General features: G+C 38.1%; 1 non-coding gene across 1 annotated transcript; it reads left to right on the forward strand.

Annotated features, from left to right (window-relative positions):
* The first annotated feature begins 25,369 nt into the window (after nt 1-25,369).
* LOC121169599 lies at nt 25,370-25,528 on the forward strand. The gene has a single exon (XR_005885895.1). It is a non-coding gene; the product is annotated as a U1 spliceosomal RNA (small nuclear RNA).
* The last annotated feature ends 46,561 nt before the right edge of the window (nt 25,529-72,089 follow it).

A 72,089-nucleotide genomic window follows, 5' to 3' on the forward strand; every position in this document is an offset into this window, starting at 1 on the left:
TGACTGGAACAGCTGGGACTTGCCGATCTGAAGCCAGGAGCTCTTCTGGGTCTCCCATGCAGGTGCAGGGTGCCACGGCTTTGGGCCATCCTCGACTGCTTTCCCAAGCCTCAAGCAGGGAGCTGGATGGGAAGTGGGGCCACCGGGATTAGAACCGGCGCCCATATGGGATCCTGGCACAAGCAAGGCAAGGACTTTAACCACTGTGCTATTGTGCCGGGCCCAGAAGCACCAAATTCTAATGGAGTATTTGGCTGTGGCTGCCAGGGTCCTCTTAATCTCTTTTGTGCCATTGATGAAAGGTATGTTCAAAGGACTTTCTATTGGCCTTAATTCTAGCAAATAGGTCTTTTTTGTGGTAGCTGTGACAACTGTGCCATTTATCACAGAACAAAAGGCCAATCTGAAGCAAAACGTGTGGTAGGTCTGTTCCTCTAAGCCCCACAGACAGTAGCACTATTTCAAAGGACATAAGTAGCCATGTTTCCTCACTGGTGATGATATAGATGGAGAAGGCTCTTGTAAAGTGGCTGGTAGCCTGATATGGTGCCATTACTGTTTACATAGCTACAGTCATTCTGAAGTTTGGTATATGAGATTTAGAGCAATGCTACATGCATAGAGCCCTAATTCTGGAGTTTGAGGTGTATGTCTAACCATCACTTAGTGTCTAAGAGATGGGAGAATACAGGATAGCCACAAAGGCTCAGGAGACATATCGGTGCACCTGGGCCAGTCATACTGCAGGGATAACAGGCATCTGTAGACTCGATGGAGGCTGGTTCTTAATGGGGTGATGCTATAACTTAGGACAGTGGCAATGGTCTTCTAACCAGAAGTGTTTGATAAAGCTGAGTTAAAGTCACTTAATTTCTTCATTTGTGCAAGATTTCTACTATTATGTCCTGCCCTTTCATTTTGCATGACATATAACATGTCTTTCATCAATTGTTACAATGAGTGCTGTTATCCATAATTATATTATATGCTGGCACAGCAGCCAAATGCATGTAATGGAGTACATTTTATACTGGGAAGGTGCATGAATATGCTCTTATGATTTTAGAGCTTAAGTCCCTTTCAAGCAGTCATGGAGCGCTACACATGACATGTGTTATTCCATTTTAACTCTAAAGAAATAATTGAGAAAAGCTGATGAACACTGCAATAGGTTCATTTAGAACAATCGGATCTCAAATCAAACCAGAGAGTCAGGGTTTAGGCTCAGGATTTGCTAGCAACCACTCCTGAGATAACTTATCCCAAGGGGCCAGTGCCCTTTTCTGAAGGCAACACCTCTCAAATGACCTACGATGTCCTCCTGGGAAATTACTTGCCTTGTGATGTTGTGGACCCGGCCACTGCTTCTGACACTGGCATCCCATACCAGAGTGACAGCTTGCTTCTTGGCTTCTCCACGTCCAATCTAATTATCTGCTAATGAGACAGAAAAGCCAGTGGAAGATACCCAAGTGCTGGAGTCCTGTCACCCATGTGGGAGATGAGGAGGTGAACAAAACAAAACGAAAGCTATATTGCTTTAGGCAAAAGCTAAACCAAAATGTTTGCAAAATGTGTATATCAAAAGCACTGTTGATGAGGCTTCACATGGGAAACAATGATCATGCTATTGGAAAGTGAAGGGGACAAAGATCTTTACTATATCATTATGGAAAGTTTTGATGAATTGTGCCCTGTAGTAATAGAATTTCTCAACAGTGAACTTAAATATTTGGCGAAGACTATTTCTAAGCAAAGTTTTTAAGATGTTGCTTGATTTCTTCTTGATGTTTATAGTGAAATGCGGCAGAAAATAAATTTAGGAAGGAGCTGTAAAGTGAAGCAGAATAGGAGCTTAACAATTTGTGAAATTCTTAGTGTATTGAGATTGTACATGATGCTAAAATCAGGGCTTTCATTGTCAGAGAATCATGTTCTTAGCCTGAGCACACCCATGGGTTTCTCCTATCTTTTACTAGTGCCTCAAAGAAAGCAAATGCTCACTCATTCGCAAGGCTTCTTGGAGAGATCAATCATGCAATAATTTATATACCCTCAAAAATCTCAACAGAATCCACTATTAGAGATAGAATTATGTAGGAGACACCTATGGACATCTAATGAGATCTATTTGGTACAACACATGAATATTTGTGAAGTTTCTGTAAATGATATGTCCATGCCCATTTTTCCACCCATTAAAAACAAAACAAAACTGCTGTGTTGCAGTGACCTAACAGATAAGCTGAAATAAGATTGTCTGTATAAACATGCTGATAAAACTGCTTAGCTTATTTCCTTTGCCCATTTCTTCACATGGTTGTTTGCTCTATTGAGTTTCTAAAGTTCTTTGTAAATCCTGTATATTAGTCCCTATCAGTTGTGTAGACTGTAAAGATTTTCTCCCATTCTGTTGGTTGCATTTCATTTTGTTGATTGTCACCTTTTCTGTACAGAAGAGTCTCAGCTTAATTTAGTCGCTTTTGTTTATTTTGGCTTTTGCCTGTAATCTTGGTGACTTTTCTGACAATGCCTATATCTTGGGGAAGGCTTCCTGTGTTTTCCTCTAATGGTTTGAGGAATTCTGGGTGCAAACTTAGGTCCTCAATTTAGAGCTGATGTTTGTTTCAGGTGATAGGTGCAATTCTTGTTTCTTACCTATGCAGGCTGTTAGCCAATTGTCCCAACAGCATTTGTTAAATACGTCAGGCTTTTTCCCTGGATTATATTTTGTTCCCTTGTCAAAGATGAGTTGGCTGTGCATGTGTGGGCTCCCTTCTAGGTTTTCTATTCTATTCATTGGTCTTTCTGTGCAAGCACCAGACTTTGACTGCAACTACCCTGTGTGTCTTCAGGTCTAGAATTAGGATTCCTGCAGGATCATTCTTTATTGTGTAAGATAGCTTTGGCTATATGTAGTGCTTCTTGTTACCAGATTAATTTTTGTACCTTTTCTATTTTTGAGATGAATGTTGTTGGAATTTTGACTGAGATCACATTGAACATACAGATATTACTTATGGTAATATGAACATTTTGATTATGTTGATCTGATCTAGGATCATAAGTTTCACCATCTTTTAATGCCTTGTTCTATGTCTTTGTGTAATGTTTTACAATTCTCATTATAGAGGTCTTCCATTTCTTTGGTTAGGTTAATTCCAAGGCATTTGAGAATCCTAATATCACTTGCAAGGACTTCCAATGCTGTATTAAATAGTAGTGGTGAAAATGCACATCCTTGTCTAGTTCCATTTCTTAGTGAAAAAGCTCCCAGTCTTTCCCGCATTTAGTTTGATCCCGGCATTGGGTTATTCATACAGTGCTCTTTGTTTTAGAATGCTCTTTCTATTCCTATCGTGCTTAAGGTTTCTAGCATAAAGTGGAGCTGGATTTTTATCTCATGCTTCCTCTACTTCTGCTGATGATCATATTTTTTTCAACGGAATAAAAGCATTCATCTGTGAGCCACATTTATTAATTTCAAATGTTAAACTATTCCTGCATGCCAAGGGTAATCCCACCTGGTCCAAGTGAATGATCAGCCTGATGTACCATTGGATGCTGATGGCTAGTATTCTGTTGAGGATCTTTCCATCTATGTTCATCAGGGATACTGATTTGTAGTTCTGTTGGATTTGTCTCTTTCTGGGTTTGGTATTAAGGTGATATTGGCTTCATCGAAAGTGTTTGGAATGATTTCCCCCTTGCTATTGTTAGGAACAGCCTGTTGACTAATCGGGTAAGCTCTTCTTGAAATACTTGGTAGAATTCAGCAGGAAAGCCATCTGGTCCAGGGCTATTCTTGCTTGGAAAGCATTTAATTAATGATTCAGTCTCAGTGCTTGATACATTTCTATTTAGATTAATTGACTCATGATTAGAGTTTGGTACATTATGTGTCTAAAAATCTATTCTAGGTCTTCTGATTTGTTGACATTTGCTTGTAACAGTTTCTAATTCTATGTATGTCTGAGTTATCTGCTGAACAGACACTTTTCCAAAGAACAAATTCAAGTGGCTATTAGACATGTGAAAAAAATGCTCAGGCTCCCTAGCTGTCAGGAAAATACAATTATAAAAACCACATCAATATTTCCCCTAACTGCAGTGAGACTGGCCTACATTCAGAACTCTACAAACAATACCTGCCGGCATGGATTTGAGGAGAAAGTTACCCTCCTTCACTGTTGGTGGTAGTATAGAGTAGTAAAACCTATGGAAGTCAATATGCAGAGTGCTAAGAGAACTGAAAATTGACCTACTGTATGACCCAGCTATCCCACTTATTTGAATATAAACAAAGGAAGTGAAATCTGCGTATGAGAAAGGGATCTATAATTCTATATTTACAGCAGCATAATCTACAAAAGTGAAGACATGGAACAAAATTTAGATGCCTGTCAAAAGAGTAGATAAAGAAGCAGTGGTATATCTACTCCATGGAATATTACTTAGCCATTAAAAAGAATGAAATTCTACCATGTGCAACTGAATGGTCCCAACTAAAGTCCATTATGCTCAGTGAAATAAGTCCATCCCAAATGGACAAATATTATATATTCTCTCTATCATAGAACTTCATGCAAATACAAATCAATAGCCCTTTCAATTCTATTTATGCTACATCTCAAAGAGGTTGAGTTTTTTTTCATTCATTCAATTTTTTTTCTGATTTCCTCACTGACTCACAGTTCGCACCGTAACATTTGCTTCAAGAAGATGTTTTTCATTTCTTCATCAACACATTGATCATTCAGTAGCATGCTATTTAACTTCATGTTTTCTACTTTTAATTGTTCTTGGTAACCTTGTTTTCTTTCATTTAAAGGGATATATAGTAACTGGTAATTAGGTATAATCATATCCAAATGTGAAAATACAATGCAGTATGCATCTGTACTTTCAAATCAAAGATAGACTCCCAGTGCAACTGTTAAATGTATCTTGCACAATAGGATGATGGTCTTTCTGGCATAGTCTAAACATGTCAGGATACACTTAAATAGCAGAATGATGGACTAATGAGTATTTATTAGTCTATTATTGTAATGATGTAGGAGAAATCCAGGGGATATGGAAATCCCAGAGCCTATGAAGTTGTACTACATAATAAAATAGTAATTTTAAAAAATTGCTTAACTATGGACATATGCTCTTGTCCTTTAAAAAGATGGCACCACGAAAACAGCCAAGTCCAGAAGGGTAAAGCCATAGTACCCAAGGAAACAGCCAGCAGCCATATTATTCTCATGCTTCATATCTATCATAGTCTAACTACGTACAGTTCAAAATTGCTGTGTGTGGGGGGCGGGAGTAGGGTGCTGCAGTAGCCTAGTAAAGTCCTTGCCTTGCAAGCCCAGGATCCCATATGGGTGCTGGTTCTAATCCTGCTGCCCTGCTTCCCATCCAGCTCCCTGCTTGTGAAGTGGGAAAACAGTTGAGAATGCTTCAAAGCCTTGGGACCCTGAACCCAACTGGGAGACCTGGAAGAGGCTTTGGGGACCTGGCTTCAGGTTGGCGTAGCTCCAGCTATTGTGGCCGCTTGGGGAGTGAATCAACAGATGGAAAATCTTCCTGTTTCTCGTCTTCTCTGAATGTCTGACTTTCTAATGAAAAATTTTAAATCTTAAATTGCTGGGGACAAGACCATGACTCCTTTCCTTTTTTTTTTCTCCATTTGGAATGGATAGGTTTGTAACTGCCTTCCTTAGACATTCACCAATATTGCATGTGGGATTATATTAATATTTCTTTGAGATTCAGAGGTTCATAGGTAGATTTTTTTTTGTACCAGAACTGATTATACCAGGATAATTAAATTATGTGTTTTGTGACTTCCAATCTTTATGAATATTTGACTTTGGACTTTAGGTGGTACTTCCGTGGGTTGAAACTTTGCATTACCTTAAAGTAAGATGAATGTTTTCTCTAATGAGATTTACATGAATCGTTGGCGGTTTGGGGTAAGATAGTGTTAGACTGAATGATAGCCCTGCAGAGTCCCTAATTCCTGTAATCTGTGCATGTGTTACTTTACGTGGTGAGACAAATTGTCAAGAAGCCAACATGTAAGATTTCTTGATGAAAGCTTTTCTAGGTGGGCATGATTAAGTCATAAGGGTCCTTATAAAATGGAGAAAGGAAAATCAGACTTATTCATAGCAGATGAGAAAAAAAGAGGTTGAAGTAATACAAGGAAAACACTTGAGCCAAAAAAAAAATGGAGATGGGGCTGAAAGCTAATGAAGTCAAGGGAAAAGGTTCTTCTCTGAAGTGGCCAGAATTAATATAGCCTCGTGAACATCTTGACTTTAGAATTTGACCTTGGGAACTTTAAGACAATAAATTTGTCCAGTATTAATTCACATAGTTTCTAGAAATTTGTTTCAATGACAATAGGAAGATAATGAAGATTTTAATGCATTTTGTGGCATTTTTGAGTGATTAGAGGGAAGAAATACGTTGACCTTCCTATAATTGGAATGCAGTGATACTGTAACTTAATAATAGTAAAATATTGGGATCAGTGTTGTACTGCAGCATGTTAAGCTGTCACCTGAGATGCCTTAACACTGTTACAAGAGTACTGCATTTATGTCCCAGCTACTATGTTTTTTTTTTCTTTTTTCTATCTTCCTGCTACTGTATGTGGGGAAAACAATGGGTGATCGCTCAAGTTCTTGAACCCCTGCAGTCCATGTGGGAGACCCAGGTGGAGTTCCTGGCTCATGGCTTCAATCTGGCCTACCTCTGGGTTTTTCCTGAGCATTTGGAGTGTGAATCGGCAGATAGAGGAAATATCTCTTCCTTCCTCAACTCCCTTTCTATGTCATGTCATCTTTCAAGTAAATAAGTAGATATGTAAAAACAACCCCCAAATTGAAATATTTTCTTTTAATTAAATCCATTTTTTTAAATGCTGGGCATCATCTCCCAGATTCTATAAAAGCTTTATTATTATTATTATTCTAGCATGTAGCAGCCTACTTTGTAGAACTGATATAATATTTACTGATTTACTACTTCATACTAATCATTAGTGTTCATCAGCATTTTCATTGTGATCATGAAACACCAGAAGCAGCTTGCTTCATAAAGACAAAAGGTTTGTTTGGATTTATGCTTCTGGAAATTCAAAGTCCAAAAAGCACAGGCTTTCATGAGGCTCATGCTTTCTTGAATCAGACCGTGGTAGATACCTATGTCTGAGTGTGTGAGTACTTTGTCTTACAAAGGCATGGTTATTTATTGAGGGAGCTCCACTCTAATGACTTCATCTGATCTTATTTCATACAAATCCCTTCTCTTTTTTTTCCCCCGAAGATTTATTTGTTTTATTGGAAAGACAGATTTACAGAGAGACATACACAGAAAGATCTTTCATTTGTTTGTTCACTCAGCAAATGGCCACAATGGCTGAACCTGAGCCTATCCAAAGCCAGGAGGCAGAAGCATCTTCTGGGTGCCTCATGCAGGTGTACGGTCCAAAAGCTTTGAATCCTCCTCCACTGCTTTCCCAGGCTGTAAGCAGGGAGCTAAAACAGAAGTGGGACAACTCAAACAGAAATTCGTGCCTTACGAGGATCTGGTGCTTACAGGGGAGGATTAGCTAACTGAGCCATTGTGCCAGGACCATGGTTGGATTTGGTTTCCAGCTTCTTAACTACTGTTGACACCATTCATGGGTTAAACCCTTTCACAAGTTTGTGGAGAAACATTCAAACCATGGCAACCATGTATCAGTATAGTATTAACTTGGTTTCTAAAGAAATCTTATATTGTTCCTTTTAAGTATTAACCTGTCTTAAATGTATTGAGTGCTGTTAATCCCAAATGTTGACAGGAAAGTTTCAAAATTGAATTGAATATACAAATGCTGCCCTCAGATACCTACATTATGCCCACTTTTCTAAGTTCCATAATTTCCTAGTATCTACCACTAACTTTTCAGCTCTGTAAAGGAAGATCATTTTAAAAGTATCTGACATATTTCATAGAGCGTTAGAAGCTTAGTGAAAGTTTCCTCAGAGGAAAGGCAAAGGAAGAAAAAAGATGGTAACCTTTACTATCTTAGGACAGTATAAAATCTGTCCTTAAGTAATCTAAACACGATTTTGATAGTATCTTGATAAGTCTGTTAAAATGACTTAGTACTCTTTTTGGACAACTAAGCATTCACAAAATTAGCTTAAAACCCAATGTGTAATTAAATTGAATTGAATCTCATTGTTTCTTTATCTGTTATTAAAAGAAAAATCTGCAACCATTTTGTTATTGCAGTTTAGAAATCTTGATTTGACTTTTGGTATAGGATATATTTAAAGTCATATTAACTAAGATATGTGTTATATTTCCTCCCTTAACCTTTGATAGGCAATGAATGTCTATAACTAATGAAGTTAATGGTTTTAGCTCCTTTGCCATAGAATCTTTCAGAAAACGTCTTTTACTTATCCAATAAGGTGAAAAAAATTCTTTAATTTTCACTACATACCTTTCATTCCCATAGAAACAGTTCAGTAAAAAGTTTGAAATGCTACATACTATTTAATCTTATATCCCTATAAATACTGCCAGAAGATGTGACATACCTATTCAAATGTAAAGTATCATGAGAATTAAGCAAAGGAATACATTAAATTAAAACTCATTGTTGCCCATCACTGTTGACACTCCTGGCCTAAAAGGAACTTCAATGAAAAGCTCAAGTTATATCTTAAATAACGGATACTTTCAATAGAGAGTACTGACCTTATTAGTGAGGCTGGATATTGTACTGCTCTCTTGTATTAAAAATCCATGTAGAAAGACTTCATAATTTGAATTTAGCTTTTAATTTTAAGAGTTACCAATTCAAAATTACATATGTTCATCTAGTCTTATCTGAACTCCAGTAACTCTGGATGAATCCTAAAGAAAATAGATCATGAGCCTAGCGCCGTGGCCTAACCACTAAAGTCCTCTCATTGAACACACCAGGATCCCATATGGGCGCCGGTTCTAATCCAGGCAGCCCCACTTCCCATCCAGCTCCCTGCTTGTGGCCTGGGAAAGCAGTCGAGGACGGCCCAAAGTCCTGGGTTCCTGCACCAGTGTGGGAGACCTGGAAGAGTTCCTGGCTCCTGGCTTCAGATTGGCACAGCTCTGGCTATTGCAGTCACTTGGGTGTGAATCAATGGACGAGAGATCTTCCTCTGTCTCTCCTCCTCTATATATGCATCTGACTTTGTAATTAAAAAAGAAAATAGATTATTTCCCTTGCATTATAATGTAAAGTTCCCAATCAGAAACATGTCTAATAAATAACATCACTTGGCTTTCAACCAAATCCATATAGTATTGACCAGTATAATCTATTAAAGCCCCCAAATTTGGCATTCAAATAAATTTGAATGCCCTCATTGTAATACTAAAAATCTGGATAGGCATCATAATACTGAATATTGCTGATAATCATATAAAAATTTTTCATGTATTAATTGTATTTCATTTAAACCTGCAGAACACTGAAGCGATTGCTTCAATGGCTTTAAGCCTATGTTTTCATTGAATGTTACATACTGTTTCTAGGAATAACCTCCACAAATCTGCCTGACTGTTCCATAACAGGGGACTTTCTGGATAACTTAGCCTCAGAATGTGGACTATAATGGACTGGAGTTGTGGCACAGCTAGTTAAGACCCTGCCTGTGATGCCTGGATTCCATATGAGGGCCAGTTCGAGCTGAACAGGGGAAGCAGTGAACACTTGCCCAGGTCCTTAGACCCTTCTCACCCATGCAGGAGACCTAGATGGTGTCCCAGGCTTTCAGGTTTGGTCTGATTTCACCTCTGTGATTGTGGTCATTTGGTTAATGAGCCAGCAGTTGGAAGACACCTATCACTCCCTCTTTCTCTTTCTCTTTTTTTACTCTCACTAATTCTCTCTCTTCCTTTAAAATGATTAAGTATATCAGTAAAAATGTTCTTACTGTGTGGAAGGCCTACATTATACTCATCCAAGTTCTAGTAGTACTTTTAACTGTTTCCTTATGTACCAGTCTTTTTAGAATGCAAACTCCCTGAGCCCAGGAGTCAGGTCTTATTAAGTTGTCGATCACTGTTTAGCAGAGTTCAGTAAGACAATATTAATAAATCCAGCCTTGAAAGAAACAAACTTTGTCAGAATATATATATATTTCCTTGTATTTAATATGTATTGAATGATTCTAAATAAACTAGAAATATTTTAATGTATAGCACATGCTAAATTTTTAAAATATTCAAGTAGATGCTGTCACTCACAAATTGTATATGTGACTTTTCTGGGAAAATAATGTATGACTTGCTTTATAACAGCTCAAGGATTAAATGATATTGCTAGGAGATTAAGTAGATAGTCATGTACTTGCATTGCTTGAGGATATTTTTTTAAATAGTTTTTATTAATCAGATATTTGACTCTTCTCAAGGACAAGGCAGTAGGACTTACAAGAGAGGTCATTTGACTGACTGGATCTGATGGTCATTGAGACCCTGTTGCTCTGACTTCACTGTGTGACCTGGTCATCAAACATCACTTTGTTTGTCAGTGCAGCTCCAAAACTTTATAAAATAGTCCCTTACTAGAAAGCTTTCCCCTACTGAACTTTTCTGAGGTGCAAGTATCTTCAATATAAAGATAATTATAAAGAAAATGGTGTAAGACTATATCAGAAGCAAAAATTGCATAAATGAATGGTTAAATCTTTGACACGAAGAATTTTAAGGATATTGACTCACCTGTTTTTCTAAAATGAATTATTCTTGACAGGAGCAAGCATCAGAAATTACTCAAAGTTGCAAGCTGCTGTAATCACTATCAAGCCAAACTAATTCTCAAAATCCAGCAGATTAGGCAAGGAGCTCTAATGACTAAGGGTACTACAGTGTAGTATCATGGCTATATGAAAGAAGGTTTATGGACACTGACTATGCTGAGGTCAGCCAAGTGACAGATCAGTTAGCACAGTCAAACTTAAGATCTTGTATTTAAGTCTAGTAGAGTTCCTCTAACACATTATTTTATTCATCTTCTAGCATCTATGGAATAACACCCATAACAATACTTCTCCTGTCATTCACAAAAAGTAGAGCTGACACTACATGATTTTACTCAGATTGATAGATTTTATGACTACCATTTAATCCATTTGGATGATAGTTTTTATCCTATGATAATTATAAAAGGATGGAAATAGCCAGGGCAAGTAGAAGTGAGATCTGGGTTATTCACTCTCAGTAAAAACTTCTGATTTGATTGGACTGATTCAACTGAGTTCTTAACTCACGTCCTAGGATTGAAACAGTGTAATATTAGGTGTTCCTCTTAGATGCTATGCTCTAGCATCTACCCTGCATTTGTACCTTTGATTTCACTGATCTAGCTCACTTTATTTCTACTAAGAAAGTAACTCATACCCCTTTTCTGATACCAAAGATTACTTTCCTGATTAACTACCTTCGTTTTGAACAACCATTGAAATCAATCCTGTTCTCTGGTGAGATTCAGTCAAAAAGGCATGTGGGGAATATTAGACACTTTCTAAAATCACTACAAGTTAGCATTTATTGCTTTTTAGATCTCTCACTTTTGCAAGTTTTTCAGCTCAACTCTGCTTTATTCTGGATGCTTTATTGGTACTTTCAGAAATGTTTTGTAATAAAGTGATTTGCACTCACATTCACTAAACTTTTAGTTGATATAAGATGTATCTTTTAAAATGATTTTATTTTCATTTGCAAGGCATTTAAAATTTTTTTTTTGACAGAAGGAGAGACAGAGAGAGGTCTTCCATCCTCTGGTTCACTGCAAAAATGGCTGTAATGGCCATAGCTGAGCTGATCCAAAGCCAACTTCGAGGATCTCCTTCCAGGTCTCACCTGTGAGTGCAAGGCCAAAGAACTTCAGCGATCCTCTGCAGCTTTCTCAGGCCATAAGCAGGGAGCTAGATCAGAAGTAGAGCAGCTGAGACATGAACTGAAGCTGCAAGCGATGCTGGTACCACAGCCTGAGGCTTAGCCTACCATACTATGGCACTGGCTCCAGGATATCTTTTATTTTCTTAGATTTTTTTTTGTATAGGCAGATATAAAGGGAGAGAAGGGGAGACAGAGTGATTCAGATCTTGCATCTGCTGGCTCACTGCCCAAATGATTCAAATTCTTGGAGCTGAGCTGGTCCTAAGCCAGGAGCATGTAGTTTCTTCTGACACTTAACACATAGATTCAGGATCCTATAAACTTGAATCTTCCCCCACTGCTTTGCAATGTGCATTAGCAGGGAGCTGGATAGCAAGTGGAGCATTTGTGATTTGAACCTGTACCTATATGTGACGCAGGCAACTGCAGGCAGAGGCTTAAATTATTATTGCACAGTGCTAGCCATAGTGTAAGATATCTTTCTTATTATTTTGATACAGTTCCATAAACCTGGGATTTCCCCTACTCTTTCACCTAATTGCCTCCCCCATTGACGTCTCCCATAGTTCCTCAAACAGTCAAAAGTCCATCATTGTGGGCATGGAAAATACCAAAAAGTCCAGCATCCCATTGTTATGACACACCCAACAGTTTCTCTGGGAATCCATCCTTGATCTGGAAATAGAGATGCACACTGCACTGTATCCTCACATCTGGACATGTCAATCTCCACTGCATAGTTGCTGCATATCACCTTAAATGAAAAGCCACAAAACAAAATCAACAGGAAGAAAAAGGAAAAAAAAATTATGATTCCATGAAGTTAAATAACATTCTACTGAATACTAAGGTGTCACTGAAGAAATGAAAAAGAAAATCAAGAGCCTTCTTAAAGAGAATGTTGCTACTGTATGATCTATGAATTAGTGAACAATTCAATGAGAAAAACATGTTTTGAAGAAATGAAACTAAACAAAAACATCAAAATCCATGAGATAGTTTTTGTTGGTCTTTGTTGGTGAGATGTATCTCCTATAGGCATCAAATAGATTTTTTTTTGTTAGTCCAGTCTATTCATTCATGCTGCTTGGTTGGAGTTTAAGCCATTTACATTCGGGGTTAATATAAATGGTGGTAATTTACTCCTGTAATTTAACAATGGACTGTCCATTGATTTAGTCTTCTGTTACTATTTTACTGGGATGTTCTTTGCATTTGCCTTTGGTTTTGGTAGGTGCTATTCCTCTTCTCTGTCAAGAAAACATCTTGAAGTATCATTTGTAGGGCAGGTTTGGAAAAGACCTATTCTTTTAACTTTTCTTCACTGTGGGAGAATCTTATTTCATTTTCAAAGACAAAGGAAAGCTTTACTGGGTACATTATCCTGGACTGACAGTTCCACCTCCCCCCGCCCCTCTGCTTTTAGAATCTGGAATATCACTCAATTCTCTGCTTGCCTGTAGAGTTTCCTGTGAGAGGTCTCCTGTGAGTTTAATTGGCCTTCCTTTATAGGTCAGTTGAGCTTTTTTCACGAACACCTTTAAGAATCTTTTCCTTATAGTTGGTTGAAGACAGCTTGATTATCATGTGTCTTGGTGAAGATCACTGTTATTCAATCCTGTTGGACGTTCTGTGCCCCTCTTGGATATTGTTTCCCAATTCTTTCTTCAGATAATGATATAATAAAGGAAAATGTCCCTTAAGTACATTTTTAAACTCAGCTAGTCTTTCTGCATCTTCTGGGATTCCCATAACTCTTATATTTGGCCTTTTAATAGTGTCTTTAAATTCTTGAACACTTTTTAATAGCTTGACAGAGGTCTGCTTTCAGCTTTTTGATTGTTTCCCCATTGTGGAAAGAAATATCTTCCAATTCTTTGATCCTTTCTTCTACCTCATTCATTCTATTACTGAGACTTTCCACTAAATTTTTAATTTGCTCTATTGAGTCCTTAATTTCTAGTAATTTTGCTAATTTTTTTTTTGCAATGTTGCTACTCCCTGTGTGATATAATTCTTAAATTCTGGTGTTTACTTACAATGTGTTTTCAGAATTCTGTATTCCCCATTTTCTCAATGTATTCCTCAGTTTACTCTGAGATTGGCAAAACCTTGTTTTTCCTTTGCAGAGGAGTCTTCAGTAATAATCATTGTGCCTCTGTCCCTTTTGCTCTTGGTCATTGTACTTCTGGGTGGCAGACTCTTCTTTAGGGCAGATTTCTAAGTTATGTCACCCACAGGTCTACAGTTAAATTTTACTTACTGTGGTTGGTGCAGGGTTCTTTGTTTGCAGTCACTTGTGCCACTCCCTCCAGCGAGTTTCAGATCTGGGCTTTTATGTCTAACTTCACCATGGAATCTGGAGCCCCAGTTCCTGGCTCCAAACTCTCCACCTTCTGTAACTCAATGTTGGGCGGCAACATTAGCTCTATAGCCTTTCTCCGACTTCTGGTTTGAGCAATGCTCTGAGATCAGTGAGTTTGTTCCCTGCTCAGTACATAACACTGCTCATCATTGTCCCTGCAGTCTCAAATCCTTTGTCACACTGTATAAAATGCCACCTAATGTGCCACTTGTGGAGTTCTTGGCAGTTAGGTCTTGGGGCTAACATGGACCTATTTTGGGTGGAACCTGGTTGCTGGTGGAGTTCAGATCGCTGGTTGCTGAATGCTGTTGCATCACACCACTGTCTCTGCTGCTTTCCTGTGTTCAACAGCGTTCAGGTGCTACTTTGCCATCAGTCTTTACTCTCATATTTTCTTGAATGTATCCTCTCTGCTTCATGCTGGCTAATGATTCTCTATTTAAACAATACCCTATTCTTCCATCTTGATTTTCTGTGCATATTTTTTGTATCTCACTTTCTTTGCTCTTATCAGACATTAGATTATTTACATATCAAGGTTGACTTTTCAAGCATTATTTAGAAAAACAAGTTGGCTCTAAATATTACTACTGTAAAATACTTAAAATGATATGCTTTTATTGAGAAAATGTCAAGTTTATGAAGTTTAAAAAATGTATTCCTTACGTAGACTAAAATTGAATTAAATAGAAAATTACATTAATTGGGGGAACTGTGCCATTACATTATTCTAGGAATATTTCAATTCCAAAAAATGAGTCACAAAATACAGAGCAAAATGTGATTAACTTCAGGCACATTTTAACACCATGTGCATTTATGCTAAAGGGCAAGTCATTTTTACATCAAATGGCAACTCTAGCTGGCGAAATGGACTCTAGCTACTAAAGAACATTTAGTAAGAAGAAAAAGTACAGAAACAGATTTGCCAGTCAGTCCTCCCTTTGTATGTCTTTTAAATCTTTTGAATAAAAGAAATAGAGAATTCAAAGCTATTTTTTATCTAAGTTTTTGAATTAAAATTGAATATCTTATCCAGGAAGAAAAATGTTCTGATATAATTAGATTTTATTTTATTACTAGACGCAGGGAGCATATTTTGTTGATCTTATAGACCAATTAACATAGCTCAATACATATTGGTTCAATGAAGTAATTCTCCTGCTTTTTCATGTGATTTTATTTTAACTTGGAAAGTCCATTAGAATTTTATTCGCTCCCTCTGAAATTTTTGTGGAATTAATCTATTCACTGATCAACCATACACGTAGTTGAGCCTGTGTGTTATTATATGACAAGCACACTTCTTAGGCTGACATGCATGTGAATAAAATATAGGATTTCTCAAATACACAAGCTAATGGAGAAGGCATATCAATAAATTGTGAAAATATAACACAGAAAACTGTTCATATGTAGTCAACATAACCTGTTTCATTAACTCAGTAAATCAATCATGTCTCATAGGAATGTACCTCCTGGGCCTGGTGTGGTAGCCTAGCAGTTAAGTACTCACCTTGCACATGCCAGGATCCTATGTGACCACCAGTTCTAATCCCAGCAGCCCCACTTCCAATACATCTCTCTGTTTGTGGCCTGGGATGGCTGTCAAGAACGGCCCAAAGCCTTGGGACCCTATACGCACATGGGAGAACCTGAAGAGGCTTCTGACTCCTGGCTTTGGATCAGCTCAGCTCTGGCCATTGCAGCCACTTGAGGAGTAAATCAGAGGACAGAAAATCTTCTCTGTATCTCTCCCCAACATGTGTCTGACTTTCCAATAAAATAATAAATCCAAAAAAATGTACCTTATGCTAGGAGAAATTGTATAGCTTTCCTTTAATATCTGCTAATCTGTACACCTTTATTTTAGTATCTAAGAGTTCAGTGGTCATTATTGAGTCTATAAAAATCACTTTTCCTTGCAAGTATTAGGAATCTAAAAATGTAAGAAATGGCATTTTAGATGTATCAAGATTTCAGTCTTTGTTGACCAAAGGGACCTGGATTTCTGCAACATGTTTAGGTTTGAAAGTCTTCGTGTTTTTATTCATACTTACAGGCTCAAATTTTACCTCTGGAATTCCTCCCACACCCCGTCTTGCTCCATTTATCCTATGAGCAATGGTCATTGGCTTATATGACATGTACTCTCATAGTGATACCTAATTTGTACTTGTCCTGTGACTGCCCTGTGCTAGAGGCTGTCGTGGCTGTTTGCGACAACAGGATAGTTGGTAGACCATGTGCAAGGAAATCCCAGCTAAAAACATTTTTGAAGATCAATGGTGTCTTGCTTTCCATGACTTTTCTTAAGCCACACTGCCAGATTTCTGCATTAGGGGATGATGCTGAAACCCTTCATGGGCTTTTAATGATTATTTGCAAAAAACATGCTATTGAGTTGAGCCTTAAGTGAGGGTTATCGAATAGTGGTGAGTGAAGGTTGAGACTGGAAACATGCTGTCCTGTTCATAGCCACATTCCTGGGGTTCGGCAGGTGATTTGGCTTCCTGGGTGAGCATGTTTTGGGATAATTGTTTCTTCTGTAGAAAGGGATAAGGTTTGCAGTCCCAGTGTGTTAAACATAGTTACTTTTGCCAATGACAAGAGATCGAGGAAATACTTAAACAATCTGTACATACTAAAAATTCTTGTGTGGTTTAATTAAAAAGGGGGGTCTTGACATCTTTTCTTTTCACTGAATATTTGTAAATACCAGCTCAATCAATGATATATTCCATATAATATTGAGCCTCAAGAGAACAGAGTTATACCACTTATTGCTTACATATAAATTTAATACTGCTTAGTAAGTCAACTTTACCATTAAATAATTTTTGTTCTTCAAAAAGAATTAGGATACAGGGAGAGGCCACTTCCAACCCCAGATAAGGTACCTTTCCCCTAATTAAGCCCTTTATTACTATGTTATAATCTAAAGGTGTTACAGTAACATCTCCAATAAAATGCACCCACAGATGACTTGTCTCCATCTGTAAATATAGAACAATCTTATTTGTATTTTTAATATTTTCATTCATAGTATATGCGATCTTACTCTGTAAGAGTACAGAAATGAGTCTGGAACTAGTAGGAAGTACCTTGCACTTTAAGGAATTTTACCCAGCATGTTATGGCACTTCATCTAACCACTTTGTATTGAATATCTATTGTTTCCTAAGTGCTAGAGACAAATGAGGGAAATATGAGACCCCAGCTCTTGTAGAATACATATTCTATGTTTGGATGCATAGACTGTGATCAAATACCTGTATGACAGAAGATTAAGACAAAACAAACCAAAAAGGTAGTGTAAAGGAACTGAAAGAAAATGAGGTATAAAAAAGATGTCAAAATTTCAATATGGCATTCATGGAAGACCTCTCCGTAAGATAAGCTGCAGGTCAAAATCTAAAATTCAGAGTAAAACATGAAGGCATTTGTGCTAAGAGCATTCCATATAGGGAAGCGTAAAATAGAAGATTCATTTTGAGTTAGGACAATCAGCCAGATACTGGTAGTATAGGGGTGGAGGGGTTAGTAACAATTTAGAAGGCTGCACGAAATTAGTTTTCTACAGGTACTATAGCAAATTGCTGCAGTTTCAGTGACTTAAAACAACTAAAATTTATCTTTCAGTTATTTTTTATGGAAAATCAAATATACAAAAAGGAGGAGAGACAAAGGATGATCTTCCGTCCGATGATTCATTCTTCAAGTAGCCACAACAGCTGGGACCGAGATGATCTGAAGCCAGGAGTCAGGAGCTCTTCCAGGTCTCCCACATGGGTGCAGGGTCCCAAGGTTTTGGGCCATCCTCGACTGCTTTTGCAAGCCACAAGTAAGAAGCTGGATGGGAAGCAGGTCCACCAGATTTGGAACTGGCACCCATATGGGAGCCTGGACTTGCAATGCGAGAATTTTAACTGCCAAGTTACCATACTGGGTTCTATCTTTGACTTCTATGGAGCTGAAGCTGAAAATGAGTCTAATGGAATGAAAATCAAGTTGCCTCCAGAGCGTATTCCATTGTGCAAACTTTCAGAAAGAATATCATTCTTTATCTTTTCTAGCTTCTAGGATCTGACACGAAGTAAACTTTCTCCAGTTTATAAGCTACCAGTGTTATAACTTTGTGTCTGTTTTCTAGTGGGATCTGCTGTTCTCTTCCACCTACCAATTTCACATTGAAAGGACATTTTAAATTTCTAAGGTACCAGTTGGAAACTATAATGCAATTTTTCTACTGTCATGTCAAGTGACATGTAACCCTAATTCGCAAATGTAATTGCCCTTTTCTCTGAACTATAACTTATTTTTTCATACCAGGGATTATGAGGTGGACATTTGAGAAACACACACATACACACATTTCACACTCAGACTCTCAGCAAACATATGAGCTCAGAAGACTTTCCTAAGCATAAGGATATATATATATCCTTAAAATGTGTATGTTTTTAAAAAGATTTGTTTATATTCATTTGAAAGTTAGATATGCAGAGAGGAGGAGAGACAGAGAGGAAGATCTCCCATCTGATGAGTCACTCCCCAAGTGACTGCAATGTCGGGTGCTGCGCCAATCCGAAATCAGGACCCAGGGGCTTCTTCCAGGTCTCCCAAACGGGTGCAGGGTCCCAAGGCTTTGGGCCATCCTCTCAGCTCTTTTCCCAGGCCACAAGCAGGGAGCTGGATGAGAAGCAGGGCTGCTGGGATTAGAACTGGTACCTCTATGGGATTCCAGTGCGTTCAAGGTGAGGACTTTAGTAACGAGGCTAGTGCTCCGGGCCCTATATATCTTTTAAATGAAAATGTTAGTAATGTCAGTAATCTATACACAAGTTCAAAATTAGAAAAAGTACTGTACCTAATGTGAGAGACATACAATGATATTCTTAGGTTGTTGCTGCTTTACTGCATATCCATAACAGAAAAATGATAGAAGAACATGAATAAGCAATTCTAAAAAGAGATGTAGAAATAATAAACGTAGAGTGATGTTCAATGCCATTCTTGATCAGATTGTTAGATTTAACACATGAACTTATTTTTTAAAATATTTGCATTTTTATTTTCAGAGTTTTTAGTCAGATACACAGATAAGAGAGACAGAAAGGAAGATCTTCTGTCTGCTGGTTCAATCTCCAAGTGATGGCAATGGGCTATAGCTGAGCCAATCTAAAGCTAGAAGCCTCTTCCAGGTCTCCCACGTGGGTACAGAGACCAAATCCCTGGACCATGCTCCACCGCCTTCCTAGGCGACAACAGGGAACTGGATGGGAAGCGGGGCTGATGGGTTAGAACATGCACCCACATGGGATCCTGGGGTGTGCAAGAGGAGGACTTTAACCACTAGGCTAGGGTGCCAGCCCTGTAAACTTAAATTTTAAATTGAAAGTTGATGCTTCTTCAGTATATATCCAAAGCATTGCAAAATGAGCTAAAATTATTTGTTGCTCATCAGAAATTTAAATGTAACTAGTATTTTGTGTTTCACCTATCAACTCTTTGCATAATAAAAAAGTACAAATTAAGACAGAAAAATGCTTTCATTTTTAATATATCAGCAAACATTTTTAGATGTTTAAGTTTCTGCAAGGATAGGCACAAATGGACTTAGTTAAGTAATATAGCTGGAGAAGTGAAAATAATGATACAAGTCATAAGGTACATGAGGAGGACATTTTCATGCTGTTTTATACTGCAAAATATATTGTTCTGTCAAAAGTAATTTTGCTCTGCCTGGGTATTTTGATTTCCCAATTCATTTAGGACAATGACCATTTAAAAAATTTAATTGACATAATCATACATTTTTAGTTGATAAAGTGTGATAAATTCAATAGGTAATGCTCAAGTCAGGGGAATTAACGTATGTCATTAAATATTTTCAAATAAGTTGCTTAAGAATTCTTCAAATCAAAAATATTATTCACAGGCCTGTGCCCTGATCTAGCGCCTAAAGTCCTCTGCTTGACCACTCCGGGATCCCATATGGGCACCAGTTCCAATTCCAGCAGCCCCACTTCCCATTCAGCTCCCTGCTTGTGGTCTAGGAAAGCAGTCAAGGACGGCCCAAAACCTTGGGACCCTGGGTGAGAGACCTGGAAGAGACTCTCGGCTCCTGGCTTTTGGACGGGTTCAGCTCAGGCCATTGTGCTACTTGGGGAGTGAAACATTGGACAGAAGATTCTCCTCTCTGTATATCCGACTTTGCTACAAAATAAATAAATCTTTAAAAAATATTCTGGATAAGTAGGTTGTCTTTATTCAAATTCATAAAATTTATTTCTATTCCCTTCACTTTAGTTACTATAACCATCTGCATGATGTTTAAACAGTTTGGACATACTATATATTTTTGTAGTGATTTTTTTTGTCAGTTGGTCAAACCGGATGTCTTTTAGAATGTCTTTTTTTTTTTTTCCCTGAAGTGACAGGAATTGATTTATAAATGGGTTGCTGAAACTGACCTTGGATTCAACTGCTCTACCCACTTGGGAGTATGCACTGTGGAATGTTAATGGAATATAATTTTAATTACATTTTTCTTATTGAAAAATCAATAGATTCTCATTAACTAAAAAGCACAAGCTGCAGATAAGCAAAAGGAAGCCACAAAAATGACCTCGAGATGAATGCAACTGTCATATACCGTTTTCCTATATTTCTATATAATTACTCATTCATTAAGTTATCTTGTCAGTCATACATCAATATTTATGCGGCAAGAATATTACTGGGTATTTGACAAATGATTAAATAGACAAAACTCCTGCACTAATGGAGCGTAGAAATCTAGAGATGAAAAGATATATTAAAGGATATATATATTGTTTATATATTGCTCCGACCAGCAGAGCTTTAACTTGGACACCAACAGGAGACCAGTGATGGTGGAAGTCTCTCTGAACTCTCCCTTTATCACTCCTTGGATACTCTTCCCCCAAGTCCTTTAGCCAAACAATAGGATGCTGCTGAGCCGGATTAGGCGTTTTTAGCAACAAGCCCAGTTCCTGTTACTACTCAGTTTAAGGAGAGCTAATGAACTCCTTAGCCCACAACAGGTGCCCATTTGTTTTAAAGCAGACTTGAATGTGCCTGTCTTCGGTTGTGGACTCTCAGGTCATCAGCCTTACCCATCATTGGAAATCTCCATAGCATGATGGAGCCTCTTAGGTTGGCCAGTGCCCAGTCCATCACTGGCTGCCATTCAATGTGTTGACTGCTGCAGCTGCACAAACCACACTTGGGGAGACTGGTAGCCCTGTTCCATGGCTAGGAGTGTCTTTAGTAACAATAAGCAGACAGCCATTCCCAGGCTTAGGAAACATATAGTACATATGTCACACACATAAAGGCATATATGATGGGGAACAAGAATCCCTGACCTGGGCCCGGCAGCGTGGCCTAGCAGCTAAAATCTTCGCCTTGAACATGCCAGGATCCCATATGGGCGCTGGTTCTAATCCCGGCAGCTCCACTTCCCATCCAGCTGCCTGTTTGGGTGGTCCTCCACTGCTTTCCCAGGCCACAAAGTCTTGAGACCCTGCACCCTCGTGGGAGACCCGGAAAAAGTTCCTGGTACCCAGCTTCGGATCGGCATAGCATCGGCTGTTGCGCTCACCTGGGGCATCATTCGATGGAAGATCTTCCTCTCTCCTCCTCCTCTCTGTATATCTGACTTTCCACTAAATAAAATCTTAAAAAAAAAAAAAATCCCTGACCATATCCCAGAGTATCTGCTGCTCCTCTGTCAACAAATCAAGCTGCTGTTAGAACATGAGCACGTGTTCATCAGTCGAGTTCTGTTCCATAATTTGGGTTGTGTGTTCTGCGAGTTTGTTCACGGTCTCCACGGTAGCTGTAGGGTGTCCTAGGGTCACTGCTGATGCCACCCAGTACTGGCTACGATGGTCGCCATTATGCCAAAGTCTCTTTTACACTTTATCAGGTCAACAGAGGTTACTCTTTTAGCCCTGACAGGCGCAGGCAGGATTCCGGGCAGCCGCATGACAGCAGCATCACCATAGCCGTTCCAACACGCTGTTAGGGTGCAGCTGACCTCGGTGTAACTCACTTCAGAGGCATTTACTGTATGCTGGAGAGAAACATGGGAATAACAGGTGGACAAGGGCTTAAAATTCAAGGAGCTGAGGTTCACCCATGTGAGCGAGTCCTCGAACCCAGAGGAGTGATTGAACTAAGAATTTCCATAGGGATAATTGCCTCCCTGAGTAAAGGAAAGAGGGCACATGCCAGTGCATGTCCAAACCCCACAAAGTTGCCACACAGAAAAGGTAGGTATTTTTCCAGTGGAAATAATGGGAATGAAAAAAAGCTCAGGCAGAAACTGAGCTATATTTAAAGGGAGGGTGAGGCCCCCAACAGCTGGGGTTGCACACTTGGCAGTCTGGTAGTCAGATTTAAGGAGAAAATGGCGGGAAGTATCCCAACCCCGGTGCCCATAGGAAGACAAAAAGGCCCAGTATACTTGCTCTTACCAATGGTCTCCCAACTCAAATGCCATCACCATGGCCAGTACCCGAGCTTTCACAAGACTCAGCAGCTTGAACTTGCCGGACAAGCCTCTCATGAATCCACTGTGGACCATTTTCCTTTTCTGGGAAAACACAAACCAATCCTCACCCCCATAAGAGGTCAGGATCTGGGCCTTGCCATTGACCAGTCAAGGGATCCTTCCACATCACGTAACCCTTCTGCTTCTGAGACGGATTCCAATGATGATCTACAGTTGACCGTCCTTTAGCATCCAATGTTAGAAAATTTAAGATAAATAATACAAGGTTCAAATGATCTCGAGGAGTGCTATAATCCCCCTTTTTGTTTTAATAAGTTAATCCTTAATAGTACAGTTGGCATGTTCCATAATCCCTTGTCCTTGATTATAAAGAATGCCTGTAATTAGTTGTGTATGTTGGGAGGCAGCAAGATCACAAAACCTACTGCTGGTATAGCAGGGGCCATTACCACTTTTAATAGCTTTGGGAGTTCCCAAGATGGAAAAACATGCATAGCAATGGGCTAGAGTGTGCCTGACTTGTTCCCCTGAGGAAAAGCGAGAATAAATCCAGCGCGAGTGTTGACAATAACATGCACATACTTCAGTGTCGGAAACTCAGGGATGTGTGGTATGCCCATTTGCCAGATATGATTGGGTAACAACCCTTGGGGATTTACACCACAATGGGGGACAGGCAACAATTGAGGGCACACTGAGCATGGCTTCAAGAGGGTTCTGCCTTGTTCCTTGGTCAGACGAAAGTGAAAGAAAGGTGTTGAAATTCAAGTGGAACCTAGCATGTGTCTTTTGAGCTTCCCCAAGGGCCAAAACCACCAACTTGGTGGCAGTATGTGCAGGTGCATTTTACGCCCTTGCTTTGAGGACATAAACGGGGCCTTAGATCTGAGCTACCAGGTTACTTACTCTTATTAGGGACAGTATAAAGTAAAAGCTTTCAAATAATAGCTTTACAAAATAGTTATCCCAAAGACCTACTGCCTGTTATAAATGAAACAGGAGTACAGGCTAACAATAAACATAAATATATTAATGACAACATATTAAATAGCTTATGAGAGACATGAAGACAAATGCAAGTAAAATATCAAAGTTGGGAGAAGGGAAGTTATATTAGATGGTGTCTCTTCCCATATGTGCCCACACTAATTGAGATATTTTCTAGTTAATTCACTCATTTAACAGTACACACTTAAAAATTTTAAAAAAATTAAAAGGGGACTGTGCAATGGCTCAACTCACTAATCCTTCACCTGCAAGCACCAGTTTGTGTCCCAGCTGCCCCATATCAGATCTAGTTTCCTGTTTATGGTGTGGGAAAGCAGCAAAGTATGGCCCAAAGCCTTGGGCCTCTGCACCTGCATGGGAGACCTGAGGGAAACTCCTGCTTGTTTCAGCTCAGCTCAGTTCTGGCCGCTGTGGCCATTTGAGGGAAAACCAACAAGTTGATCTTTCTGTCTATAAATCTGCCTTTCCAAATGAAACAAAAAGTTAAAAAATGGACACACTTAGAGCCTATGTATGCATCTTGGTGTAATTAAGCAAACTTAAGAAGAGATACTGTTTGATTTTGAGAATTTTACTGCTTCAGCTAGAGGGGATTGGAATTCCCCTCAGGGCACATTTAGAAGTCCTTAGATCATTTAGATTTCTCTGAAGATGAGAATTCAAATCCTTGAGTTTATCTTTTCTTCCAGTACCTTTCTAGTGAGAATAGGAAAAAACCAACCAATAACATTATATTGGTTAGTTTTCAAAAAATTACTATTTTGTATACAGAGTCATGTAGTTCCTCTCAGAAATAGCTGATTTGGAGTAAACAAGGCAGAAAGTTTGCATAACTCTATAAGTAGTTTACGCCAAGTTTATTAGTACTATTTTTATTGCTAGAAACTGAGCCACTGGTACTTTAAAACCTAATCAGTTTAGAGACAAATCCAGAAATTCCAGAACAAATTCAGTCATCTCATCCTTAGTACTATGCTTCTGCACAACAGTTCTTGGTACCAGAACCAGTATTAGGTTGTCTACACAAAAAGAACCCACAGCGTATCTGTGCATCTCTGTCTCTTTGACACCGAGATCTCATCTCTCTCTCTCTCTGAAGTATTACAGAGAATAATCCCCTTTACTGAGTTCACTTTTTCAAGTGAAAATCACTCAGAAATATCACCACAGGCACAGGTCAAGAATGTTTAATCTGCATAGCACACTGACCCCTCAGCTTGTCATGTAAAATTATGACCATAGTCCTATAGGATATTTGTAAAGATACTGATTTTGATTTGAAAGACACTTTCTTTTTCTTATAGTGTGAGAGAAAAGCAGAGACAAAGAATCCTTTCATCCACTATTTCACTCCCCAGTTGGCCCCCAAATGGTCAGAGCTAAACTGCTCTAAAGCCAGCAGCTTCTTCCAGATCTCCCATATGGGCGCAACAGCTCAAGAATTTGGGCCATTATCCGCTGCTTCCCAAGGCCATATTCAGAGTGCTGGATTAGAAGTGGAGCAGCCAATACTTACCAGGCAGGGGAGATACCATAATCATGAAGGTGGTCTTCCCAGGCCAAGGCTTATCCATTGTACTTGGGATGTGCTGACTCATGCAGTTTCGCCAAATGCAGGAAACTGGACTGCATAACTTGTGGTAGTGGGGACTATGTTCTCACCCCTGAATAAAGAGGGTAAAAAAGGTAACAAAAAAAAAGTGGAGTAGCCAGGACACAGGCTATATTCATATGTGATTGTGGTGCTTGCAGGCAGAAGATTAGCTTGCTATGCCACCATGCCAGCCCTGTAGGATATTTTTAAAACTTCGTGTTCTAAGTATCAATAGGAAGAAACACTAAGGTTTTAAATAGTTACAGATAGTAACCTTATGTGTATTTTTAAAGTGATTTACTCATTTGCTTTGAGTTCATGGGAAGGACTTGATTGAAAGCAGGGTAAGGAACCATCTCTGGACCTCTTTTTTGAGTAAAAATTTTTGCAAGAATTCAGCTTTGTGACCCATATATGACTGTATGTTTCTTCTCCAATTTATGGGAGCATGACCTATTTAAATCTTTATGTAAACATTAGTAGCTGTCATGCATGTTATTTTCTGGTTGCTGGCATACATACATAATTTCTAGTCATGCTTGTATGGCTTGGAACTTTGCATACCTCCGGACCATTCACCCTGTCTCTGTGGCTTGCTGTCTATAGCAGTATATCTTCAAGTTTCCTCCTCTTTCAAATTTTCTTATTTGCAGTTTAGTTCAGCAGGACTTCAGACTCTGAATGGGTTTCCTTCCTGAGCTGTTCCTTAGAGATTGTTTTCCAAGCCAAAGCTAATACGTCTTTACCTTATTTGCTGACTTGTCAACAAACTCATTTTTGTAATATTGTGAAATGCTTGAAAACACGTGTTTTATATATTTTTCTAATTTATTTTTGATTAAGTGATATGGACAATTCTAGTTGTCCTCACTCTTTGTTACTTGGCAGGTTTTAGAGATAACATTTTGGCTAATGTGTTGAATAGACTGAAGTAGAGAATCGCTGTAGTACAGAGACCAGTTGGGAGTCTCTTATGGGAAATATCAGGTTACAAATGATGATGACTTGGCTTGGAGTGGTGGCCACGGAGCTGCAGAGGACAGACCCCGTGTTGAGTACACTTTGCAGCTACACACAGGACTTCCTTAGAGATGAGTTGAAAGAGACGGAGCAACTAACAACAACAAATGTTCAGCATTTATTCCCCAGTGTCACTCACACTAATTTCCTCAAATGTTTCATTTGAGATTTTAAAAGGTATTAGTATATATATGCATAGTCTTTATTTTCTCAAATGCCTAAATCTATGATTACATACAACAATTTTAATTCAAACTTCTCACAATATAAAAGAATGATTAATTACAATTGACTTGAGGGTTCTGACAAAGTGATATGGGAAATCTCATAGCTAAATTAGTAAAATTATGTTTCATGAATGTGTAATCTTATTCTGGAAGCACTTCTGAATGAACTCTATATAAAGAATTGTAGATGGGAAGAGTAAGCAAAACAAACATATGCATTAGAGTAATTTACATTTTGTAATGAATATAATTTTTATAACTTCAGGAAAAAGTAGTTTTATGCGATAGAAACTCAGGCTTTCTGTGATTAAGTTCATCGTTCAAGATCACATATACTAAATGGCAAAGTCTATATCTCTCCCATAAACTTTCCATATTCTATATTATAAAGTACGTATGTGCTGATGTTTGTGAGTGGCTTTGTGTACACTGTGGATGTTGGCAATCAGTTATAGTTTTCTTGAGTTTTGCAGTAAAATAAAGGTTGGGATTATGATTTATAGCACTCTGACAAAGGTGGAGAGAAAAAGCAGGTCTGCGCTACTACACAGGATCATTTTCTTACATGAAACTCTACAGAATTTTTTAATGTTTTCTGTTTTTCCCAAAACAATAATAGAGCTTTTAGCATATTGAATTTTAATTAGATTTATATTTATTTGACTCAGTATGGAGTATTGGAATTAATCATTTCAACAATGGTACAAATCTGTTTTATATGTACAAATATACATGTGCATCTTCAGGGAGATATTTGTGAATGCCATGAAAATATCATGGACTATTTTGAAGCACAAAATGAAGGATAGAGTAAAAGATGTCAGAGCATAGTGTAAGAAATGAAAGAGAAAAAAAGACCTATTTAATTGCATTCCTATATACATCTCTTTCTAAAGAGTATTCTAGAATACTGATCTTGATGACTCGGTCTAACACAGTCACAAACACGGTATTATGTAAAAAAAATGAATTTTCTGAGAAAATCATTTGAAATTATAACAATCTTGCATTCACAGGCATAGTTTGTTTCCTGTACTTGTATTCAAATTATTGCCATTTGGAATTTTCATATGTGACTAATGAACTAATGATTTAATTTATGTAATGAAAATACTGTCAATCAGGCAGATAGTAATCCATTTTCATATATCTCAGAGAATTCTTAGGTCATTATCAGAGATCAAAGAGTAAAATCATTTTATTGCATCTGGGAAGAAACATGATACACTTTAATCTGTGAGGCAGAGTAGAGTTTGCAGAGAATAAGGCATATTACAAAAATTCTCATTGCAAACTTGAGGCTGTTTTAATAAGTAAAACTCAGTCTTCATTTTACATTATTGTGTGTACATCTGTCTTATAGTTAATAACATGAAGACAGCAAAGTGATCAACAATCTTTGTGTTCTGTACTTAAGCTATTGTAACTGAAATTCTTTGCTTAATTTGTTTCACAACAGTCTAGTACAGAAAGGAAGTCCCACATTTGTTTATTCGGTGACGATAGGCCACTGTACTGTGTAAAGCTGCCAGAAAAGTTTTCAATTTCTGTGTCGATGGACATCTTGTCACTAATTAGTTTGACTGGGATGACTACTTTTGTTGGGTTAATAACGGGTTATTTTGCCTCACTAGCACAATTCCACTGCTGGAGTGATGGCAGTGATTGGTAGTTTTCAGAAAGATTTGGGTAAGCTAATAGCTAATATCTATAACAAACCTATCCCTAAATGAACACACGGACACAAAGTTTTTATTTTTTATTTTGTACTTGTTTAGTCCTGTCTATGCTTTTTGTCAATAATTCTACCAGCTGGCCTGTGGGAGATGTTTACAAAAATGTTTGCATTTCCCGTCTGTCCCCTCCAAACCTTTGTTTTATCACAATAATGAGGAGAACAAATGTTCACATTTACCAAAGGTTTATCATTTGGTAGGAAAACATAAATGCTCAACGGAAATGAGTGTTCATTTGCTGGGATGTATCCAAGTACAAACAGATGTTTAGCTTTTGTGGATTGACTTTTTTGTTTGTTTTTGAGCTTGATGCTACTTAAACACATTTTTTTTTCTCTTTTACAGAGGAACTGATTCCTAGCATCAGCATTCTACTTTATTTGTTACTATTAACTTGGCTTATTCCAAAGGTAGTGCATTTCCTGATGTTTGAGATTTTAAGATCTTAATTGTGTACACTCCCAGAGAAGTAAAACCAGCCCTAAAAATAGCACTTGAATTCTACCCCTTTGCCATTAATGACTTGTGTGATATGAAGAAATCATATTACCTCTTTAGTTCATGATTTCTGATGTATATTGGGGCGGATTATGTAAACCTTGATTCTCTTTCTCTCTCTCTCAATGTGTGTTACTTATGTACAAAATATTGACAGTTCGTAGTTTACTAGAAGTATTTCTAATGGTGGAAAGTGGTGAGCCAGGAGCTGGGGCTATGGAGACCGAGGTGGAAATCTAACATAAGAACACAGAGCTGGAACTTGCTGGAGGGAGTGGCACAAGTGACTGCAAACAAAGAATCCTGTACCAATCACAGTAAGTAAAGTCAAATTGTAGACCTGTGGGTGACAGAGCTTAGAAATCTGCCCTAAGGAGAAAAATCTGGCAACCAGAAGTACAATGACCAAGAAGAAGAGACAGAGGCAAAGTAAATATTACTGAAAACTCTCCTGCAAAGAAAAAAAAAAAAAGGTTTTGCCAATCTCAGAGTTAACAGAGGAAGACATCAATAAAATGGGTGATACAGAATTCAAAACACTAAACAACAAGAAGCATGCAATATAGGAGTTCAAGGAATTTAAGGAATATGTTGCACAAGAAATGAATCAAATGCTAGCTGATGTATCAAAAATTAAGGATAGAGTGGAGCAAATTAAAAGAACATTGGAGAGTCTCCCAAACAGAATAAAAGAGGCAGAAGAAAGAATCTCAGAACTGGAAGCTATTTCCTGTCACCAGTGGGAAACACAAAAACCTGGAAGCAGAAATGGACCAAGCTAAATAAAGTATTCAAGAACGGAAAGACACTATTAAAATGCCAATATAAGATTTATGGGAGTCACAGAAGAGGCAGAAGTTGGGTTAAATATGTCTTTGGTGAACTAATAATGGAAAATTTTCCTAATCTAGAAAAAGAATTGGGCAACAATATCCAGGATGGGCACAGAACTCCCAACAGAGTTGACCTAAAGTAATCTTTACCACAATACATGATAATCAAGCTCTCTTCAATTGAACATAAGGAAAATATACTTATATGTACACTTGAAAAAAATCTGTTGACAGGGCCCAGGGTGATAACCTAGTGGCTAAAGTCCTCACCTTGCATGTGCTTGGATCCAATATGGGCACTGGTTCTAACCCCAGGAACCCTGATTTCAATCCACTTCACTGCTTGTGGACTGGAAAGGGAGTCAAGCATGGCCCAAGATCTTGGGACACTGCTCCCACATGGGAGACCTAGAAGAAGCTCCTGGCCCCTGGCTTCAGATCGGCGCAGCTCCAGCCTTTGTAGCCGTTTGGGGAGCGAATCATCAGATGAAAGATTTTCCTGTCTTTCCTCCTCTCTGTATATCTAACTTTTCAATAAAAAAGATAAAATAAATCTAAACAAACAAAAAAAAGCAATTGATATGTAAGGGAATACCAGTCAAACTCACAGAAGACCTCTTACAGGAAACTCTTCAGTCCAGAAGAGAATGGAGAAAGAAAATTGTCAGTCCAGGTTAACGTACCCAGCAAAGCTTTCCTTTGTCTTTGAAAATTAAATTATTCCACAGTAAAGAAAAGTTAAAAGAATATGCCTCTTCCAAATCTCCTCTACAAAGGATACTTAAAGATGTTCTCTTGACAGAGAAAAGTAGTAGTACTAACCAAAACCAAAGGTAAATGTGAAGAACATCCCAGTAAAATAACAACATAAGACTAAACCAACATACATTCCATTCCTAAAATGACAGGACAAAATTCCCACCCATTCATATTAACCCTGAATGTAAATGGCTTAAACTCATCAATCAAATGTCATAGATTAGTAGACTGGGTTGAAAAACAAAGCCCATCTATTTGTTGCCTACAGGAAACCTCTCTCTCCTACAAAGATCAGCGGAAACTATATCTCATGGATTTTGATTTTTTGTTTTAGTTTCATTTCTTCAAAGCACTTTTTTTCTCATTTAATTTTTCACTGACTCACAGATCATAGAGTAGTATCATTTTCTTTAAGATCACTTCTACAGTGCCATGTTAGTCATTCAGTAGCATGTTATTTAACTTCATGGCATTTTAAATTTCTTTTTTCTTGATTTTGTTTTGTGATTTTTTTTTTTTAATTTAAGAGGATTTGCAGTAACTGTGTAATGGAGACTATCATATCCAGTAGCATGTTCTCTAACTTTATAGTGTTGTAAATTCCTATTTTTCTTCTTGTTGTTTTTGTATTGTGGCTTTTCATTTAAGGGGATGTATAGTAACTGTGTAATTGAAACTATCATATTCAGATGTGAGGATATTATGCTGTGTATATCTCTACTTCCAGATCAGAGGTGGACTCCCAATGAAACTGTTTACTATATCATGACAATAGTATGCTGGACTCTCTGCCATCATCCATGCCTGTAATGATGGTCATATGACTGTTTATGATATAGAGGGGACTTGGAGAGGGTGTAGGGGGAATGCCAGGGCCTGTGGAACTTTATTATTATTATTATTATTATTATTTTACGGTAAAGAAAAACTGCAACAACAACAAAAGAAATATTTCATGAATGAATTAATCTTTAGTCTCTTGATCAATCTAGGCAACAAGTGAATTTGCACACCCTTCAGAGAATTTAAAGAGTTCCATTTAACCAGGTGATGCCTATGGGAATAGGAGGAAGCTGGATGTTACAGATTCTAGAACAAGGCACGGGTAAAAATGTCAGTCTTTCAACAGCCACATCATCTCTGGAAAGTCCGTTAAATTCAATAGGATCTTGAGCAATCCTGACTTCATCTGAAAAGTGGATAGAGTGTAAATATCTGCTACAATGATGTCAGGGTTAAATGAGTTAATACATAGTACATAGTACAAGCTTTTCAAGAGATTGCTGTAACTATTTCATTCTTGTTATTTCATATTCAAAGAAATTAGAAAGCACACAGAGATTTATGAGGTAAAGAAACAGGTTGTAGTGACAAAGAAGAGCAGTTGTGACAGGTCACATTACATTCTCACACAATGAACGGCAGTGACCGTTTCTCCTGACCATATTCGTAATGATTATGTATACTGTTGCTAAAAGATGTAGTTTAAACTAGCGACATTATATTATGGACTTTAGTCATTTTCTAGGATTCCCACAGTAGTTGAAGGTGGAAGCCAGTTGTAGTTACTGAATTTTTAGTTATAAATTAATCTTCTTTTGATGTAAAAAAAAATCAGTGCTATTGATTGAACCTCAGTTATCAAGGGCTTGGGATAGCTAGATAACTAAATTTTTAATGAATATGTACTTAATAATTTATAGTGCATAATTAATGAATATTCAATGTGTTTAATGTTAAACAGGATGCCCGTTTAGTTTTATTATATAATTAACCTGCTCATCACAATAGAAAGTATGCAAGTACTTTATATACCAATAATACCCAGATTAGACTACTTTTTTAAAATCAATCTATTTTAATGTTTAGCCTCTGCAGTTAATAAATGATAAATAAAGTTAACAATGAGTGAGGAGATGTTTTAGATGAATACAATAAATCTGTGGAACTCATAAGAAAATTTTAGTCAATTCTAAAGCATGTTATATTTCTGAATTAGTCTTAATATTTAAAAATCATTTATCTGCAAAGTAGCTTATCACTTCAATAAAATCTCTGGGAACAAAATGGCAGAGATGCAGACCTTTGACACAGCAGCGAAGTTTGTACTCGAGATATCTCTATGCCCTCTCTAATTTCCTTGTTCCAGTCCCTGCTCCTCCACAATTCCTACCTTTCGGGCTGTTAGTGACATCTGATAGTAAGTTGTCAAGAACGTGGATTCCTGTTCCTCTGTAAGAACACATTTAAGCTCCAAGTTCTTGATTTTATCTTTGCTAAGGCCTGGTGGTAATGGGCATATGGGGAGTGAACTAGATAACGGATTGTCTCTCTCTGTATGCTTGTCTGTATTTCTGACATACAGTAAAACAAAACAAGTAATTACCATTATTTTAGTATGTGATAATTGAATTTAAAAGATGATCTGGAAAAAAAAAAACACCTATTAAAAACACCAAGACTCTTTTAAGAAGGAATGATGAGGGGGAACTGAAAAATGTGCTATGAATATGAAAATAATTTAAACAGTGTAGCATTGCTGGTAAAAGTAACAGGTAGATCAAACTGATACTCCAGAAATAGCTTCTTATTTTGTGCCAATTTATTACATTTTATCCTAACAGTCAGAAAAGCTATCCAACAGCTAATATCAAAGCGATTGAAATTCTACATTTAGAAAATTTTACTTATGAACAATAAAAGTTCTAACGGAAAATAATATTTGTAAATGATTTTTTATTTCCATAAGGGAACACATTTCATGTTTCATATATGAATATATTTCGTATCTATCATCTCTTTCCTTTCTTATTTGTTCCATTAAGTTTTACAATCAGATTCTTTCAGTTTATTATTATTTTTTAACTTAACCTTTTTTTTAAGGCACATTAGATTTAGAGATAGGAGAAACTAAAAGATGTCTGCTGTTTCACTCCCCAAGTGGTGAAAATAAATGCAGGAACCAGAAGCTTCTTCCAGGTCTCCCATGTGGGTGCAGGGTCCCAAGGCTTTGGGCCATCCTCAGCTACTTTCCCAGGTCACAAGCAGGGACCTGGATGGGGCAGCGGGGCTGCCGGAATTAGAACCACCGCCCATAGGGGATCCAGGTGGGTTCAAGGTGAGGACATTAGCCACTAGGCCACAAGGCCGGTGTCTAATTTTTAAAAATAGTTGCAAGGCAGACATTGTATGGTGGATTAAGCTATCACTTGGAATACCTGCATCCCGATATTTGGGAGTTGGTTTGAGTCTCAACTACTCTGCTTCTGCTCCAGGTTTCTGCTAGTGCATGGACAGGGAGACAGTGGGATGACTTTAATACTGGGCCCCTGCCACAACACTTGCAGGTGTGACTGAAGTTTCAGCCTGATGGATTTGCCTTGGTCCAACTTTGGAAGTCATGGGCATTTGGGGAGCAAACCAGTGGATGAAAGAGCTCTCATCCTCTCTTCTCTGTCTTTGTTGCTTCACCTTTAAAATAGATGAGAGGAAACCTTCAAAAGTTTCAAAAATTATGATAACTTAATCTTTTCAAAATGCTTTCTTCTTGAAAGATTTTTGAGTATCTAATAAAAAGGGGATTTAGAGAAATATCCATCATAATATTAAGAGTGGTTTTCTTAAGTTTTACCAATGTAATTTTTGTAATATTTATACATTATTTATTATGTACTATTTATGTCTGTGTGAACATATATCTTAACCCATTTTATGCTGCTATAAAAGCATACGAGAGACTAAGTCATTTATGATGAGTGGAAATGATTTGAGTCCTGTTTGTGAAGAGTATGAATTGCAACAGCATGCCATCAGCTTCTGGCAGGGACAACCTTAAATCCGCTGCAGCAGGATATTTTGGTGATGTTTGAACACAATCTTTGTTGTCACAACTTGAGGCATGCTGCAAGAAATGAATGGATAATGGCCAGAAATACTGCTAGGCACCACATCACTCAATGCCCCACACAGCCTCACCCGCAGTGACTCAAGATGTCAATGATACAGTAAAGTAATCCTGTGCTAAACACTTCTTTTGGCTGTGTTCAAACACATCCAAAGGGTTCTTCTACAGGAGTATTGGATTTAGCATGCTGTGTTCGGAACCATGTTCATAATATATTGCATCGTTCTACTCAGGGCTTGAATGTAGGGGATGATGGGTTTTCATGTCACTAATAGGGAAAGTTAAAGAAAAGCATACTGCTCCCTGTCCTCTAGTTTCAGAAGAATGTTTTTGTGTAAGGAGAAAGTACAGCATATGATCATGTGAATTTTTTCTGTAAGAGCAGAATCATGTGTTTCTATTTTATAAATGGATTATATTAAGGTGTGACATCCTATTCTCTTTTGCCCAAAGAGTAGATCTCATGAGGAGATCAAGGGAGTTTTAAACTAGAGATTACATTTTATATATGTAAGCTCATAAAGGAACCGTTGCTTTATGAACAATAATTTGCTATTGTGTATCAAAGCATAACATATTTATTCAATAGAATCCCCATTTGTTACTTCAGCTTTTTCACAATCATAAATCAAGTTGTTCACCAAGCTGCGTTCTCTTCTGAGCCTTAAGATCGTCTTTTTACCAAAAGAGTTATTTCTAGAATATAGCACACTATGAATTCCTGCTGACTGCCTTGCAGGGGTCACTCCCAGCTACTAGCAATTTCTATCCTGCCAAATTTCAACATGTTCTCTAGTTAGAAGAGAGATAGAGCTTCCACCTACAAACAAGGAAGTGCATTATACAAAGGGATGCAGTTCATGAAGTACAGCGCTAGAGAAATTCACTGAACATAAAATTCCTGTCCTACAATTTGTAATTCCTGCGGGGGCATTGGATTTTGATTTTCAGTTCTTTCTTGGTTTAAGGGCCCTAACCTAGTCTTAAATCCAGAAATTATTTTTTGAAAGTCATAAAAGAGCTACCTGAAGAGAATAGGCTTCTCGTCGCCCTGCTGAGGGCCTTGACAGTTATTATGTCTGCCCTCTTGACACTGGCATATTGTTTTCTCTGCTTAAAAATTTTTAAGAGAGAAACAATAGATAAAATATGGATCTGTCTGCAGTTGACAAGGATGTATTTTCTCAGAGAAAGAGGAAAGGCTAGCAGCCCTCAGGGACCAGTTTCTCTTTTCCAGATATCTAGGGAAGTGTTATATGAGTCATTGACAATCTACTTTACTCATTGCCTTCGGTTTTCAGTTACTTTGTAAGGGAGGCAAAAACGAAAATTCATGTGAGCATTTTAATCATTTCCTTGCAACTGGTTTAATCTATTCTCTATATTGGCTGCTTTATTTAACTCTTTCTCTTGCTTTGGCACTAAACAGACAGCACGGTCCTTGCCTTGTTTTTTTCTTTTGCCCAAGCTCTGACAGATTTTGAAATAAATTCTGTAAGTCTGGAAGTCCCTTTGAAGTTAGCAGAATTACCCGGCATGGCAAGACTGCTGTTTCTTTAACTTCACAGTGCGAACCCACTGTAAGCTCTTTTCACACATTCAGTAATAGTCTGTATTGTTCCTTGTATACTGTGCATATATATTAGCTATCATGTCTTTCAGGGGAGAGTTCCCGTCAGTGCTGGCATAAACGAGTGTAGTAAATTTAAATTTCAATCAAAACACTTAAGCGCACAAAAAATCACTTTATGTATTTTTTTTAAACCAATGTTGACATTGAGGCTTCATTGGTCATGGACTGATATAAAATTACATCTCAGTCATAACTGTGATTCGCCCCCACCCAAAGTTAGCAGTAAGATTTGCATGGCTTAACTTTGCTCCCCAAAATAATTATGAGCAAGACCATTACCACCATCTCTATGATAACTACTCTCTGTATGGCAAGTATTTTGAGCCAGACACTGATATACATGATTTACATATATCAATGTGAGTGTGGATAGCTGATTATTGTAGAAACTAAGTTATGTTTCATGTATTTCTACTTAAGAATCCTTAGAATTTGCTTCTAATAACTTGGTGTAGGACAGTATTGGTCCTTTCTCAAAAACCTTCTCTCTCCCTTCTCTTGTAGTCCATTTGTGCTGCTATAAAAAGGGTTTCTTCAATAAACTTTATTGGAACAATTGGCTATTCTCTTGCAGAAGTAGGAAACAAAACCCCACCTTTCACTTTATACAAAAAGAAACTCTAAATAGATCAGTGTCTTAAGTCTGTACCTAGAAACCACCAAACTTCTAAAGGAAAGCATTAGAAAGTCTATAAAATACAGACATTTGCAAAGACTTCTTAGAAAAGTTACCAAAATGCACAAGAACTCATAGTCAAATAGAATTAGATCCACTTCTTTATTTTAACAAGTTTCTGTACAACAAAGGAAGCAATCAACAATGCAGTCAACCAACAGAATGGGAGAAAATCTTTGCAACAATATTGAAACAGGTGGTACCTCATCGATGTTTTAATTTGGATTTCCCTTATTGCTAGGGAGTTGGAACATTTTTTCATATGTTTGTTTGCCATTTGGACTTGTTCCTTTGTGAAATGTTTGCCCATTTCCCGTGCCCATTTCTTGAGTGGTTTGTTTGTTTTGGTTTTTTGGTTGTTTTGAAGTTCTTTGTATATCCTGGAAATTAGCCCCCTATCGCCTATATCGTGTGCAAAGATCTTCTCCCACTCTGTGGGTTGCTTTTTTACTTTGTTGATTGTTTCCCTTGCTGTACAGAAGCTTCTTAGTTTGATGAGGTCCCATTTGTTTATTCTGTTCTCAACTGCTATTGCTTTTGGTGTCCTTCTTAGAAAGTCGGAACCTACTCCTAGGTCTTGCAGGGTATTTCCTACATTTTCCTGCAAGAGTTTGAAGGTTTCTGGATGTAGGTTTAGGTCTTTTATCCAAATTAAAACATCGATGAGGTACCACCTAACACCAGTAAGATTGGCCCACATAAACAAGAACACCAACGACGCTTGCTGGCGAGGATGCGGGGAAAAGGGAACCCTACTCCACTGCTGGTGGAGCTGCAAATTGGTACAGCCTTTATGGAAATCAGTCTGGAGAACACTCAAACAACTCAAAATCTGCATACCATATGACCCAGCAATAGCACTCCTAGGAATATATCCAAAACACCTGTTTTACGACAAACCAACATGCATCCCTATGTTCATTGCAGCACAATCAGTAATTGCAAAAACATGGAAGCAACCGAAATGCCCATCAGCAGAAGATTGGATAAGAAAGCTTTGGTTCATCTACTCCATGGAATACTACTCAGCTATTAAAAAAAACAAAATGCAGTTCTTTGTGGCTAAATGGGCACAACTGGAAACTATAATGCTAAGGGAAATGAGTGAATCCCAAAAGATTAGATACCACATGTTTGCCTTGATTTAACCTGTAATTTTTTGTTTGGTTGTTGGTTATTTTTTGAACCTGTCATTGATACTGTCTCAACCCAGATGTTTCGAAGAATGGAACTTGCATTATTTTTAACATATTGTCTACCCATTACTATGTCAATTAATTCCATAATGTTGTATATTGATACTGAGGCCTTGTTGGGGCTTTTAACTGACCGGATCTTTACTCTGTTAGACCTATCTTCAGACCATAGAAGGTCTCCCCAAGAGGCCACTGAACTTATCTGGACAATAAGACGCTGAACTTTATGCTAGGCATGTGTTTGCAAGCAATGAATCTCAACTGAACTTGAACTATGGTTATGCAACAAGGTGGAGGAATCCACCATGGGGGGAGGGGTATGGGAGGGGTGGGGGGAATCCCCAGCGCCTATAAAACTGTACTACATAATACAATGTAAGGAACAATAAAAAAAAAAAAAAAACCCTGTTAAGAAATGGACAAATGAAAGGAGCCGACTTTTTTTTTTCAAAAGAACAAATGCAAATAGCTAATGGAAATATGAAAATATGCTTAGGCTCCCTAGCTACTAGAAAAATGCAAATAAAAAACACATTGAGGTTCTACCTAATTCAAGTGAGAATGACCTACAAATAAATCAACTAACGACACTTGTTGCCAAGAATGTGGGGGCAAAGGTACCCTGTTTCACTGTCAGAGTATAAATTAGTACATTTATTAAACTGTGGAGAATGCTCAGACAACTGAAAATAGATCTGCTGTGTGACCCAGCTATACCTGGGAATATATCCAAGTGAGGTTGAAGTTGCGGTATGCATCTCTACTTTCAAATAAAAGGAAGACTGTCAATGAATCAATTAAATTTACTTCAAAAGTATGTTATTGGATTTTCTACCTTTGCCTACAATAACATAATGCAGTTAAATGACAGATTGCTAAACATGCAGCTATGACTAAAGGACTGCACTATTGTAATAAAATGGCAGGAAGGGAATGATGGGAAGGGAAAGTGGAGAGGGGAAGATAAAGGAGAGTGAGGAATCCCTATATCTGTAAAATCGCATCATGGAAGATAACAAATATTAAATGCCTTAAATCACATGATTTCTGAAAATATAAATGCTTATCATGCTGGGAACTGGGAACTCAGAGAATAAAACATTGAAACATTTGGTATCTCAGACTGGCGTGATAGCATAGCAGCTAAAGTCCTCCCTTTCAATGTGCCAAGATCCCATATGAGTGCCAGTTCTAATCCCAGCTTCCCCGCTTCCCCACTTCCCATCCAGCTCCCTGCTTGTGGCCTGGAAAAGCAGCAGAGGACTGCCAAGGCCTTGGGACCCTGCTCCTGCATGGGAAACCCAGAAGTTCTTGGCTTCTCACTTTGGATTGGCTCAGCTCCAGCCATCAGGTCGCTTTGGGAGTGAACCATCGGATGGAAGATCTTCCTCTGTCTCCTCCTCTCTCTGTATACATGCCTTTCCAATAAAAATCAAACAAAAAATCTTTAAAAAATGAGAAAGATTTCGTATCTGCTGAGGGCATGATTTTGCACAGATGGTACCTTCTCACATTGTTCTTAAATGAAGAATGGTACAAGACAGTTTCTTTCACTTTTTAGAGCTATTAATTCAATTCTTGACATTAATACCCACTAATTTCAGCCTAATCAATCACCTAAACTTTCCTAGATCCTAATATCACGTTGATGATTGGGCTTCAATACATGCTCTAACAAAACGAAATCTTCACTTACGCTTCTACATCTATCTCCCAAAATACACAATTGTAGCTTGATCTTTAATGCTAGACGTAGCTGATGGTTTGTGATGTGAGATTTAGGCGTATGAGTCAAGCAAGTAAAACCTTGACGTGTGTTGTGCCGTCTGTCTTTATATTCCGTTCTGTTTCACTTACTGCTCCCTCACATTTCAGCCAGTAATCATGACATATTTCAATGTTATGTTGTTATAGATCATATAGTCCAATGGCTTTAAAGTTAAAATTTTTAGTATTTAAAGACATACAACAAGTTTAACGAAGAGAAGAAACAGTCCCGGTACGATAGTCTAGTGGCTAAACACTTGCCTTGCATGTGCCAGGATCCCAAATGGGGAGCAGTTCATATCCCAGCTGCTCCACTTCCCATCCAGCTCCCTGCTTGTGGCCTGGGAAAGCAGTCAAGGAGAATCCAAAGTCTCAGAATCCTGCACCCACGTGGGAAACTCAGAAAAAGCTTTTGGCTTCAGACCGGAGCTCATTCCAGTCTTTGCAGGCCCTTGGAGAGTGAACCAGCAGATGGAAGATTTGGCTGCACTGCTGTTTCTCCTCTCTGTAAATCTGACTTGAAGGAGAAGAGAAATAAGAGTAGATGTCAGGGTAGGGGAGAGATTTTTTTAGAAATTAAAGTCTTAAACATTTGCTGACAGTTTAGCTTATTAAAAGTTTGTGTTGCTATGTAAATGTAGTTTCGATTCTAACTCAGATTCTTTAGACTCTGTTTTGTATCCAGTTGTGTTCTCTAAAAATGTATTGAGTCTCAAACACCCAATCCCATAGAATGTGGCTGATTTGATATGAACTTGAATAATGTAATTAGGACACTGAGGTGTGACCTAATCCAACATGACTGGTGTCGTTATAGAAGAGATTAGGACACAGACATGCAGAAGGAAAGATACGAGAAGGCACAGGGAGAAAACGCCGGCCAAAACCTATAGAATGACACCAAAGCAGAGACCAACCTTTCTGCCACCTTCATCTGAGCTTTCCAACAAAAGCCTTCAAAAAAAAAAAAATAAACCGTTGTTAAGCAATTTGGGCTTCGGTGTTTTGTGTTTATCAATCCTAGGAAACAGGCTCTAATTGCTATGTAGTATCCATTTGCCACTCTCAATTCTTTTTTTTTTTTTTTAACAAAATTCCTGTAGCTGTCATGTGGCACTACATTAAACTTCTTGTGACACTGGCATCCCATTTCAGAGCAATGACTTTTGAGTCCTGGTTGTTCTACTTCTGATCTAGTTTCCTATATGTTATACATGGGAATGCATTGAGGATGGCATGCTCACTTCAGCCTCATCCAGACATAACAGCTGCTGGCACTTGGAGAGTGATGCAGCCAATGAAAGACCCCTCTGCCACTCCCGTTACACAGTCTTTCCAATACATAACATGAATCTTAGAAAATTTAAATTTTATTTTAATGATAGTGACAGGAGATTTTCAGAACTGTTTTTAAACATAAGTTTTTTATATTTTGGAAAAATTTTAGATTTATAGAGAAGATGCAATATTAGTATGGTTTCTATCTACTGTGCACTTAATAACTTACATTATAATATATTTGTCAAAACTAAAAAGCGAATTCTGCTATTAACAAACCTCTAGACTTTGTTCGCATTTCACCAGTTTTCCCTGAGATATCTACGTTTTTATTCCAGAATCTTGTGTTGGATATAACATAGCACTTAGTCATCATATGTCCTTAGATTTCTCTTGGTTATGGCTATTTTCCAATGTGTCTTTGTTTTTCCTGACCTTTAAAGTTTTTATAAGATTTGTCTGGCATTTCTTTCTTTATGAAATTAGAGTTTTAAAGGGGCTTTGAAAGAAGACTACAGATATAAAATTTCTTCCCATCACCTATTGGAAGGAGAGGTTGTATGGAATCAATGACTTATCACAGGAAATATTAACCTTGAATGTTTGATTAAGGTAGTCTTTACCAAATGTTCTGGCTTATAGCATGGTATTACCATGTTCCCTTTTCTAAACCAGTCTTTGCAAATGATTCACTCAGTCAAGCCCACATTCAATGGGCACTGGGAATAAAGCTTGATCTTCTGGAGAGAACAGGATTTATACATACCGTTTGGACCAATACACATTGTTTTTAAATTTTAATTTTCTTTTTATTATTGTTAACATAACTGAGAGGGATATATGTCCCTGTGGGTCTCTGATTAGGGTTGGGAGGGACAGGTATGGAAGAAGGTGGGTGGGACACATTTTTGTTCCTGTGTCTGCAGGGGCAAGGGGGAGGAACCACTCCTTGCTGTGAAATGAGTGATGGTCATCTGATGATGCCTTAGAGATCGAGCTGTGGAAGAAGAGTTTTCCGAGGGTGTTACTTGATAGTCCCGAGAGGTTGTTGGTTTTATTGTCCAGGGTTGAGAAAATGTTTCCAAGATCTGTTGGTTGACAAAGTCTACCTTATTGCCTCCACAGACCCAGCTTATTCTGCTTTTCATTCTCTGATGAGGCAGCTGACATCCCATATTGGCCTAGACGAGTTGGTTGCCATGTCCCCTATGTGTATTTGGGCATGCTCTACTTCATACGTGTCAGCAACTGAGGAGGCCCCATCCTGATACATTCACTCCAAGGTCAGGCCACAAATCCTGTTATTTTCCCTGTGGCTGGGGTCTGAATCCAGCAGTCCAATCAGGGACTCCCATAAGAAACCTTGCCTGGGTTGACCTCAGACTTAACTCAAATGTGTACCAGCCAGTGAAGGGTCAGATGTGGTCTGTCACATGCACCAGCCAATGCACCAGGTGACGCAGCTACTTGGTCAGTTAAACCACAGCTCTGTATCACACACAAACTGATGGTGCTGTGGCTCAACCAAGGCAGCCGTGCCACAAATCTGGTACTCATGCATGACAGCATGTGCTACAATCTAGTCAGGGCAACCCCTGGTAACTCCTATCATGCCCACCCCCAGTTGCAGTTTTTTGTGTGTTGGGGCTTAGCTTAGCCCCCAGACCCAGCTTATACATAATGTTTACAGGTGCTTCCTGTTTGTCCAACTGGCCTGGCCCCAGTCTTGTTTCTTATGCTCATTAGTAAGCGTTTAAGTCTAGCAGGAGAGTTCTCACAGATCCCCTGCCAGCCCCAAATCTTGTGCCTGCCAGTGGATACTGCAGTCAGGTCTGATATAACTTTCCCTGGGTTCTGGCACTAGCCAAATGGTGCTGTGGCCTAGCTGTGCCTGGTCAACAGCAATTCTGGCTCTCAAATATGCCAACAGATGCAGCAATCTGGCCCAGTCTGGGCCAGACAGTAGACCAGCACACCTCAGTCCCACCTGTCATGCTCCCCCATAAAAGCAGCATCCCAGAAGAGGAGTCCCTGAAGTTCCACTACCAGGCCTGCTTCCAGGCCTGGGTCTTGTGTGTGTGTGTGTGCCTGTTGTGTTCCAGTCTGAGATGGCCTGCCTTCATTATCCACATTCGCCAGCAGGTGCTACAGCCTGGCTCAGCCCGACCCACCCTGGGTCCCAGCTTTTGTCAGTGTGTGCATGAACCTAGTACAACCTCATCCACCCCTAGCCATCATGTGAACTGCTTTGTGTTATGGTTCAACCTGTCCTAGCTTGCACCCCATACTGACTCTGTGCTATGGACTGACCCTGCCTGACCTACCTTCACACCAGCCTCACCCATATGCCAATGGGTATTTTCCCAGCATTGTCTGGGCTGCCCAATCCCCGGTTCTCATGCTCACCATTAGGAGCTGTGGCTTAGCATGGAAGTTCCCAAGTTCCCCCACCAGAGCCGTTCTCAGTAAAGGATTTCATGTGTGCCAGTTCTTGTGCTGCTACCCAGACAGACATGGCTGTCCCCTGTCCTGGCACTTACCGTGGGTACTGTGGTCTAACATGACTGGGACTCACTAGTTCTGATTCTCACAGATGGGTGCTACAGCCTAGCCCAACTTGGACCACCACCATATCCGGTTCTCTTGTGATGTTGTGGGTGCTACAGCCTAGCTTGGCCTGTCCCACACCAGTTCTGACTCTTCTGAGCACCAAAGGGTACTGGAGCCTACCACAATCTTGCCCACCCAAGAACCCAGCCCAGATGTCATCGGGTGCTACAGCCTTGGCCAATCTGGTCCACCCACAGCCTTGGTTCTCGTACTCACCAGTGGGAGCTGCAGTCCAACAGAAGAGTCCCCAGAGCTCCCGTTCCAGGCCCTGGTTTTGTGCATGCCAATGAGTGCTTTTGCCATGGCTTGCCCACAATTTCAGTTTTTGCTGGTGGGTGTTACAGAATAGCCCATATAAGTGCTGCTTATATCCTGTTCTGACTCTTGCGCTTGCCAGCAGGTGATGAGGCCTGGCCCACTTGTCTTGTCTCCAGACTTGGCCCACATAAATGCTAAGGATATTGCAGCCTTGCCTGGCCTGGCCTACCCACAGCTCCAGCCCTTCTGCTCCCCAGTGGCAGATGAGGCCTATCTTACCTGTAGATTCCTGCCCAACAAGGAGGGGTCAGAGAAGGTTTAAAACCCCAAGATCCTTCCAATAGTGTAGTTCCCCAAGTTCCCTGACCAGGCCTGCTCCTAGCCCCAGATCCCATCAGATGAGGGGGTTCAGTGGGCCTGCTTGACAGGTCTTCCCTGACTCCTAACCCTTGCATGCAGCAGTGGGTGTTGCAACCTGGCCCTGTGCAGTCTCTTTCCAGTCAGAGCTCTGGCTACTATCAGGTGAATTTCTGTCAGATGAGTTCCGTGATGAACTCTGCCTGGGCCCATGACACTCCCAGCACTCAGCCTAAACCAGAGGGTCCTGCAGTACCACTGATGTGATCCCACAATTCCCCTACAGAATCTTCCTCTAGATCCAGTTCTCTTGCTTACTGGTAGGTGCTGTGGCACCTAATGTGGCCTACTCTCAGCTCCAACACTTGGGGGAGATTATTGCTGCCCACTCAAGCCAGGCATGCCCTCCAATCCCAGCTTTTGTGCAATAGTCCTTTTAATACGTGTCTGTTGCCACAGTTATTCCATGACTGTATTGCCCTGTTGCTTCTTGTGTTTATTGGCTTAACTGCCTTCGACATAATTCAAATCATTTCCTCATCAGAAATCACCTCTGTTAGCATTATCTCTAATCAACAAGAAGGCTAAACAATGCACCATTTTTACCAGTCATAAGCTGTGCTGCTGATTAACTCTTCTAGCTTGATCAGATCACATTTGAATTTTAGGATATTTTTGTGTATGATGCCATTTGTTAACAATAATGGGCAATGCAAATAGTAGTCAGAGACAATAATACCGCCCAAGGTAAGAAAATGTGTTTTTATCTATATCATTTAGAAAGTTTTGAAATTTGAGAATTGTTTTTTTCCTAGCAAAGTATTGTTAGATGAAATAGTTTGTTTTCTAAAAGAAAAACCATCATTTATTAGTTGCTACACATTTGGAATATTGTCTTCTTTTCCAAGAAAAATGTTTGTTTGTTTCTTTTTCTTTCTTTCTTTCTTTCTTTCCTTCTTTCCTTCTTTCCTTCCTTCCTTCCTTCCTTCCTTCCTTCCTTCCTTCCTTCCTTCCTTTTGTGAAATTTCTTTAAGCTTGGAGAAATGGTACAACCTTTAACAACATTGTAGCATACAAGGCATGCCTTTCTTGTAATGATTAATTCTGAGAAATTTTGATTGAAAGTTTAATCTGCAGATATGGCTGATATGCAACTCACTGTATGCTCTGCTCAGCAAATTTTAAAAGATACCTTAGGTATTACTGATTGATAAATGAGACGTAATTCCTTTGAAGAAGAAAACTGTATCAGGTTGCAGTTAATGTCAGAACAGTGATGGGTTATTTTAATCACATATATAAGGAGATACCTAGTAACAAGGAATAGGCAATAAAGATGAGATTGAACCATTTATAAGTATATATGAAGCCATCTGAATAGCTCAGTCATGGTTTTAAAAATTAGTCTCTTCTTTCTGTGTTTTTGGAGGACAAGAAATGTTGCAAGGTTATGATTAACTTTCTGATCTGTCAGTGCTGTATTACAGAGAGAGTTGAAAGGCCCAGAGCAATATTTCACTCTCTGCTAAAAATGCACATAAAGGGCACATTGCCATGCTTCTGTTTCTTACATGGTAAGTTCAGCAGTAGAATGTGGCATCCTGCTTGTATGGTACCTTCTAGGGTGTGTTTCATTGAAAAGCAAATTCAAACTTGAAAGTTTTAACTATGAAACTAGCCTTTCATAGTTATAACACTTGTGAAGAGTTCCCTTCACAATTATTATAAAACTATTCTGTTGTTTTCTTAAATCATTTAAAAGGGTGATATTTTCTGTATTTCAACATCTATAGCCACATTCTATATCCTGAGCTCGCTCGCTCTCTCTCCATATGTGTGTGTGTGTGTGTATACATATTTGTTATGATAATTGATTCTTTTGTTTATTGAATAGTCATTTGTTGACCTCCTGTTATGATACTGCGGGTATTACACCACGTCCTGGGGATTTGGCAGTGAACATGATTGACTCAAGCACAGTTCTGACACAACTGAACACTTACAGGAGAGGCTAATGTCCATTAAACAGTCAAGTAAATGTGTAACAAGTGACATTTTTGCTTTTAGACCTTTCTAATTATTTGACACAAGAACTGTAACATGTAATGTTAGGCTGGTCTGATGATTTGATTATGATATAAAGTATAGCATTATGAGTCTGTTGGGATAAAATTTATCATTAATTTGCATATTTACAAATACACAGATAGAGATAACCCATCTCTATATATCCCCATTGTCTTATTTTACTCACCTCTCTTCTTAACATTTATTTCTAAAGAGATTGTCGTCATTGTGCCTGAGCAGTGCAATCCCTAATTGCCCAAGCACCCTTGATAACATTAATAAAGATACTGACCTGATACTGTAATAGGCAAGCCTGATGCCTCTCCAGGCATAGCCCAAGATACCTGTGGTTGGTGGTTACTCCTTCAGACCAACTGGTGACATTCTTTTTCTGATTATCCAAGGAAAGACTGATTCCTTGAGAAACCATAAGCTATGAGAATGGCTGCGTTTATGTTTTCGTTATCAGTGTACATTTTCTCTAGCTGGAGTGCATAGTATTTTGTAATTCTTAACTCCTCTGTTTGCTTGGGGATCCTCCTCTATCTCTATCACAGAATGCTGAGAAATTGGAGACAACATGTAAGCATACACAATCTATAAATGTGTACCACTCCCCATTCTGTTTCCTGGCCAAAGGCACACTAACTGGAAAGAAAGCATTATGCTGCAAATTATACTGATGCAACTGCAATGGCTACTCCCTTTAGCAATCTAATACACTTATTCATACAGATCAGAGATTCCTCACTCCATCTGTGGCACCTGCGTAACCACATGTTGGGGAAGTTTCCCACCCTGTAACACTATCCATGTTAGTAATTTTTTGTTATCTCCATTGCATGTATAGGGGCAAGGAATCAGTACATGGAAATCACAACAGTAATATTTAGCATAGCTAAAATGTGAACCCAATAGAACTGGAAAAATGATGCTACATGAGTGTTAGTATGTTGGTTTATGTGCCTTTATGTTCACACACTGAATATATCAATGTATGGCTCATCATGTTATAAATCAAAAATGCCTGAGTCTGCAATTTCAGAATTTCTATCTTCTGCTAAAAGAGGATGTACCTATATAAGAGAAAGAATTTCTGGGCAGGTATAGCCAAGAGAATAGGAGAGTCTCACAGTTCCCATAAGATAGAGCATGAACACTATTAATGAAATATAAAAATGTTTATGAGTGAAAATGCTTTATCTTAAATGATAATTATTTGATGAGATTATTGCACTGTGAGTTGAACAGCCAGAAATCCAGGAATACTTAGGAGGTGAGGATCTAGAATCAACAATAATAGGCAGCTTCTAGAACAAGTTTGTGAATAGAAGAAAAGACACAAGACGGGAGGTTGTTTAGAATAGAAACAACGGACTAGCAAAAAGTAGAATTAAAACGGACACTGCCAACTTCTTATGTCTCGCATGTCTTCTATGCCCTATTCTTGCCCTTGATGAAGTAATAGTATTAATGCAATTCAATGGGATTGTGCCTGTCAAACTGGTAGAATGCCTCTGAATTTAAAAGAAAATGACTCCTTGTCATTCTTGAAGACTTGGAACAATATGTACATCGATGTCAGCGGCATCAAACCAGTACTATTGTTTCCAGATGATTTCCCTTGTAGTACTACAGATTCCTTAGAAGCAAGGATTTCAAATAATATGAAATATTGCATGTTAATACAGTTACATTCAATGATAAATGGGGAGTTAAGTCTCTGCAATATTGTATAGAAGCAGTTTCCAGGGCAAGATTGTTCAGGCTTATAGGCTTCTATTTGATCATGTGAGTTTCCAAAAGCACCAGTGGTCTCAGCAATATGTGGCTTTCCTGCTTCAGGCATCTGGTATAACTGAGCTAAAAGACATTATCTCCTGCTGCCTCTGAATCTTTTTGGAGGGTATTTCATAGCCTTCTAAAATTTTGCATCTCCTGCTAGATAAGCAAAATCTAGTCCAGAAATATTGTCAATTTCTGTCAAGGCCCATTTATGGCCTCTTGAGGATGTCAGCATCTATTTTGATTTTTCAGTGTGTCTGGAATCTTTCCCCCAGAGGATCTGCTACATAGCCATCTGTAATTTCTTTTCAGTTGGCAAACAAAATAGTTCCTGTTGGCATTTTGTGCCTTAAAGGGTATAGGAACAATATATCTAAACTTAATGTCTCTCTACATTGTTACACTACTTATGCTTATATATTTTTTTATGAACCCAGGGAACACAATGAGCAAATCCAGATATCCTAATCACCTTTCCAACTTGGAGTGGCATTGTAATTGACAACAATATGTCCTGATTGAATGCAATCCCATAGTAGCTTCCATAGGGCTGTGCCTCAAAAAGGCCTCTCTTGAACGGACTAATCTGTTTTATTTCTGCCTAATCATATGTCCAAACACTATGTCAAACTAATCTCTTACCTTCTTCAATCACAGCGGTGGCCTTCCAAACTGAATGCTATGTATTTAACATAGAACTGATTTCCACAAACTAACAACCTCATTTCAGATCAATTGATAGCTCTTTATAGGACACTAAGTGATGACAGAATCCAGTAGCAACTCATGCAGTTCCAGAATCAGTCATCTCTGAGTTTCTGTTCATTGCATTCTTTGCGTAGCCTGATGCTCAGAACAATCTCATAATAAAATCTATACAGCACTATGTAAGAGGCTACTATGCAAAGATTTTTCTGTCTTCTAACCATTTAACCCACATTTTCAGAATTGATTTTATTATGTATATTTTAGCCTTACAACAAGATGTTAGCAAAAGATTCCTAGTAAAACCAGGCCACTGAATACAGATAAATGGTAAAATGGTTACTATAGTTAGGTAGGCTAAGATATCTATTACCTCGTATAGTTACTTTTTTGTGACAAGAGAAACTAAATTCTACTAATCTAATAAAACTTACCTAATTTTACACTATTTCAATAACTTTAATCCTTAAGCTGTATATTAAATGTCTAGTATATATATATATATATGATTTTTGTGATTTGTCCCATTACCTGATTCCCTGTTGCATTCTTCTGTGAATTTAAACTTTTTAAAATTCACATGTTCATATAAGTAACATGTGGCATTTTTCTTTCTGTCTCTTGCTTGGTATACTGAGAAAACATGAAAAACAAAAAAGAATTGGACCCTTATTTTGTATCTTATGCAAAAATCATCTCAAAATAGATCCAAGAGCTAAGTAAAAGATGTAAAACCATTAAATTCTTAGAAAAATGCAATGTTGATGCTTATGACCTTTGATTCAGCAAAAGATAGTTACATATATAGTACTAAAAATATGAAAAGCAAAAAGTAGACACACTTTTAAGAAAAATACAGCAAAAGATAGTATCAGATAAACAAAAAGGACTCAGTACAATAGGACAAAACAGTTGAAAATCATGCATTTGATAGGGCTTTGAAATGTTTAAGTTAAAAAAGCAATGAAATTCTATAGCACAATCCTATTAAAATGAAAATTAACTCAAATGTTTCCCCTAAGAATATGTGTAAATTTCCAAAAAACACAAGAAAATATTTTTAAGAATCATTAGCCATTATGGAAACTTAAGCCACAAGCAAAGACCACTTTCTACCTACTAAGCTATCGATAATGACAGAAGTCATGCTAAATAAACATAAAATAACAAACATGGACAAATTAGAGAGGTGTATTTGTGGTGAGAATTAAAAAAATGGAAAGCTGTTGGGCAGTTACTCATGAAGGTAAACATTGACTCAATATCTGATCCAGAAATTTTAGTCCTGATTATAATTATATATACCCAAGGAATTAAAGGCAGGTGTTCAATTAGGCACTTATATATCAACATTCACTGGAACAAAATAGTCAAAAGATGGAAACAGGAGGCCAAGTGTCAATCGACCCATGAAAAGGTAAATCAAACATAGTTTAGACTGGAATATTTTTTGAAACATGGTGTTACTGAGAGAAGGAGAGATAGGGAGAGAAGGAGAGATCGTCCATCTTCCTGTTTACTCACCTAATAATTGCAGCAGCCAGAGCTGGGCCAATCTGAAGCTAGAAGGCCGGAGCTTCTTGCATCTCTCCCATGTAAATGCAGGTGTTCAAGGATCTCAGGCATCCTCTGTTACTTTTCCAGGGCATTAGAAGGGAGCGGGATTGGAAGCACAGTATGTGGGACATGGAATTGGGCCCATAAGTGATGCCAACACCAGACAGAGGCTTCTCTGTTTCTGATCCAGCTGCTACTATGGCACTGTGCAGGCCTCCATGGTGTACTTTTAAAAGACATATTTCTTTATTCAAACCCTACGCGATGTCTTAATGGCTAAATCCTCCCCTAGTGAGTGTCAGGACCATATGCAGGTGCCAATTCATCTCCTAACTGCTTCACTTCCCATCCAACTGCCTGCTTATGGTCTGGGAATGCAGTAGAGGATGGTCCAGAGTGTTTAAAACTTGCATTAACATGGCAGATTCAGAGAATATTCCTGACTCCTGGCTTCAAATCAGATCAGCTCCGGCCATTCTGGCAATCTGGGGTGTGCACCAGCAGATGGAAGATCTTTCTTGCTGTGCCTCCTTCTTCCCATAAATTTGATCCAGCTTTCCAATAAAAGTAAATACATCATTAAAAAAAAACAGAAAATGATATATTGGGCCTGGTATGGTGGTTTATTGGCTTAGTAGTCCTTGCTTGTAAGTACCAGGATTCTATACAGGTGCTAGTTTGTGTCTGAGCTTTTCCACTTCCCATCCAGCTCCCTGCTTGTGGCCTAGGAAAGCAGTAGAGGATGGCCCAAAGCCTTGGGATTCTGCACCCAATGGGGAGACTCAGAAGAAGCTCTTGGCTCCAGGCTTCAGAACAGCTCAGCTCTGGCCATTGTTCACACTGTGGAGTGGATCAGTGGATGGGCTTTATTTTTATTTATTTTTTTTTGTATTTCGTTATCGCTATAAATCTGCCTTTGAAATAAAAATAAAAGATTTCTTTAAAAATATATATATTTATTTGTTCAACAGTCAGAGTGACAGACTGAGAGAGTGTGCGATATGGCCTATCTGTTGATTTGCTCCTTAAAAGTATTTGGTCCATCACCCTCTGTCACCCAGGGAAATCAGCAGGAACAGAATGACATACAGCATAGCTGGGACTTAGCTATGCACTTTGCTACAGGATATAGGCATCCTAATAGTGGCTTAACGTTGCACTAAATGTCTAGTCTCATGCAATGGGATATTATTTCACTATAACAGTGATTATTGTTTAGATACAAGTTACTGCAGGTATAAGCCTTGAAAGCATTCATGGATTTGATATCAATTCACGGTTTTAATATGGTAATGAAATAAACCAGACAAGAAGTGGATAAATGATGTATGGTTTTCCTTACAAAAAATGCTGATAGCAGGTAAATTCAAAGAAATACAGAACATGAGAGGTTGCCAGGGAGTGGGGTAAGGGTGATGGAACTATCACTTAATTGTGACAGACAGTCTCTGTTTTGAGTTGATAAAAAGATTATAGAATTAGTGCAATGTTTAAAACGGTTTTATTTTATACTATCAAAGTATATACCTTAAATGGTTAAATTGACAAATTGACAAGATTAAGTATTTATTCATATGTAGTCATAAAAATAAACATACCAAAATCATTAAATGTACACTGGAGAAAATTCATATCTTTATACATCTATTTCAAAACTACATTTCAAAATGGGTCAAAAAACAAAATTTAGCTACAAGCTGTCCATAAAATGACACTTCAACAAATAATGTTGAGTCCAATTTTATGCGACAATGGATTAAGCCACTGTTGCAGTGATGACACCCAACATGACAATTAGTTCAAGTCTTGGGCTGGCTGTCTTACAATCCAGATCACAGCTAGTCTGGGAAGGCAACGGGAGATGTTCAATGCGCTTGGACCATCTTGAATAAAGGTCATGTTTCCTGGCTTCAACTTGATCCAGCCCTCATCATAATAGCCATTTGGGCAATAAAAGAGCAAATGGAAGATTTCTTTCTGTATCTCTCTCCTATCTCTCTAGCTTCGCCTTTCAGATAAATAAATTTTCTAAAAAAAAAAATCTATAGTAACAGCTAATGTATGGAGAAAATTGCCACACAAGCATTAGTCTTCAGACTTTGGGTGACTTAAATACAAAATAGTGATGAAGATAAAGTGTACTACCAAAGAAAAGAAGGAAATTTTCATAATGATAAAGAATACTATTCATCAAAAAGACATAACCAGGAAAAATATATATGCCCTACATAACAGACTCAAAATATATGTGACATAAATTGACATAACATTCCATAAATGTAATAAAATAATTTTAAATTGCCTTATTAGTAGTTAATAGCACATCCAGATGAAAGATCAGTAATATAGAGAGCATATGAAATATTACATTCACACAATTTGATCCAACCTCTAACAATACTAGAACACTCTTTCCTAGTTGATAGGGTATTTTTTCTTTTTTTTAATTCTATCTTCCATTTTACAATTTTGTAGGCATAGGTCTTTCTGTCCCCTCTCCATCCCCTCTCTTTCACCATCCCTTGAGTTTTCTAGTGAAATAGTCCATCAGGTGTAGTCTTGAATCGAGTTTCCTACTCTTTACCGTTGGCATGTGCAATGACAAAACATTTAATATTTTGTTGCCTAGATATGTTAACAAGTTTCACTGGGGGCCTACCTTTGCTCAGTACTAGAGATTCATTGTGTTAATTTTCCCTAATCCCTGGTACTCTGGTCTCCATTACATCTTTCTTTTTTGAGATTACAAGTGTATGCTTTGTACCTTTAGTTTTTGTTTTGTATTTTGGATGGAGGTTGTCATATATTAGAACAGACATAGATTTGTCCTTTTGTGATTGTCTCGTTTTACTAATCATGATGGTCTCTAATTGGAACCATTTGGTTGCAAACAGTAAAATTTTATTCTTTATGAGTGCTGAGTAGTGCACCATAGCGTAAATGTACCATGGTGTCTATCCAGCCCACCATAAATGGTCATTCCGTTTGTTTTCACATCTCAGAAAAGTTGTTTGGAAATGAACTGCCACTGCAATGTGAGACATGGACTTCAAAATTTAATTGGATGTTTTGCCTAGTGTGACAACAAAGTCTATGTCCACCAAATTTATATATGAATAAGTAAGTAGCACAAAATTACATCATATAAAGAATTTGAATTTGTCAAAAGTCTTTCAAAAAACCTGTTTGTGAACTTTGTTAAACATTCAACAAATAAATGACAGCGATACTAAACTTCCTCAGAAAATGGAGGAAACCTCGTTCCTTGACACTGTATGGGTTTAGGTAACTCTAATACCAAACTTGCAAAGAAATTTGGCAAAAAAAAATTGCAATTCAACTCAATATCTCTCATGAATATAGGACGAAAGCTCTTTAAGAAAATTGCATCTACTAGAGAACAATATGTGGAAAGGGTAATAACTCATAACTAAGTTGGCTGTAATCACCAGAATTCAAGGTTGGTTTAACAATTAAAAATGAGTCACTGTAAGTTTACCACAATGGAAAATCACATTATAAAAATCAACCCATGCAAATGAAATATTTTAGATAATCTAAGTCTATTCATGGAAAAAAATTGGCTCAAAATAAGATCTTCATACTTATGAAGGTCATCTATGAAAAACCAACACCCACAAGTGATATCAGTGAAATCATTCTGGTAAAATAATTGCTGATGTATTGGCTTATTGTACACAAGCTCAACAAAATGCTAATATGTTTTTTTTGATAGCAGAATGAACTCTCCAAGACCAGTGTCATAAACTGAAAATCCTATTCTCCTTACTATGCATAGATTATGCTTGCTTATCATTGTAAATATCCATATGTATACATGCAAATATAAACAATCCTATTTTAAATTTTTTTATCTTTAGTTTAAAAATATAGTTAGCTTTTATTATAAGGCAATGCATAAATCTCATGCAATTTTCCATCATAATTATAATTTTAGAAAGATATGAATTCATGGGTATGGATAAAGGCAATATAATAACCTTTGCTTTCGTCATCTATATGACTTTTTATTTAAGTTTTTGGAAGGTCACCAAAACTCTATTCTCAATCAATATAATATTAATTTTAGTCTGTAATGTCACTTGATGAGTTTGAACTTACAACTTATTACGTGACACAAACAACATAAATATCTTTGTTATTAAAAATCTGTGCAAAGGACACAGATTGGTCATAGTGGTAAGCTGCCACTTACACAATCCTGCAACCCTAATGGGAGTGTTTGAATTTGAGTCCTGGCTTTGCTGTCTGCATTGAAGCTTCCTGCTAATGCACAGGCTGGACTGCAATCATTTAGGAACTTAATTCTCTGCTACCCACAGAGGAGATCTGACTGAATTTTCAGCTGCAAGTTTCAACATATCTAGGCCCCAGCTGCTGTGGAAATTTGGAGAAGGAAAGAGTCAATGGGGGAATTCACTGTCTCCTTTACAAACACAATGAAATCAAATAAACATAAACAGTTTTTTAAGAGATTATATTCAAAAATTTACACCAACAATTAAATTAGAAATGGAGTCTTTTTAAAAAAATGTTTGAACCCCATGTGGTAGCCCGGTAGCTAAAGTTGCCAGGATACAATGTGGACACTGGTTCTAATCCTGGCAACCTTGCTTCCCATCCAGCTCTCTGCTTGTGGCCTGGGAAAACAGTCAAGGATGACCCAAAGCTTTGGGACCCTGTACCCACAATGGGAAACCAAGAAGAGCTCCTGGCTCCTTGTTTCAGATTGGCGCAGCTCTGGCTGTTTTGGTCACATGGAGAGTAAATCATCAGATGGAAGTTCTTTGTCTTTGTCTCTCTTCCTCTCTATATATGTCTGACTTTGCAATAAAAATAAAAACTCTTAAAAAAATCCTTAATTTAGAAACACTGTAATTATAATCAAACGATTGTATAAATATCCATTTAAATGTCATAAAAAGGCAGGGTTGAACTGTTTAAAAATTCAAATTAATTAGACATTCCATTAAGAAGGCAAACTTAAGTCCTCTAAAAGTTTGCATATTAACTTGTCATCGATGCTTTAAGGTCCTTCCCATATGAACTTTGCCTAAGTTCAAGGAAATACTTGCACAGGCATACAGGTTTTTGATACACTCTTTCTTAGATCATTTTTTGACAGTGCAGCATGGATATTTTGTTTATGGTGCTGGCCAGATATCCTGGGGAATTATTACTTCAATACCATGCTCAGTCAAAAATGGGAAAAAGTTGGTGAATCCTTATGTATAGCTCAGGTTCTTTAGTTCTCGGTCAAAGAAGGGGATTGAGTCTTTCTCACTCAAAGTGCTTTCTGAGATTGCTTTCTATATAAACATATTTTTCTTTACTTTTTACAAAATTTTTGATTGACAGGTTATATTTAAATATTTTGTGGGACACAGTGAAATGTTTGAACACATATATACAACATACCGAAACATCCCAGGACATTGTCTATTTTATGGACAAAGACTTGGATTCAAGGTTTGCATTTCTGAGAATCCAGAACTAAAACAATTTTCTTGTCTTTCCTACTGTGCTAGAATCAGAGAGTACATGCAAGTATTTGTTTTGCTTTGGAGAAATATGTGAAACTAATCATCATGTGACCTCAGACATTATTCTGTAGTTCCTTAAGAAACATTCAAAATAAAGTTGTGCATTAGAAAAAATCTTCCGTTTATTAAATATAGTTTGATAACAATTCTCATTTTTTATTTGGTTATAAATTCATATTTTGAATTCTATTTCCCTACTCATATGCTCAATTTCTATGAGAATCCCCAAGACTTTGTTCTCAGATACATAGGGCTATAGACACATGAGGGTTCGTGGAAATAAACAGCAGCTTCCCTGCACAAGTTGGCTTAAACTTTGCTTTTTTATAGGACCATAGACACACAAAAAGAAACATAAATATAGGCATCAATGCATATCATGTACTAATTCTACAGAGAATGTCACTCTACCAGCCCTTCAAAACAGAAAAAAAGAATCTCTCCAAAAAATAAAAACAAAGCAAAATCAAACAAAACAAATAGAACCATAATATTATGGAGTCATTCAAGCTAATCCACAATTGTTTAATACAGGTGCTCACCATTTTGACAAAAGAAATGCATATCACTGATGACACTAATTGTCTTCACTCAAATTTTGCAGCCAGAATCATACATTTCTGAAAAAGAAGCAACCATAGTCACTGCAAATGAAACCCTTTACTTCAGGTTTGACACTTCTCAGACTCTCAGACACAAACAGTGGAACTATGTACAGCTGGGACATCACACTCAAGACTCAAATCCTTACCCTGAAAGGCAGGTGATCAGAGAGGCCTTCCGAACTCATGAGTTGTAGACTGCGTATGGTACTTACAGATGCTTTCAGAGATGTTCTGGAAGACATCTAACAGTTCCTATCGGTTCCCAGCTGTCAGACTGTGATGATGGGTGAAAACAATATCCAGTTTTTAAAACACAAAATGACTCAGACAGACTTTGTCATTTGCAATCTCTAAAAATACACTCAATGGATCTTTTTTCATCTTGTCCCCAACAGGTGATGCTGGTAGCACTAAAAGCAGACAAATAGGGGGTGCTAAAAATTCTGAAAGTTTTCCCTCTGTGTCATTCATTCAAGGGTTATTTTTACCTCTAATGAATCCTCATGGGTGATCACATCTTCAAAAACTACCAAAACCTTTAAAAACATATGACTCAAACTGTTAAAATATAATTCAAGTAAAAATAGGCTATACACAAGTGTAGCAGCTACAGCTGAAGATTCTTTGTGAAACGTGGATTTGTGCAATTACTGGTGATGAAATATTGAAATAAATTTTCTGGATTGGTTACACGACTCAGTTACTGTTCTACCAGGCAACAAAACTGTAAACTTTTGCATCATATATATTTTCCATCAAACATAAAATAACTGCCTTTCCACTTTTCCAATGTTCTACAGCTTAAGTTGTTATAGATCATCTTAATCCTGATTGTCTTATAACAGTACCTTTTTTGGGCCCAGTGCTTTAGCCTAGTGGTTAAAGTCCTCGCCTTGAACACACTGGGATCCCATATGGCCGCTGGTTTTAATCCTAGCAGCCCCACTTCCCTCTGTTTGTGGCCTGGGAAAGTGGTCAAGGGTGGCCAAATCCTTGGAACCCTGCATCTGTGTGGAAGACCCAGAAGAGGCTCCGAGTCCTGGCTTTGGACCAGCACAGATATTATATAATTTGATATTTTTATGTTTTTCAAAACGTGGCATTTTTAAGAGTATTTAAAACAAATGATCTATGAGATGATCCTGTAGAGGCAGCTTTCAAACATTGTCTGACAAATCCGAAGCCAGAATCATTGAATCGAGGAATGTTAGAGTTTTACTGTTACAGTTCGCAAGGATGTGCAGATATCTCTGTAATTGTATCACATTCCGTGGAAGACAGCGCTTGAATCAGAATCTCCGAGGGACAAAGCTGCATTGGTTTTTCCAAAGATCCCCAGGTGATTCTGTCAGCAGCCAGAATAAAGACTTGCTGAGTTGGAATGAAACACTGTTCTGTTGGGCACAGAGGCCATTCTCAGCTCCACTCCCTGGAAAGCAAAACTGCTGGTAGAAAAGTAGTACTCAACAGAAGAAAATGACTTTTCCATATGTATGCATCATATGCATCACTTCAGAAAGAGTATCAACCAATTCTAGCTGGCTATAACACATATATCAATATTAAACTAAATTTTAAGAAAGTATAAAAACGATTGTAATGCAAACAGAATTAGCAAGGAATTACTAAATACATACCTTATATTCCGAAATTGAGCACTGCTGAAATTATTCCTTTTTTGTTAATCATTTTATTCATTTTAGGAAGGCATTATGCCTTGTTGCACTTCATCACAGAAATTAGTGCTAACTTCGTATCTCAAGTATGATTTTTCTTCTGAATTCCAAACTTGCATTTCAGTTACCTACTAGACTTTTCTGCTGGATGTCTGATAGACATTTCAGATTTGCATGAGCCTTTGATCTCTTAAGCACAATGTGAGGAGTGATTTGAACATCCCATCTTGGACCCGGTGCCACTTCCTGCTTCCCCTTTCACGAAGCTCCACAAATGTGTGCAGTTCCAGTTATTCATCAATGAGATGTAACCTCATGGCCTCTTACCTGTGAATCCCAACCCCCCTCTCCCTAGTCCCCACCCACCCACCTGTGGCTCAGATCATCTCAGTCGCTGGTTCCTGGGGCCTGCCCCCAGCCTCTCTCAACCAGGTACCCACAGGGCCCACACTTTCAGGCTCATCTGCATTGTACAAATGAACCTCTACGTGTGCCCCCTTCTCTCTTCCCCTTTCCCCCCTTCTCCCGGCTCACCCCCATCTTCCTCCTTCTTGCCCACTCTCCCTGCCCTAGCAGCCACCATCCTGGTACTAAAGTAGGAGATGTTTCCCTTCTAGTTCTCCCCTCTCGTCCATCCCCACTCCTGATCCTACTCTGTTGGAACAAAAGGACCTCCAAATATCTCATCACTTCTGGTGAGACCTGCATCTTGGCCACACCTTCAAGTGTTTGGCACAAGCATTGTCCGCCCATCTCTTAAGAGACCACCAATGGGGAACATCTTAGCTGTAGGCCTTTCGAGAGGCACCCCACCTCCCGGCTTTCTCTCTGGAAGTGCTTCCCCTTCCCTCTTCCTTCCCTGCTCACCTGGTTCCTTCACAAATAAACTTTTTCTGTCTGCAACAGATTCCTGGCTTTTTATTTCTATACTAAGAACCCACCGGGCTTTTCTGGGAACATCTGGTATTTCGGCTCGTGGTGAACTAATGGTGAAAACAGGACTTGGCTGCAGGAATCAGCTGTGAGTAAGAACTTTGAGTTAAAAGCCTAACGCACAACCCATTAGAACATAAAATCTCTGTTAATGGTAATGCTATCCTCCCAGATGTTTAAACAGAAAACTTTCAATTTGTCAGTAGGAAAAAGTTTGCCTCTACTGACTTAAGTTCAGTACTTAGAGATCATAGAATTTAACTGACAGTTTACATATTAGCAGGAGGAAATACAAGGTTCATTTATTTGCATGTTACAGTACACAAAAGTAGCACACCCAATAAGGGACAAGGGATTAAATATCTATCAATCAGAAGAGAGGGGGAAAGAAAATGCTTCCATGGGAATGTCAAGTTGTTTTGTCAGCAAAGTAAAACAGGCATTCAGAGAAACAAAGGAGAGATGAGGAAGCTAGTGATGGTTTATATATACAGGTGCAGGTGATTTTCCTGGAAGAAAAGACTCTCTGGAAACGAGATTTCTGGTAATTTCACTGTTCCTAGCTGGGAGTGAGGTCGCCCAAAAGAGGGGATTAGTGGCAGATGCATGCCTTTAGTCAGATATTACAAGTTTGGAAAGGCTTCCTTCTGCATCTGTGGAATTTCATCTCTAGATTAAGGTAATCTTCACAATGATTTGGGGAGTCTGTAACTTCTCTTACTCTCACATTCTATAGTTAAGCTGTCAGCTGTGCCTGTTTGATTTATCTTCAGAATATATCAGACTCTGAGCAAGTCTCAGGAATACAACCCTGCTCCACAAAGCTGCAGGTGTTTTCCTGTCCAGTCCCTTATTTCTGTTCTGGCTTTACCTTCCTCCTATGGGTCTATAGTCCACCCATCACCACTTTGTAAAAGTTTGCTATAACCCTGCATTTATTCACAATCTTCCAATGGGTTCCTGTCTTATTGAATGTAATCCAAAGTCCTTATAAGTGCCTATAAAATCCTGCATGAACGTAACACAGATTACCTCTCTGTTGTTTCGTATAAATCACACTGCTTTCCTTATTGTTGTGTAGTCTCTTGTATTTTTCTATGCTCGAAATCTTTGTATGCCAGTTTAAATGACTCTTTTATTTATTTTCTTCAAATTTCTACTAGACAGTGAGTCACGTTTTTCATATGAGAAAGATAGAGATTCAGACACCTAAAAAAATCGGTTTAAAAAACTCAACAATGCAGTTAGATAATAAGTGGAGCTATGAACAGGACATTCAGATATATAAAAAGTATAAGCAACACTATGAAATATATTCTATCTTTATAATAAAAAACTACTTATGAGAATAAATGAAAATTTAATCATTCCTACAATGAAATACTATGCACTCATTTTAGCCAATATTGTAGGTCTCTATATACCTACATGAGACCATGCACAGATGTACTGTTAGCTAAGAAAATCAAGGGCAGGACAATATACAGATTATGAGCTTGTCTTAATAAAGCTAGTGTGTATGCTGCTTCTGCCCATCTTATCACATTGCTGTTACAGAAATCTCTGGAGTTTCTGGGCTTGCTCTTACAGCTACTTAGCATTTGCCTTTGCAGAAGTGTGCTTTTTGATCAATAACTGTGTTATACCACATTATTTCAGTAAATAACTGGCACATTAAATATGTTCCTGAGGAAGATATAATTGTATTGTTGTTTGAAATAATCTAATTTATGGGAGAAATTTATCAAGTTTAAAAACTAGGGATTATCTTCACACTTGCTGAAACATTACACTGGATAGTTCATATGATGTTTGTGACTTCATTTCTGGTTGGTTTGCTTAGATACGGTAACATCATTTGAGGCTATTGATTATGAGATTCTGTCAATTCAGATACTGACATGATTATTAGTCATTTTCTTGTTTCAGTATAAGCTTCCCAAGAGGTGTTTTACAGCTTACCAGAAGCATATTAACTGATGATTAAAGCGGTTAAGATCTTTTTTTCTTAAATTGTGTACAAATTCATTAGAAAAAATTGGCTGTGTAGTATGCGTTCTGTACACAGGATGGCTGTTGAGAATTGCTCTCTCTCTCAAAAATATGCTTTGCATGGCCTTGAGCAATGGCACTAACATTTTTACTGCTTGGCTTTCTACTATGTAAAATTGAGATCATAATGATACCCATCTAAAAGGATTTTCATGAGGATTGAGCAGGCAATATCTGTGATTGGTTTAGAGTAGTGCCTGGTTTGTAATACTCAGTAATTTTTAGTCAATAGTACTAGGACCATCACATAGGCCAGAAAGTCATGAGTTGTGCTAGGGAACCATTCACTTTTTTTGGTCAGGTGATTAGGAAATCTTATTTTAATTGTCCTTGTGTCAGAGCATTTTCTCCACACGAAACTCACCAAATACATTTGTTTCTGGAGTTGATTTGTGCAATACTACTGCACAATGAAAGTGGGAAAAAAGACAGAAATATTTCTTAGAGAAAGCAAGAGATTTAAAAATCACTTATTCCAAAGATCAAACACTGTGTTTAAAATGGGAGACAAAGGCAAAGATTAAGAGCCAGATAGAGGCTGGTGATTATAGGATAGCCTCATTTATAACTTAAAAAGCTCAACTCTAATTTATCCTTTGATACCAATATGAAACCCGTGCCTGGATGGGTTAGATTGGATTTAAAATAAAGGATGAGATCTATTTCTTTAGATGAAAGTTCTCCACATTTTTGTATAATGGATAATTGCAATGGCTAAGTGCCAGGAAAATTAAGACAAAGATCAGGAAATCTTTACCTGATTTTGTGAAAAAAAAAAAAAAAAACAGTTAATAACCAGACATGGAGATGCCAGAAGAGACGTCTGACTGAATAAGTCCTACAGGAGGCAGGAATGAATGTGATGCAGATATCAGTCTTAGAAATGAAGAATCACTTTGCTTAGAAATAGGAAGGATAAAAAATAGTAGTTGAATATATGGGATGTTAAAATGAGAAGATAAAGAATTTGTTCTGTATGGCTTATTTATAAGTAAAAAACAAAACAAACAAACAAACCCCAGCAAGGCCAGCTTCCTCTAAGGCCAGCTTCCTCTAGGGCTCTTTGAGCCATCCATGGTGCCTCTCAGGATCTACATTAGTAGGAAGCTGAAGTCGGGAACAAGACACTGATCCCAGCACTCCTTTGTGGGATGTAGGCATCTTAACTAACATGTTAGCCGCTAAGGCAAAAGTTCTCATTAGTTCTAGTCTTCTGATTGTAAACGATACAAAGATATGAAGATGTAGATTCAGACATCAGTAATTCAGTCTAAATGGGAATATAAAATAACTATGCATTAAACAGATATTGAACAATGTACAATAATCCTAAGTTTTCATAAGGAATCGGCTAACTATTTTGGCTATTTGTAGTAATATAGGACACATATCAGTGGTAGGCATTTGGCACAGCTTTTAAAATGCTGCCTAGGATGCCCACTTCTCATACTAATATATGTGAGTTCAAGTTCTTTACTTATGTACTTGGAGACCTGAATTGAATTCTGGGTTTCTGAATTGAATTTTAGGCCTATCTTTTAGCTCTGGGTGTTGCATGTATTTGGGCAAGTGAACCAGTAAATGAAACATCTCTCAATCTCTCTGATTTTCAACTAAATTGTATTTTTTTACTTATTAAATATTATGATTCCTGGCAAATTAATTGCATTAGTACATAGCGGATTAGCACTATGTCTGAAAAACTGATGAAGAGCAAGGCAGGATTATTATAAGGGAATAAGGGAGTAAGGGAAGAGTGATATATGGAATGCATAAAATCTGTTCTCTTTTTATTAATAAAGAAAAAAGCGGTGCATTGAGGGTGTCTTTGGGGTATAATTTCTGAAGTCCTCTCCAATAAAGGTATCTTGAAGTTATACAAAAATAATGGTTGTAGATCTTGAATGTCAAATAAGGAAAATAAATAAAATGCATTACATTTAAGAGTTAACAACCCTCTCACAATAATTATATAATTTCTTATTCACAATTCTTAGAGGTATTAATCCAATTACTATTGTGTAGTAAATTATATCATGTTTTAGAGACATAAAAGAAGGATTTTGTTATAAGCATAGGGCAATCATCACACCTCATGACATCTCTTGTGCACTTTCTGCTGTGTGTTGTCCTGAGATTGAATTTAAAGAGGCTGTCCTCGCATGGGTCTACCAGATGGCCTACTTGTCATGACATGTAATTTGATTTTGGTTATTGCCTGAGATCTCAACTGGGATGGTCAAATAAACAAGCTGCATGCAAACTCTCCATGGGGTTTTTCCTTTCCCTCATCATTGTTGGTTTGGGTGGCTTCTGACATTGCAGCTCAGGACTCAAGCTCAAATGATCAGAGATGTGTTAAGCTTCATGGTCATGATTTAACCTTCAATGCCATACAATATCCATTGAATTAAAAGAGAGAAATAATGCCTTTTATTTCTTCTTCTTTTTTTTTAAGATTTACTTTTTATTTAAGGCAGAATCACAGAGAGAGGAGAAACACAGAATGAGAAAGAGACATCTTCCTTTTACAGGTTCACTTGCCAGATGGATGCAATGGCCAGAGCTGAGCCGGTCTGAAACTGAGAAGCAGGAACTTCTTGTGGGTCTCCTGTGTGGATGCAGGGGCATAAGCAGATGGGCTTTCCTGTTCTGATTTTCCAGTCTGGTAGCAAGGAGCTTGTTTGAAACTCAAGCAGCTGGAGCTTGAAGCAAGGGTCATACGGAATGCCCATTATTTCTTATTCTTTATATAAAACAATATTTTAGAAATGGAATGAAGAGACAAAGGGAGATGGAGAGTGTGTGTTAGAGACCCGATCCATTTGTTCAATTCTCAGATAGGTGGAGCTTGGCCAGGGCGAGCGTGCAACCAAACATGGGAGCAAGAAGTACAGTTCAGGTCTCCCACATCAGTGGCAGAGGTCCAAGTACTGAAGTCACAGTCTCCAAAGATCTGGCCCTCAAGAAGTTGTTCTGCATCCAGAACTCAAGCCCAGGAAAGTCAGCCTGAGATGTGAACATCTTAACTGATATCTTTCACCACTCCACCAACTCTACCTTTTAATAGGAAGGGAATCAATTCATGATCACTGTTTTAAAAGCCAGAGGTGCGGTTGGTAAGATAGCCTAGCAGCTAAAGCCCTCGTCTTGCATGTGCCAAGATCCCATATGGGCTCCAGTTCTAATCCTGGCAGCTCTGCTTTCCATCGAGCTTCCTGCTTGTGGCCTGGGAAAGCAGTTGAAGATGGCCCAAGGCTTTGGGACCCTGCACCCATGTGGGAGACCCGGAAGAGGTTCCATGGTCCTAGCTTCTGATCAGAGCAGCTCCGGCCGTTGTGTCCACTTGGGGAGTGAGTCATCGGATGGAAGATCTTTCTCTCTTCCTCTCTGTATATCTGATTTTGCAATAAAAATAAATGGTTTTTTAAAAAATAAAAATAAATAAAGCTACATATGGTTATTTCTTCTGTTCACAGAAGTCCCAGTATAGCTCATCCAAGGGTAAAGAACAAAAACTGGGGTATAGCCCACTGCTCTCACGTACATGACCAGTGATTAGGTCAGGTTGATGTCTCAGTGTGCAAGGTCATTGTCATGGAGGCTCCCCCAGGGACACCGTGTGCCATGTACTTATCAACTTCCACATAGGCCAAACAGGTAGAGATGCAGGGGCAATCTCCCACATACCCCCTCCATATAAATATTATTTCCACCCATATTGCTGCAATAGTATAGTCTTTCAGAAGCTGGTAACAAGCCCACCATTCTGGTATTTAAATGTATTACAGCATTGGAGATATTTGTAATGTCACAAAAGTTTATTATATTGTCAACTTTACCTACGTCATTACTATATCTTCTTTTGTAACAAGACTATTTGTCTTTGGTATGTCTTGGGATTGTATTTCAGAAATACACAGCTTATTTCATATGTTCACAGTAAGAGCAATTTGCCTTAGCATGAATTGTACCGTGAGTCTCACTCATACCTGATAGATGTTACATTTAGATATATATATATATATATATATATATATATATATATATATATTAGCATATTCTTTTCCGTGAGTAGAACCTGAGCCTTGGGTAGCTGGATGCAGAAGCCTTTTCACTGTGCCTTCCAAAAATTCAAGTTAAAATCCAAACACCTAATGTATTGTCAATAGGTGTCGGGGGCATTTGATAGGGATAAATGAATGGGATTACTGTCCTTCAAAAAATAGTTGTAAAAAATGTCCTTCACCCTTTTGTGCCATATGAAATAACAGTGAGAAGAAAGCCACCAAAAATCTGGGAGCTGAGCCCTGAAGACACAGCGAAATCTGCTCCAGCCTTCACAAACCTGACAAGACAATGCCTGTTATTTCTGAGCAATGCACTCTGCACTTTTCTATTATGTTGTCTTGAATTGACCAAGGATCTAAAATAACAAACATAATTAAAATATAAGATTATAAGCCTGGTGGGTACAAGAAAATACGTCGGATTTGCAAAGGGCTGCTGTTGTCAGTTCTTAGAATGAAGAAAGTAAAAAAAGAAAAACAAAACAACAACAACAAAAAAAAAAAAAACAAAAAAACTAGGCACAGGTGTCTTAATCCCAGGAGGAGTTTAATGATGTGATTGTTAGGATTGCCATGGTGCATTTCTTTTTTTTTTTTTTTTAAGATTTATTTATTTCTACTGCAAAGCCAAATATATAAAGAGGAGGAGAGACAGAGAGAAACATCTTCAATTCAATGATTCATTTCCCAAGTAACGGCAACTGCAGGAGTTTATGCCAATCTGAAGCCAGGAGCCAGAAGCTCTTCCGGTTCTCCCTGAAGGGTCATATGGCCTTGGTCCATTCTTGACTGCTTTCCCAGGCCAGCAGCAGGGAGCTGGATGGGAAGTAGGGCCACATGGATTAGGACCAGCACCCGTATGAGATCCCAATGAGTTCAAGGTGAGGACTTTAGGGGCTAGGCTACCACGTGGGGCTCTAATGATAGGTTTCTAAATATCTATGTCAGACAGTCCCTAGGTTTACAATTTAGAAGAAAAATAAACCTTTACAGCCAGGATTTTATGGAAGACCAACAATTTTGTTGCATTCGTTCAAACATAGATTAGTCCTTTTAAAAACATTTACTGTTAAAATTGATTGAAGTAAAGAACCTGAGACAGAAAATTGACAGAGACACAGACAAAATGTCTTCTATCCACTGCATCACTTGCAACATGGATGCAGCAGCCAGTGCTGCAACATGCTGAAGCTAGGATCCAGGAACTCCATCCTGGTTTCCCCCGTGGATGAATCAAGTACTCAAACTATTATCTTCTATTTCCCAGATAGATTAACAAAAAGCAAGATCAAAGGAGGAATAGCTGGGACTGAGGGCAGCATGTAGAGACTAACCAGGTGTCTTAATCCACTACGCTACAGTGTCCTTCTCTAGGGTAATTTCCCCCACTTCTTTTTTTCTTTTAAATTGGCAAGTCAGATATACAGAGAGGAAGATCTTCTGTCCGATGTTTCACTCGCCAAGCACCCACTAGGGCCTGAGCTGGGCTGATCCGAAGCCAGAAGCCAGGAGTTTCTTCTGAGATTCCCACATGGGTGAAGGATCCCAAGGCTTTGTGCTCTCATCAGTTGCCTTCTCATTGCCACAAGCAGGGAGCTGGATGGGAATTGCGGCTGCTAGGATTAGAACAAGTGCCCATATGGGATCCCAGCAAGTGCAAGGTGAGGATTTTAATCATTAGGATATCGTGTCAGGCCAGAGTAATCCCTTTTTAATGTCACTAAATACTGAAATCAGGCTCTTGTACATGTCAACCTCTGAATTTGATCTTTTCCTTAAGCTCTTTGGTGATAAAGTCAACATACATTAGGAAGAAAATTTAAAGTACACTCTTTAATGTTTTCTGAAATGACACGTCCTTGAAACTATCAACACAATTAAGATGATGAACATATTTTCATCCAAAAATATCCTTTGTGTCCCTGTATTGCTCGTCTCTGTTACCATCTCAGAATCTGACTAGTTCCCAGGCAACCACTGAAAGACTGGCTTCCTGTCACTATAGATGGCTTTGTGTCTTCTAGAATTTTAGATAAATGGATTCATGGATTATACACAAGCTCTGATCAAATTTCTCTCATTTGGAAATTTGCTCATGTCCTTTCATGTAATATTTATTTTTATTGTTCGTTTTTCATTTTATTCATTTTTCATTTTAAATAGTAGTATGTCAATGTGGAACATATCACATATTGTTTATCTGTGTTTTTATATGTGGTAAGTTGCTTTCTGTTTGGGGCTGTTATAAATAAAACTAGTAAAGCCATCATTTACAAGCTTTTGGTTGACATATGAGTTTATTTCATTCACGTAGCTAACCAGAGAGCATTTTATGGGTCATATACTAGCTTTATGTTTAATGATTTTGAAAACTACCAGTCTGTCTTCCAAAGAAGCATTATTGTTTCATGTTGCCATCACCGGTGCGTGCCATCTCCCCTTGTTCTGAATGCTCCTCAAATACTTGACATAACTTTCTGTTTTAGTTTAGACACTCTAATGATAATACAGGCCTGTTTAACAGGGATTTTGCTTAACATGTTCCAAATGACTAATGTTGCTGAATGTCCTTTCATGTGTTTACAAAAATCTAGTTATCTGAATGACAACGGAAGTACAAGAAAGAGTGAAAGAAGCGTCCAAGTCAGGGATTCACTTCCCGAAAGGCCGTGAGAGGGCTGGACCAGGCTGGACGCACCAGCCAGTCCTTCAGGTCTATAGGCAGGCAAGTCATTCATATTTCCAAGTCATCTTGGGCTTTTCTAAGACTTGAAAGTTGCTGTATGTGTCCAAATTCAGCTCTCCAGTTTTATAGACGCGAGACTCATGATTGATTATGTTGATTCTGTTCATTAATTTAGAGGGAATTATCTTTTGCACAATGAGAATGATGTATGTCACCATTACTTTGCAGTTTGAAGTATATTCGGTCTGCCATTGTTATCGATGCAATTTTTAAATTTTAATTTTTAAAATTTTTTTCAATCCTGGTCCATAAAAATATAACTGATTCCTATATATAGCTAAATCATTCTGAGACCTTGCTAAATACACTTACTTTTTTAATGTTTTATTTATTTTTATTGAAAATTCATATTTACAAAGGGAAGGAGAGACAGAGAAAGATTTTTCATCTGCTGGTTCACTCCCCAGTAGCCACAATGGCTGGAGCTGAGTTGATCTGAGGCCAACAGCCAAGAGCCTCTTCTGAATCCCCCACGGGGGTGCAGGGTCCCACGGCTTTGGGCCATCCTCCACTGCTTTCCCAGGCCACAGGCAGGGAGCTGAATGGGAAGTGGAGCAGTGGGCACAGGAATCGGCATCCATGTATGATCCTGGCAAGTGCAGAGTGAGGGTTTTAGCCACTAGGCTACCACTCCAGCCCTAACTTCTACTTACTTTTTGGCAGCTTTATTGTTGCCTTATTTGGAAATTCCTATGAAGGTGGTCATTTTATGTAAAGATAGAGTTTTGCTTCCTGTTTTCAATCTATGAGTTTCATTTCATCTACTCTAATTTAGAGAATAAGACTTTCAGGACTTAGGACTGTGTTATATTTTGTCAGAGAGCCACAACCAACAGGATTTGTGTGATCACATGTGTAAAAGTACATTAAAACACATGTGTATACATTTGCTTTCTTTTCCTGACTGAATATACACAAGAAGTTTGGGAAAGTTCATGGAAAATAAAGTTATAGTGGGTCTCAGCTGTGGTACAGGGTGGTAAGCTACTGCCTGTAATGCTGACAATTCCTTATGGACACTCTTTCAGGCTCCAGCTGCTTGCTTGTTGCAAGTACTTCCTAATGTGCCTGCGAAGATAGCAGAAAATTGCCCAAGTACTTGGACCCCTGGCACCCGTGTGGGGATTCTATACTTCTGGTCTCTTAGCCTCAACTTGGCCCTGCCTTGGCAGTTGTGGTCATTTGGGGAGTGAATCGGTAGATGAAATATCTGTTGTTCCTTTTTTCCTCATAACAGTGATTTTCAAGTAAACAGATGTATCTTAAACAGAAGTGAGCTATGTTTATTCTGGTGTAAAAAATTGAAATTCATGGGCCTGGCACAATGGCCTAACAGCCAAAGTCCTCACCTTGAACATGCTGGGATCCCATGTGGGTGATGGCTTTAATCCCAGCTGCCCAGCTTCCCATCCAGCTCCCTGCTTGTGATCTGGGAAAGCAGTGGAGGACGGCCCAAAGCCTTGGGACCCTATACCCCCAAGGAAGACCCAGAAGTGCTCCTGGCTCCTGGCTTTGGATTGGTGCAACTCAGGCCATTGTGGTCACTTGTGGAGTGAGTCAGATAGAAGATCTTCCTCTCTGTCTCTTCCCCTCTCTGTATATCTAACTTTGCAATAAAAATAAGTAAATCTTTTTAAAAAATTAAATTCATGCACAGTTTTTTGTTAAGATTTATTTTTATTTGACACTCACGTACATAGAGGAGGAGGAAAGACAGAGAGAAAGTTCTTCTGTCTGATGATTCACTCTCCAAGTGGCTGCAATGGCTGGAGCTGAGCCAATCCGAAGTCAGAAGCCAGGAGCTTCTTCTGGATCTCGCATGTGAGAGAGTCCCAAAGATTTGGGCCATCCTCGATTTCTTTCCCAGGCCACAAGCAGGGAGCTGGACGGGAAGCAGTGCTTCTGGGATTAGAATCAGTGTCCATATGGGATTTGGGCACATGCAAGCTGAGGACACTAGCCACTAGGCTATCGTGTCGGGCTCCACGCATAATTTTTTGATAATAAATGTTTTTCATAAAGTGCGTGTTCTTTCCAATCCTTGGATATGACTAATTCATTTTTTGTCTACTATATTTTTGAAATATAATTATTGATACATCTGTATTCTTTTGCCATTTTGTATCTCTTATATTTAATATTCATATACTTTTATTCATTGGATTTACTATATTTTATTTTTATGCGTCATAAGGTGGTATGGCAAGTCAATTATGTGTCTTCTTTAATAAGAATTTTAATTGTTTCATTTTTTTCCGAGAACTGCTTACACTATATCAAAAAACACAATTTACTGATTTATCTTCTCATTTCATAGAGTCCAAAATAATTTCTAACTGCCTTTTAAAATTAAAGATCCAGTTAATTAATTATTTAATTAATTAATTAGAAATTTAGCATTACAGAGTTGGAGGGAGGGACAGGATCATTTTGTATCCACTGCTTCACTCGCAAAATGCCTGCACTGGCCAAGGCTGGACCAGGCCAAAGTCAGGAGGCAAGAATTTATTGCAGTTCTCCCATGCTGGTGGAAGCAGACGAAACATGTGGAATATCTTTCACTGCTTTTCCAGGCCATTAGCAGGGAGCTGGATTGGAAGAGAAGCAGTGGGTGCTGTGTTGCAGGCGATAGCTTTACCCTCTATGCCACAATTCTGGCCTTGGTGATTATCTATCTATCTATCATCTATTCTTTGCTCCATATGTTACTTTGAATTATGCAACTTGCTTTCTAAACTTTTGATATTTTGAAGTTTAACTTTATATTTACTTTCCATTTTAACTGTTGTATTCTAAAAAGATGTTTTGCCATGTATGAACATCATAAATTTATATGGCTTGCTAGGTGATCTTTAATGTCTATCTTGGTAAATATTACAGATGTACTTGAAAATGACTGAGTATCCTATTATATTGCAACACAGGTCTCATAAATGTCTTTTGTGTTCATTTAATTCATACAGTCACTTAAATCTTTGAGATACTTAATAATTTGATTTCTGTGTAGACTATAAATATTGAGAGTCATGCATAATAATTAACTTCTCTCTTTGTCCTTTTAGTTTTATTGGATTTTGCTTCATATATTTGGAAATCTTGCAATTAGATTCACAAATCTTCAACAATTTGATATCTTCTCAGCTAACTGACTGTTTTATTATTTATACACTCTATCTCAGCACAATGAGACCAATGTCAACTTGGGCTTTTTCTCCCTGTGTTGTAGCCTGGATGTTATTCTATCTTAAAAGCACATGGCATGTCTGCCTTCTATTTCACAGTGATGTTTTGCCCTTTCTATTGTGTAGCTTAATTGATTTTCTGCATACCTTTGTCTTGCTTTTTATTGCTATCCTAAATGTGGTGGTCTAAATCTCATCAGTGATTTTTTTTACCTTTAGTATAATGAAAGTCCCTAGTTTACATTAGCTTAAATGAGATAAATTATGTGTTACATGATAATCTCAGTTCCCCAACTGATTTCCCAAGATGTATTAAAAACATTCTGTAGATTAATCACATATGAACAAATTAAGGTGCAAATGCTTAAAACATGGCTTATTGCTCACATAGTAGTTAATATAGTTTTTCTGTTGTGCAAAAGCTGTTTCTATGTATATAATGTTTTTCCCAATCTCAACAACATTTGGTATATATATGCTATTGGATATTTTCCTATGGTTTGGATAGGTAAAAATTATCTTTATAATATAAACTGAGACTTCTTCCCCCGTGTGTTGTATTATTTAGTACATTCTAAAGAGTTTAAAGATACAAATGTACTTTTTTGCTATATAAATCTTGGTCCAAAATATTTATTTGAAAAGCTACTTAGAGTCTAGCGTGTGGGAGAGCAACTTAATTTACTACTTGAAATGCTCTTATTCCATGTCCAGACACCTTGTTTGAGTCCTGGATATTCTACTTGCAATCCATCTCTCTGTATTAAGGTAGACAATAATTTCACTACTATTCTGACATAATTTTTTATTTCCTTGGTGAGCAAATTGACCCAGCCGGGCTAAAAATCAGATAGCTTTATTTATTTATCTTGAAATTGATAAACATTTGTTAGTACTTCATTTTTTTAAAAATATTTTTATTATTTCCCATGGTACATTT

Source organism: Ochotona curzoniae, unplaced genomic scaffold (genome assembly GCF_017591425.1).
Source record: "Ochotona curzoniae isolate NIBS_2020 unplaced genomic scaffold, NIBS_Ocur_1.0 scaffold_1852, whole genome shotgun sequence".
NCBI classification, from domain to species: domain Eukaryota; kingdom Metazoa; phylum Chordata; class Mammalia; order Lagomorpha; family Ochotonidae; genus Ochotona; species Ochotona curzoniae.